This window comes from Rhopalosiphum maidis, chromosome 2 (genome assembly GCF_003676215.2).
Source record: "Rhopalosiphum maidis isolate BTI-1 chromosome 2, ASM367621v3, whole genome shotgun sequence".
In the NCBI taxonomy this organism is placed as follows: domain Eukaryota; kingdom Metazoa; phylum Arthropoda; class Insecta; order Hemiptera; family Aphididae; genus Rhopalosiphum; species Rhopalosiphum maidis.
In genome coordinates, this window is record NC_040878.1 from 39,253,203 (window position 1) to 39,323,651 (window position 70,449).

General features: G+C 28.0%; 7 protein-coding genes and 1 non-coding gene across 10 annotated transcripts; 5 read left to right on the forward strand and 3 right to left on the reverse strand.

Moving 5' to 3' along the window:
* Positions 1-496: 496 nt before the first annotated feature.
* On the forward strand, positions 497-5,745 carry LOC113552466. Its single transcript, XM_026955344.1, has 7 exons — positions 497-632; positions 716-888; positions 957-1,237; positions 1,307-1,339; positions 1,416-1,547; positions 2,608-2,888; positions 4,544-5,745. The coding sequence occupies exons 1-7, from the start codon at positions 497-499 to the stop codon at positions 5,743-5,745; spliced, it is 2,238 nt and encodes a 745-aa protein (XP_026811145.1).
* Positions 5,746-8,959: 3,214 nt separating this feature from the next.
* LOC113554308 lies at positions 8,960-11,450 on the forward strand. Its single transcript, XM_026958091.1, has 7 exons — positions 8,960-9,233; positions 9,295-9,405; positions 9,488-9,587; positions 10,577-10,720; positions 10,837-10,950; positions 11,055-11,237; positions 11,299-11,450. Exons 1-7 carry the CDS (start codon positions 9,184-9,186, stop codon positions 11,434-11,436), a joined length of 840 nt encoding a protein of 279 aa, XP_026813892.1. The 5' UTR covers positions 8,960-9,183; the 3' UTR covers positions 11,437-11,450.
* Positions 11,451-15,187: 3,737 nt separating this feature from the next.
* On the forward strand, positions 15,188-16,778 carry LOC113553240 (solute carrier family 35 member G1). 2 transcript variants are annotated; one of them, XM_026956462.1, is made up of 2 exons: positions 15,188-16,397; positions 16,718-16,778. In XM_026956462.1, exons 1-2 carry the CDS (start codon positions 15,513-15,515, stop codon positions 16,721-16,723), a joined length of 891 nt encoding a protein of 296 aa, XP_026812263.1. In that variant the 5' UTR covers positions 15,188-15,512; the 3' UTR covers positions 16,724-16,778. The 2 variants fall into 2 exon arrangements, with proteins under 2 accessions (XP_026812263.1, XP_026812262.1); XM_026956461.1 differs by lacking the exon at positions 16,718-16,778 and having other exon boundaries at positions 15,188-16,695.
* A 592-nt stretch (positions 16,779-17,370) lies between these two features.
* On the forward strand, positions 17,371-23,801 carry LOC113552467. The gene is made up of 11 exons (XM_026955345.1): positions 17,371-18,437; positions 18,507-18,594; positions 18,877-19,027; positions 19,081-19,261; positions 19,321-19,484; positions 19,908-20,045; positions 21,886-22,006; positions 22,080-22,167; positions 23,016-23,166; positions 23,241-23,421; positions 23,485-23,801. The coding sequence occupies exons 1-11, from the start codon at positions 18,323-18,325 to the stop codon at positions 23,646-23,648; spliced, it is 1,542 nt and encodes a 513-aa protein (XP_026811146.1). The 5' UTR covers positions 17,371-18,322; the 3' UTR covers positions 23,649-23,801.
* On the reverse strand, positions 19,787-21,642 carry LOC113552009 (cytochrome c oxidase subunit 6A2, mitochondrial-like). The gene is made up of 3 exons (XM_026954650.1): positions 21,407-21,642; positions 21,155-21,318; positions 19,787-20,027 (listed from the first exon to the last, which is right to left on the reverse strand). Exons 1-3 carry the CDS (start codon positions 21,510-21,512, stop codon positions 19,941-19,943), a joined length of 357 nt encoding a protein of 118 aa, XP_026810451.1. The 5' UTR covers positions 21,513-21,642; the 3' UTR covers positions 19,787-19,940.
* Positions 23,802-25,525: 1,724 nt separating the features above from the next.
* On the reverse strand, positions 25,526-26,266 carry LOC113553282 (nuclear protein 1). The gene is made up of 2 exons (XM_026956536.1): positions 26,079-26,266; positions 25,526-25,988 (listed from the first exon to the last, which is right to left on the reverse strand). Exons 1-2 carry the CDS (start codon positions 26,158-26,160, stop codon positions 25,840-25,842), a joined length of 231 nt encoding a protein of 76 aa, XP_026812337.1. The 5' UTR covers positions 26,161-26,266; the 3' UTR covers positions 25,526-25,839.
* A 1,488-nt stretch (positions 26,267-27,754) lies between these two features.
* On the reverse strand, positions 27,755-57,710 carry LOC113552393. Of its 2 annotated transcripts, XM_026955274.1 has the most exons (9): positions 57,559-57,710; positions 39,911-39,988; positions 35,888-36,002; positions 31,147-31,221; positions 30,303-30,478; positions 30,028-30,225; positions 29,747-29,905; positions 29,533-29,691; positions 27,830-29,033 (listed from the first exon to the last, which is right to left on the reverse strand). In XM_026955274.1, the coding sequence occupies exons 2-9, from the start codon at positions 39,967-39,969 to the stop codon at positions 27,830-27,832; spliced, it is 2,145 nt and encodes a 714-aa protein (XP_026811075.1). In that variant the 5' UTR covers positions 39,970-39,988; positions 57,559-57,710. The 2 variants fall into 2 exon arrangements, with proteins under 2 accessions (XP_026811077.1, XP_026811075.1); XM_026955276.2 differs by lacking the exon at positions 57,559-57,710 and having other exon boundaries at positions 27,755-29,033; positions 39,911-39,969.
* Positions 31,927-31,999, forward strand: Trnav-uac. The gene has a single exon. It is a non-coding gene; the product is annotated as a tRNA-Val (tRNA).
* Positions 57,711-70,449: the final 12,739 nt, after the last annotated feature.

Below are 70,449 nucleotides of genomic sequence, written 5' to 3' on the forward strand. Positions count from 1 at the left end.
ATAAATTATAAATAATATAAAAATTATTCCAATTTTCTAAATACAATTGCCCTCCGAAGGTTAACCTAACCTTCGGATCCTCCGAAACCATTATTATTATTCTTAGTAGGTAGATAAGTTAAATTCAAAAACTACTGGTTCGAATTTTGATTTTTTTTCTATCTATTAAAATTTCCAGAAAAGCATATACCATTAATAATTTATTGTATACAAGTATATGATTAGTAAATCGTCCCGCATGAAAACAAAAAATAATGTTTTTAATTTTACATAATATTATTTTATTTGTATACATCAATACATGTTAAATAATGAATTATAAAGCCGTAATACTAATTATATACACTATAATAGTATCTTTTATATAACGTGTTTTTTAAATAACTCATGGCTACTAATAATGAAAACAACAAATAGCTTATTAACATAAATATAACAAATTTGCTCTATCCATTTTATTTAATAAATTATCAATTATAAAAATTTTGATTTTAAAATGAAAAGTCGTACTGAATGTTCACCGAGAATTATTAAAAGAACCAACATAAAAGCACAGACAGACGATGCAATTAAGTATGGATTTTACCGACAAATTAATCATTTATCTATTGTGAGGCTAGATAATGAAACAGGTATTATTAAGATAAATAATATTAATAAACGGAGTATCTATGTTGAAAATATAGTAAATATATAATATGATGATTTATTTTAGATAAACTTAATTATTCGTCGTGGTTAACTCGATTAGATAATGAAAATTCAGCTTTAAAGATGCATCTTATCAAAATCTTATTTATATCATTAAGAAGTGATAGATCATTTCAAATGTTTTTAAAACCTCCACCCGATGATCTTAACGATTTAGAATTAAATTCTGATAATACAGTAAAATATTCACATTTTTTCATTTATGTAATCAACTAATTTACAGTGTATTATACATATATGTATAGATGGATATGATTAAATACTTACAAGATAATAATATAGCTGATGAACCGTTAATTAACGAGGATAACCCAGAAGAAATTAAACACAAACGTTCTGCAGCTGTAGCTACAGATATGCGTTCTTATACAACAATTAAAACTTCACCTTACTTCGTACAATCGTTTTATGTAAGGTCAGACTTCCCAATTTATACATGGTATAATCCAACGTCTATTAAATTGCCAAGTAGTTTTGATCATAACCAATGGGAGCTATATCTAAATCGTTTTCAAATTTTAACCGAGTATGTCTTTTAAAGAAATATTTTATATTATGTAAAATCGTTACTAAATTAAAAATTTTAATTTTTCAGAAGTAAACAATTCAATAGTAAACACAGAAATGAGTAATTATTAAAATTAAACTAAAATAATGTATTAAGTATTTAAATTATATTTTAAGTGATGTTTTTTTCTTTTTAGATGTGATGATATCATTCCAATTGACCAGATATCAAAAGAAGTTGCAACCGCTTTTAGTTGGCATCCTTATAGTATTCTGAGTAATGAAGTTAATAGACCTAAACGAACACCAGGCTATATTGAAATTGATGTGTAAGTAATCCAAATAACTATTAGGTTCCAAACTAGGCGGTTGATTTTACAATTCCAGCTTCTTTTTTTATGTATGTACCATGTATACACGATAAATAATTGAAAATCCCAACTTTTATAGTGGTTTAAATTTTTAAAATTACTATTATTATTTCAATTATAATGACATTTCGTCTGGAAAAACAAATAACAACTTACTAAAGAAAATCGGAAGTTTTTTACTTATGTAACTGGAAAACGAATAACCATAAATACTTAAAATTTTCATTGAATGGCCATTTTCTATACATAATATATATTTTTTAAATATTTGAAAATCTCCATTTTTAGTTTTTCTTATAAATATCAATAAAAATTATTTAAAAATTTAATACAAGGTTTGTCACAAGTTATTTATTTACCAATTAAAAAATACCGAAAATTTAACACAATACATTTTTATAAACGTTTAAATTTAGAATTTGTACAACAGTTTTAAATTGTTTTGCAGTTGAAAATATATTAAATATTTAGTTATCATGGTTAAGATTTAAGAATTTAATACAATATTTCTTATAAGAAGTTACTGAGATCAAAAACTCTAAAAAATATTATAATATAATTATTTTTTATAAATATATTAAATTAAAATTTGGAGAAAATTACATGTTTAAACTATGAAAAACGATAATCATCATTACTTTGATATAATTCTCAAACATAATTCGTTGGAACATAGACTTTTAACGTTTATATAATTATATTTTAAACACATAATAAGAATAATAATATTTTAAAATACAATTATGTTTTCAATAAAATTAATTCTTTCTACTGCATTATTGCAAATAGTACAAAAAATTACTTCTATAGCAAAATCAAAAAAATATATAATAAATTATATCTAATGATATTATAGGCTGATAGACAATCTCTGCTTATAATCGTTTTTTGTATAGGATGATATTATTGTTGAATTCAAATTTAGATCATCATTCACAGTAACTCACTTGACATCTACTGTACAGCAAAGCAATACCCGCTTACCTTTTTAAATTTACATTAATTTTTTATTTTTCAGAAATATAGCAAACCAACAGTGCAACCAACAGCAAATAGATGATGCTGCGTTTGCAGTAGTGTATTGTAAAGTATTCCCTGGTAACAAGATTTTAGACCCAAAACTGTATTCTATTACTTTAATTCCGGATGCAAAATTTATTTATAAAATGACTGGTGTAACATTAGTTGATTATTCCAATCTTAAGTCAAAAAAAGAAGATCCACAACCAAATGCTTGTAAATTAAAACAAAGAAAACGGATTCCAAAAAATAGCTGTGAAGTTAATGACGGTACACTATGTCAAGGGCCAAAAAATTAAAATAAATTTTTTTATGCAGGGCCATAATTTGAATACACCTTATTTTATTAAAAAAAAAGATTAGTCATATCAAATTTAGTATGTTTAAGTTCATCACCGTATAGTATATTAATTATTGAGACATCTACAAACAAAGTTAGAATAATAGTTACACGTCATAATAGTAATAAAAAATGCATAGTGAAATATAACATATTAGAACCGTTGAAATAAATAAACAAAAGGTTATATGATTTTCGAGTTTGAATAACATCAACAAGTTGATTGATAGAAGATTTGATTTTCGTTAGAGAAATTCTGAATACCCCCTTTAAGTGTCCGTTGGTTAACTGTCTGCATATTTGCTTTTTTCAATACTTCGTTAGTGAAAAAGTTTGCTCACAAATAAACGTGCTTCCAAATACTTTATTTTGCTAAATTTTATTTCACAGAGACTCAAATAAAACAGAACTAAATTATGGTCATCACGAAAAGCGGTTTTAAGATAATCGTCACTTTGCAACTCAATAATTTACATTTGTAAACAACTTTCAACGTCATCAATATTAACTACAAATGGGTTTTGAAAAAATTTTATTTTGAAGTCAATATGTAGAACAATTTTAATTTCACTGAAAATGATTTAATATCAGAATACATATCTATAGTAGTAGTTTTTCTTTTCTTTATAATTTTACGTTTAATTAATTTAAAAATATGGTTATGTCAGTTAAAAAAGCAAGGTTGAGTAACCATTTGTTATCAGATAATTGGGGAATATTTTTTTTTTCATTCATAAATACATTTATTTCCACCCAAAGAGCAAAAAAACTTTTTAAAGCTAAGTCCCTTTTTATCTAACTAACTTCAGTAAAATAATTAATAAATAACATCATTAAATTAAACTTCAATTTCTTCCAAAAATTCTAGGAATATCGACGAACCAACCCATTTTTTCGTGTTCAATTTATGGTTGATACAACTGTATCTATTTATAACATTTTTCCAAATTCCAAGCCAAAACTTTGCAACATAGGTATTGCCTCTTGATATAAGATAGAATAAAAACCCATGGCATATCAATTATTTTAGTCTTGATTCTCCTAACAAAACCTTTATTTATACCGCTCATATTTTTTTCAGGTCAATAGTAATGTTTATTACATTTTTCTATTGTATTGCATTTACATGTACCTACACATATCTACTAACTCAGTATACATATATAACTCCTTGTCTTATACCACCACGTATAAATATTAAAAGTTTAGCTGTATCAAAATTATCTGTAGTCTCGTCAATAGCTAATAATAAGCAGTCTATAATGACGGTATAATAAATATTATCTTTTAATTGTGAAAATAAATTATTTCCCAATTCTTCAGTTTTTCTCACAAACGTTCGGAGTCGAAAGCTGATTTATTCGAATAGTTTTATTTTTTCTGGACATACTATAACATGTTATAGTGCACTACAACTAATATGCGTTTTATAAAATAAAAATCAGTGTCAGTAAAAAGGCAATTGCTTTTAGCCAACATTTCAGCAACTAACTAAACTTGCTCATACAGACGACTCGTTACGTATATTTTGAGATTTGTAAATATTTTGCTGGCTGCTTAGTGATGTTCAAGAATTTTTAATTTTATTTTCCAGCATTACCGGAACAACGGTCATCACCAACGCGAACCGTCACTTCGGGGTTAACGTGTTCAGACATGAGTGCCACTCAACACCATCAATCTGCTGGGTGCAACGATAATAGATTCAACGCATCCGCCGCCAACTGTAATCCAGTCGTCATTACAGAAGACCGGCCCAGGACCCTGACGTCGGAGAGGGCGATCAACAACTGTCCAGCAGTAATGCGCGCACGGTCACCGCCATCAACACCGTTACCGCCGCTATCAATACCGTCACCACCATCACCACCATCGCTGCCGTCGCCGCCATCACCGCCATCGCCTTCACACTCGTTACTGCCGTCACCGCCACCATCAACGCCCTCACACTCGTCACTGCCGTCACCGCCGTCACCGTCGCAGTCAACGCCATCACCGCCGTCACCGCCATCGCCAATCAACGAGTATCGCGCATCTGCCGCCGACTGGAATCCAGACGTCCCTACCTATTCCGCGTTTTCAGACAGGCGTATTACAGAAGACCAATCGCGATTTATGACGTCCGAGAGGATAGTCAACGACCGTCCGGCTGTAATGTGTGCGCCCCCGTCGCCGCCATCTGCGCCGTCACCACCACCGCCGGCCAACGATTTTCGCGCAGACAACGCTGACCTATCGGACAGCAGCTCAGGCACGCCAAGCTATTACTCCGGACAATCGGGCCAGTTCCGTCGATGTGGCCGGAGTATTATGCAGACCGGTGACCACAATAGGTCGGAGTCTCTGTCCACGTTGACATCGGACGACAGTTCGGTTAATCACAATACGGTGGGACTCGTAGGGAGTCGCTCTCCCCACCGACATGTGAATTACGATCGCCGGATTAACAATATGATGAGGGAAATGATGAATGACAGCGATTATCAGTTCGAGCCCGAAAATACGAACAATAGCCACGACTACAGCTTCCAGGACGACTTCTACCGTAGCCCCAACACGGACGCTGTCGTCTGGCCGCCCCCTTACGATAGCGTCAGTGACGTGAGTATGCCAGGCCCGGCGATTATCGGTCCCTGGTCGTTGTCGAATCACACGTCGAGAAGTGACCGAGTTATGGAAAATGACGTCTCGAGAATTTCGGATCGGTACGATACGTCCTGTTCGGAGGATGATGTTGCGTCGGGGCAGGACGACTACGACGATCGCCCGGACGTGCCGCACAACAGCTTCGAATGATTCAAAACTATAATTACGACCACAACGGCACTCGTTCAAAAAAAGGGATTCAACACAAAATATATTCGAAAAATATAAACAAAATTTAAAAACTTTAAAATTTTATTGATCTCATTTACTAACGTTATGGCATATTTTATAGCATTATATCGGTACGTCATGCGCATAGGCGTATTTAGGGGGAGCTCGGGGAGGGCCTAGCACTCTAGTTCGAAAAATAGCCCCCTCAAAAATGTTGGGCCATCTAAATTTTAAAAATATTCATATCAATAATTTTTACGATATTTTTAAAATTAACAGTTATTGTCGTTGTTTAAAAAAATTATATCGATAAAAATAATTGTTTATGTTTTATGCTACTTTTTCCATCATTACATTTCTTATAATATTATACAATAGTGGGTTATTTTCGTCTATCAATATTATGTCGTTAAGGTTAAATTGTGCTTATTTTAAATATTTATTTAAATTTAAGAGGATGTCACACCCGCTTGTGTTATTTACGACATAGACAAAAACAAAACGTTCTAAAGTAAATATAATACCTATTATAAAATTACAATATTGAAAAGTTTAAGGTTATTAAAAAATTTTGAAATTTTTGCTATTCCTAAACGATATAATAAACATATTAGGAATAATAGAAAAAACTTATTGTCTTGCTTTCCAAAATATTGTTATCCAACTTACTAGCACTTTAGAGTTTAGGGGATATTGTAAGAACGACCCTTTAATGTAACATAGAGATCCCAATGAGTCATGAGAGGTTGTGTTTTTATGCTCAAGACCACCCAGAGATGTCACTGGCACGCTTAATGCCCAGTTTTGCGAAGTTACTGCATGCGATGTTGCATGCCAATGTTCTATGTTACGTCACATTGTAACTTCCATATGCAGTCAGGTTGGAACTACCCATTTTCATCGCACTGACTTCGCATAGAGTGAACATACAAAATAAATATCCAGAAAAAAATGAAAAAAAGTTCTTTCAGGGGGGATAGGGGGATACTGGCTACGCTGGGCAGATTCAACCCTAGTACCCCTAACTTAATGATCCTACGCCTAACCTACTGGGACATGCTACTGATATACATTCATGATGGTATTGTAGAGTATTTAGAGTAATCAGTATCGGACTACCTCAAAAAGATCTACCGTGCATTTTAGTTTGAAGAACCCTCATTTTAAACACTTAAAGTCATATTACATTTTGTAAAATGGTTGAAAGGTAACTTTTTAAATTGACCTTTATTGACAGCTATAGCTTTATTCTCAATCAATCTGTGAACTTTGTTGTTCTCTGCAGTCTAGTAAAGTATTTTCAAATACTTTTTAAGTACCTAGGTACTGTAATACGCATTCTAAATACATTTGAAAAAAGTATTTAGACACAGTAGGTATATAGGTAGGTTCTAAATATATTCTGTTTTCAAATACTTTTTTCTAATGTATTTTTTATATTTGTATATTTTTAAAGTTAGACAGACTATCTGTAAAGTTTTTGAAACCATACATTTTATAATAATAATAAATAGAAGAAATAGGTAGGTAGATAGGTAAATATATAATTAAATTTTGTTCGAAAACATTGATTACAACCTGATTTACTTTAATTACCTACTTATATACTTATAATTAATTTTTCCTTTCGGTTGTGATGTGATGTTTATGCGACATCTCTGAGAGATATAATCATTAATATTAAACTATGTAACTTCTATATAAAGTCACACAAATATTATCTCAGAGATTTTTTATCGCGAGTTCTTTGGGACTTCAAAAATTATTTATAATCATCTGTAATCTATTTAACGGTATATAGAAGTTCAATGTGCACTGACATTTTATATCACTTGGTGACTTTGCATGGATGTGAACCTCGCAAATACCTATTTATAATTACCTAAGAATCTAGATACACTATATTACTATAATATTGCTATTATTTAAAGTATGAGTATAAGCGTATCCATATGTCCATAACTGAGGAGGCAAATTGTAAAATTTTAGTTTTTACATACGACATAAGTTAGGTACTGATTAGGTACTTTGTACTGGTAAAACCCTCCACTAAGTCGCAAAGGAGGCAGCTGTCCACTCTTCCTTCACCGTATAGACACGCCTATGAGTATGAGTACTATTTAGTTTGGAGAATTAAAAATAAAATATAATACAATATTCACGAGTTATTTGTATTTTATAATGTATATTTGCAGATGTACATCTGTTAAGGAGTGCGGGGGGCAAAGCCCCCCACAAGTCGGTATATTTCTACCCCTAGAAGTGCTACAGCCCCCCCTCCCCTAAAAAAAAATTGACCACCCTACGGTCGTACGTAAATGACATTTGATATTTAAATAATGTAAACATTTTTAATTATTGTCAACATTTGTAAATGTTCCAGCAGAATTAACACAATTATATAACAGTAATAAGTAATGACGTATAAATCTAATACGAAAAATATATATATCATGATTCATGATCATAAAATAAAAACCATCAGATTTTATCAAAATGTCTTATGATGACACATATGATGCTTAATTAATAAATCACAAATATTTATTAAGATTTTTTTAATAACAATTCTATACATCATATGAGAATAGCTCCAGAGACTTGGTTAGGGGACTATTGGGGAGAGGATGATAAGTTATAAATCATAATATTCATAATAATAATATCATACCATGGTATATTTTATATTATTATAGACTATAGTTTATTTATACTTCATAACATAGATAATATTAATCCTTAACCACACTATACGTGTCTATAACACAGAATAGATGAAATCAGAATAGTCATTAGTGATGATGATCAAAAATTGGTCTTGGTCTTGCGATTTCGACCAAGATCAAAACAAGACAAACAGTGAAAGAATTTTTTTTGTTAATATTGTTTTACATATTTAGGTATACAATATATATCGGCATTTTATTTTAAATATATTATTTGTTGACATATTATTTAAATAAGCTGTTAAGTCATAATATCAGTAACATTATTATGAATATTATTAACATTATAGGTAGTTATTGGAATTCAGTTCCGTTAAATATTTTCGAGTTTCGCTGGTTTATTCATAATTCAAATAACTTTTGAACAAAAATGTTTGCTCTTTTATAAATGAAACACTGTAAATATTATTATCACAACTATATTTTTATCTTCTTTTCATTTTGATAATAATACAACAATGGGTTTTAGTATCGGAATTCTATATTAAGTTGTTTACAATTTTCCGTTGATTTGTACTTGATTTGCATGATCTTATACCTTGAGAAAATTCTATTTCAATCCCATTTAGTCGAATAAATACAAGATTATACAAATTCGATTGTTGTAGCAATGCGCAGAGTACAAACAAACACCATAAAACATCGTGCTATTTGTTGTTTAAACTATTGAAGTAATCGTTTTGATTAAAACATGGGTCGCAGAAGTGGAAAAGCATCAAAATTGAAACGCCATTTGTCTCTGTAATATACCATACAATACTTTAACAAAACATTAGTCTTATGAATAATTTTTAAATTTCAGTGATGATTTAACTGGTAGACCATATAGGTTACCCATTGACCGGAATCAAATTCGTCAAGTTGACCAAATTGATAATCCTCAAAATGGACATGAATATCTCTACATGGCTAGGTATATTATGTTACCTATTTGATTATTTTATAATTATTATTTTTCCTAGACATTTTTGCCATGTATATTCATTGTTTTATAGAAAAATGGAAGATAAATTGCCTCCAGTTATGACTGCTACTAATGTTGAACTTCAGCAATTCATAAACAAATTTGAAAGCAACGCTCCTACATATATAATAGTTAGTATTGAAATATATTTTGTTCATTAACTACTTTGGTAAAATTAAATTATTTGAACAAATAAGTTAACATTTTTTAAATATATACATTATTTAAATCAATGACATACGTGTATTGATTTAATAAATTACAAAGTATTATTCATTACAACATTCCTATAATATTTTTATATTTAATCATTTATATCACTATATCAATGAGTAATATATACAATTATATTTATTAATCATGCTGAAAAAAAACGACCACCTAGTTTTATGTAAATTATTACAGCAATTAATACCTTCCATTTAAACTACTGATTCAATAAAATATATGAGATTTACTATTGATGCAGAAGAATCTTGGACCATAGTTCTCAAAAAATTATATTCTCTTACCAGGCGCCAATGTAGTAAAAAATTCAGTGGTTGGGGGGGGGGGGGGTTGAAAAAAGGTACATAAATATCATATTATTCATTTATAGGTCAGGTCATTTATTTTTTGTTCCTAATATTTCGGAGGCTGTTTAAACACCCAAAACCCTACCTGCGTTCGCACCTGTCCCTTGACATTGTGTACAATAATATGATTATTTAAATAATTTTATTGGATTTGACTTAATTATCTAAACATTAACTATACACATTGATGGCCCAGATAAAGTTGACACTGTTTTTTTGTTCAACGATCAAAATATTTTATTACAATGAATTTAAAAAAAAATGCCTGGAAGCTTAACTGTATTTTTAAAATATTTTTTTTTTATTTAATCATTTTTTTAAATAGTAGCAATTGATTTATGTATAGAAAAAATACATTCTATACAAAAGACTTATTTTTTTACTAAATTTTAATAGTTTTGATGTGTCGTAATCATAAACTATAAACATCAAACTGATAATTTAATCATAATTATTATAAGAATTAAATTTGTTATTGACTAATAATTTATTATTTTAAAAAATCATTATTGATATAAAAATAAGTATGATAATATGTTTTTTAGCCTCAACTTGAATTGCCTTGTATAAAAAATAAGAAATTACTGCCAACTAAAGCCGAAATAATGTCATACATTGAACAGTATGATGATGCCAGAACTAAAATTCACCATGCCAGAAAATGTATTACTCATCCTGAAAATATATTAGTATGTTATGCATCTATATTTATTGTATTTAGTATTTATTAAAATACAAATTCATAATTATACTTTCTAATTATATATTATTAATAAATACTAATTTTAAATTTAATCATTTTCAGCCAGTGTCTAATTCACCAACTGCTTGGTTTACATTTTTATTTGGAAGACAAATTAATGCTTCTACTCCGTTGAACCCTGTCCATAATATTGACAAAACTATTTATTTTTTTCAAGTAATTCAAAAAAAAATTATAATCCATGACAATTAAAATAATATAAACACTTGTTATAAACATCATTTGTTTAATGAATGATGTATACATTTTAATATTTTTAGAGCCATTGTGCCGCTGTTGTTTCTAACTTTGTTCAATGGATCACGAAAAAAATAATAAACACCAGTGATGTAACTTCTTGGACATTTTCAGTGTATGCTAGTATGGATAGTGATCCCTGTGAAACTCTGTTATCAGACATGCGTATACTTACACAGTTGTTTATTAATGCGCGGGCAGAAATTGTAAGTAGAATTTTATCTATACTACATTCATATTTAATAATTTAATTTTTATATTTTAAAGGAAGATCATTTGGATGTTTCTGCTTTACGTTACAGCTGTTTAATTAATTTGGTTTCGGAAAAATTTAAACAATACGATCTCGGTGATATTGTTAACTATAAAGATCATTATTCTGGTAGTAGCAAGGTAAAAAAATAAATATAAATATTAAATATTGTTCATTGTTTGTTTCTTTGCATTATATACTTTTCAGTATTAGTTCTAATATCATGGGACTTTTACTTTAATTTTGAATGCATGTTTATTTATAATAATGTTTATTACTTAAACTTATCATGATACATACATTTTTATTTATGTAATTTAGTTAAATAATATTTAAATATAATAAAAAAAAATTAAATTTTAAATATTTTCAATAACAAGATAAACTTATGAGCCATAAAAAATTGTTATTTTTGTTATGTAATAAAATAAAATATAAAGCTGTATAATAAATACTATAGTATACTATTTTATACAATAATGTTTATTGTAACTGTCCAGGAATGTACTACAAATAGTTAATTTTTGATATAATTAATAATTTATATTCCTCTACATACTGTGTACTATTCTTACATGTCTCCATAAATAATTTTTTTTTTTTTAATCAATATTATAGTAATATAATTTTGAAACAATATTACTATATTAGAGTAACACAAATATTATAGTTTATAATCATTTTTTTTTTTATAATATTATAAATACATATGACAACAAATAAGATCAATTGTAAAGTTAAACACTTAATCAACATATTGCTTACTTACTTGGCTGAATAGAAAAGTAAAGTTTAGTTAAGTTGTAATGTACCATAGTACATTTTGTAATTAAATTAAAAATTTAAAAACAATATGTTGACTAAGTGTTTAACTTTACAATTGATCTTATTTGTCATCATAGGCATTTGTAATATTACAAGATTGTATTTTATTTAATTTCCATATTATTTCACATTTTTAAAGGTTAAGTCATTACCTACTAACTAATGTAATTATGTTACTACAGAAATTTTTTAACTTAGCTTCTTTTACTCAGAGTTATAATTAAATTTTTTTAATGTGATTATACTTAACTGAAAGAAAAAAAATCGAGATAATAATACAGGTAATGTTACCTTAATTATAACAAGTTACATAGTAGATAAATATGTAATCTACTAATACTATTTTTATCTAATAAATATTATGCGGGCATAGAGCTGCGAACAGTGGCATTGCGGTGGTCAACGTTCCAATATTTTAGTTATATTTTAGTGATTAAAAATAGAAAAAGAACTTATTTAGTATTTTTAGTATACCAAAAAAATTATCCATACTCGTACAGTTGTAACTATTGAAATGAAAATAATCCAAACAGTCCTAGTTTCTTTGAAAGCATGAAAGTAACTAGTAAGTATATACAATTAAATATTTATTTGTGGAATTACAGCCTCCATAATATTTTATACTAGTCAATGATTTGTATTAAGTATTATCATTTATTTTAGTTAATTTAATAAATACATTTTAACATCTGATATAATATAATATTTTATGTAGGTTTAATTATGTGTAAAAATATAGTTATATAAATAAGAATTACCATATTGTTGAATTGCCAAGGAATAGGGACAACAAGATTATGTGCAAATTAAAAAAAAAATCCAAATAAGTTATAGAATTATTAGGCATCTCCATTCTATATGTTTTCCTTTTAATTATTTAGTCAAATCATAGAATTACAGTGACAGTGTCGTAACTACCGCAGCTGCAATAGTATTGACAAAATGTATAATATCTATTATTTTAATGAAAATTTAAATTGAAGAACAGAATAAATTTAATCTATTCTGTGGCTATAGTATAGTGTTTTCAATAGTTTAAATATTAGTCATGATTTTTTCAATATTTCGACAATCGACCTAAATTGCCTTCTAATAATCGCACGAGGATATTATATTAAGAAGATAGGATGTCAGCGTAGTATTTATCTCTCTCTAACCAACACACAACATGGGAAATCGTACGGTCACAATAATGACTAACCACGTTAATTTCTCAAACTAAAGTGAAATAACCTCTTTTACAATTTGAAGTCGAGAACATTATCCAGGGCATCTATTAAGCGTTTTATTATATTTTAATTTTAAAGCGAGTTATAAGTATTTTAAGATTGAAAATTATTTATAAATCTTAAAAAACTCATAACTTGCTTTAAAATTAAAATATAATAAAACGGTTATGAGGTACTCAAGATAATGTTCTTAACTTTAAATTTTGTAAGAGGTATCGTACAGCAACCTTTTGAAAAAATTGGAAATTGCATCGAAATCCCAACCTTAGTTATACTCATTATTGTTAACGTAAAATTTCCTGATGCGCGTGGGTCAGAGAGAAAATACAAATAGTGCGCTGGCCGCTGGGTTCCATGTCTTTACGCCGACGGCATCTACGTCGACTAGTATCTACTCCGACGGAAAAAATGCCGACGAGTATCTACGCCGATAGTAAATACGCAGATGGTATATTTTTTTATAAAATGAATATATTTCTATGGGACTAATATAAGAATAAAAATGAATTAATATGAAACTGAAAATTATGGAAAAATAATTATGTTATTAAATAATTAAAAATAAAATACTTAACTCGTCGTTGCCTAGTTTTTTTTAATAATAAATATTTTTTGGCTCTGAAAAGAACCTTTTTATGCCCTAAAAAGGGCATATTTTTAAAACGACGAGTGCCCCCTAAACTTGGCTATTTAGCAAGATTGGAATTGAAAATTATGAGCAATTCCCTGCAAATAATCGGAGGTGTTGCGATTCCCATAGTCTTCAACGATTTCTTTAATCCGCAATGCTGTATCTCGATAACACCGTCGTCCCTGTGCTGCTGGTAATCCAGACAATTTAGACAATCGCTGACATTCGATCCAAATACGAGGATAAGGATGATCCGGATTTTGCATTGAACGTGCGAAAGTTGGCCGCTCTTGCATTTGTTCCGGAGCCCGAAGTAGTTGATTTTTTTGAAAGGCTCCTCCGGACAAAATTTTATACGGATAACGAAGACCTGATTTCAGATTTAGTAGATTATTTTGAGTCCACGTGAATTGGAAAGCCCCGACGAACCGGCCTTGGAAGAATACTTCCTAAATTTAAGCTGAGCCTCTGGAATTGTTACGAGGCATTGTTGAATGACCTGCCCAAAACTAACAACGCTGTTGAGGCTGGCATCGAGGATTCACCTCTCTTTTAGGAGCAAATCATCCATCCATTTGGAAATTCATTGAGGGTCTGCAAAATCAGCAAAGCCTAAATGAATTCCAAATCAATCAATACATTACTGGATTACCACCAGCACAGGGACGACGGTGTTATCGAGACACAGCATTGCGGATTAAAGAAATCGTTGAAGTCTATGGGAATCGCGACACGTCCGATTATTTGCAGGGAGTTGCTCATAATTTCCAATTCCAATCTTGCTAAATAGCCAAGTTTAGGGGCACTCGTCGTTTTAAAAAAAGGGCATAAAAAGGCTCTTTTTAGAGCCAAAAAAATATTTATTGTTGAAAAAAGCTAGTTAGGTATTTAACTAGCTAGCTAGTTATTACAACGAGTTAGGTATTCTATGTTTAATTATTTAAGAACAAAATTATTTTTCCATAATTTTCAGTTTCAATTTTTATTCTTATATTAGTCCTATAGAAATATATTCGTTTTATAAAAAAAACATACCATTGGCATAGATAATCGTCGGCGTAGATACTAGTCGGCGTAGATGCCGTCGGTGTAAAGACATGATACCGGCGCTGATATCCTCTTAAGCGACTTTAGCGGGCTTGTGGATTCATTAATTGGCATTGCATTATCAGACCATGATAATCAATATACCATTTTTATCATGAAATAATATTTATCTGTGGTGCTATTGCTATTTTAAATTTTCATAGAATGAATAAAAATGTATTCTGTCATTCTGTGCTATTTTACTAATTCTACTATTCTAGATTTAAGATCTTTCGATTAACATTTCGGACTTCTGGCACTGCGGCATATTTTAAATTTTTATAGGATATTAGTATACTACCTAGTACCAACTCTAAATTAATAACTCGAATTTTAGTTCTTCTTGTTCATGCTTTCAGAATTTAACGAATTGGGTCAAGAGTAAAGTATTATTCTAGCACACTGATTTTGAACGTGTGAATAGTTCCATAAAGTAAGTAATACTTAAACCATGTAAATGGCTGAACGACTAGAACTTCAAAATCTAGTAATCGAGACGGATACACCATCGACAAGTTCGCCAGTAACGCCAAATGTCACGACGTCTCCGAAAAATCAAATAAAAATTCTCGGATTATTGTTGGCTGCCATATCATCCTTATTTTTCTCTCTGTCTTCATTAATAGTCAAATGGCTCAAAGACATGGATCCATTAGAATTAGCCGCCATTCGTTTTGTTGGAATACTACTTCCCTCACTACCCATACTAATCTACAGTAAACAGAATCCATTTCCCAAAGGCCAACGACTCATGTTACTACTTCGTGCATTTTCTGGGGCCACTGCTTTGTCTCTCACTTTCTACGCCATCAGACACATGCCCTTAGCTGATGCTTCAGTAATTGTATTCAGCGTGCCTGTTATAGTCGCAATATTTGCTAGAATATTTCTCAAGGAACCATGTGGACTATTTCACTACTTAACATTATTCTTAACAATGATTGGAGTCTTGTTGATCACAAGACCTCCTTTCTTATTTGGGCATTCAACCAAACAATACAATTTTTTAGGTCCATTAGCTGCTTTGCTTTCGACATTTTTTGCAGCTATTGTTTATATACTACTAAGAGCTTTGAAGAACTTACATTTCAGTGTTATCATGGTAACGTTTGCTGCTTATTCTATCATTCAAACATCTACCATGGCTTGGGCTACAGGAAACATGTGTTGGCCAAAATGCGGTACTGAGAAAATTTTAGTAATCGCTTTGGGTGTATTCAGTTTCTCTGGACAAATATTATTAACCATTGCAGTCCAACTCGAGGAAGCAGGATTGGTGGCTATTGCGAGGACTGTTGATGTGGTGTTTGCTTTTGTGTGGCAGATAATATTTTTCAACGAGGTACCTAATATTTTCAGTATTATAGGTGCTGTGTTGGTGACTTCATCAGTTATACTAATTGGCCTTAGAAAGTGGATGATGTCCATGCCATCTACATCTAGCATCAGAAAAAAATTTGGATTTCTATTTTTATGACAGCCACATTTCTTTTATTAATTATTAAACTATTGATCAGCCTAGCATCAGTTATACGATAAATTAAAATAATTGAATCACTTAATGTTTATTAAATATATATTATAAAGTATTAAAATTTGATGAAAATCAAATGAACATAATTTAATCAGCTCAATCTTAGTATACACTTATTACTTTTTTAGTTGTGAATTTCAACATATACCATTTCAAGACTTGTATTTTAGAAACAACAGTTTGTGATCGTTAATTATTTTATAAGATTTCATATTAATGTTAGATTAAAATTGAACAAATTAAAAATTGTATTTTTTTGCAATTAATTAAAATTACATTTTTTATACTGTTTCATTAATAATATAAGAACATTTTTATAAAAATATGTCAAATTAATTCTTTTTATAATTGAACTATATTTCTAGAAATAGAAAACTTTAAAATGTCTAGTCAACATGTAATCAAAATGTAAGTTATTTTTATATATTAGATACTTGTAAACCATAAGTTAAAGGTTAGGTTAAACAATTTTTTTTATTGTCATTATAATTCTACAGTTCAAATACTTACTTAATTATAAATTAAATTTGATAGTTGTTTACAATATTATTGAAACTATTTGTACTTACACTTCTCGGTAATTTATATAAATTAAAAACTAGTCATTAACACAAAACACTTACGAATTAATATAAATTGAAACAAAAATAATAAATAATACAAGTTATTTAGTATGATTCCAATGGTAATAGTTTAAGTGAAATTTCATGATTATATAAAAATAATGTTAATTTTAGCTAGAATTATTTATTTAGGTTGTTAGTTATTTGTTGTACAAAAAGTTTGTATTAACACTATTAATTATTACCTGTGAGAAAATACAAGAATATATTAGATTCTGAGCGGAGTCATGAATTTACCTATATTGATTTTATAATGATATGTATTTATTTTGTGTGTGTATACTTACACGATAAGTATTTGAAAAAATTGTTTGATTTTAACTTTTAGAACAGTTTCTGGTAGAGAATTGATTCTATATAGTTTGTACTTCCGAGAGATCCAAATTAAAAACGTTCAGTATTTTCCAAATTAACCGGGTAAAACAAACGAAATTCTATTTTATTTATTAGGTGTAACTCAAAAACAAATAACCATATATTACTATGTGCAAGTACTTTAAATTTACACAAAAGTATATATATAAATCTTGTGATTGAATTATAATAATTATATTCCTAAAAAGATATATAGTTTAGACAGTATAGTACAGTACATACAGTTTGAGTAAAATTAAATAAAATGGAGGGAAAATATTACAAAATACTTCTATGTAAAAATTGCAATAGTAAAAAATAGGTACCTACTACAAATTTTTTTGTATTGACAAAAAAAAGAGTTTAGTTTCATATTTGTAATTCACATGTATATGAACAAACTTGTAAAAATGTTTTTAATGGTAAACATTTCAAGAAAAAAATACGAACACAAAAAAAATAAAAAATAAACTTTTTTAAACATTTGTTTTCTACTCGTGTATTTCTTTTGGAATGAGTGATGACTGATACACGTTTGTTTTGAACCGTTAGTCTTATCAATAGACAATGTGACGTCAATACTATTTGTGCCTATTATGATTTAAATGTATTATACTAGGTTTATCATTATTATCGTGCCATTATTTATTACATTTGATGGTAAAATATTAATTAATAACTACATAATATTATAATTGGGTTTTGTGAAACGTAGGTTTTTAACTTGAGTTCATTAGGTAGTTTTCATTTTGTAACATGGTTAAATTAAAGTTTTATTACGACTTCTTGTCTCAACCAAGCAGAACTTTGTACATATTTATGAAGAAAACCGAAATTCCGTTTGAACCAAAACCATTAAGTTTAAGACAAGGTACATAAAAGAATAATAATATTTTGATCTAACATGATAGTAGAATTTACTTTCCTTTTTTTTTTATAGGAGAGCATCTCACTAAAGAAATTGAAAGCTTAAATCCGTTTAAGAAAGTACCTTTTATTGACGATAAGGGTACAGTTTTAATAGAAAGGTTATTATTTTTAAAAAAATACTTCAAATATGGTTTTAATTAAGTTAACTTAAACATATTTTGTCTATTCAATTGTTATTAATTGGTTAATTTACAATTAATAGTTGAATGATATCTATGGTTTATAACTTATCATATATATAGATATTATAGACTATGGAGTATTAAGTATTACTATACATAAAAACATACAAGTAGTACAAAAATTACTACTTCGCCATTATCAATTATTCGGTTTTTTAATAAATATAAATTAATTATACATTTTTATGCTTTCTCTAGTGTAGCAATACTTCGTTATTTATGTCGAACATATAATGTAGCTGACCATTGGTATCCTAAAGACATAAAAAAGCAGGCTCTTGTTGATGAATATTTGGAGTGGCAACATAATAATATTAGAGCTCATTGTACAGAGTATTTTCGGTACAAGGTAATAATTGTGATTGTTGATTTTTTTTATGTTATCATTGTTTCCTTTTAAAGGCGTTATGGCCATTAAAAACTGGCCAGGCAGCCAATATTGAAAAAGTTACAATATTAGAAAAAAGACTGACCGAAAATCTAAATTTATTAGAAAATATTTGGTTGAAAGATAAACCATTTTTGTGTGGAGACGAAATTTCAGTTTCTGATCTTGTTGCTGCTTGTGAAGTTGAACAACCAAGTAAAATAATTAATTTATATTATAATAGTGAGATATTCATGTTTTAAATTTTCTCCTAGGAATTGCTGGTTTTGATCCATTGGTAGATCATCCAAATTTAACTAAATGGATAACTAGAGTCCAATCAAAGTTTTCACCTTTTTATAAGGAAGCACATGAAATTGTCGAACAAACTGCTGATGAATACAAGTCTTATGTTTGTGAATTAAATAAAAAGAATAGTTAATATTTCTGATAAAAAATTTATATTTTATTATAAAATAATTTAGTTGTACGTATTTAACTTTAACGCAGGAGCCAAGCATTTATAGATATCAAATAATTAATTATGTATAGTCTGTCTCAGTTTCAAGCTATAGCTCTTTACTTTGAAAATAAAAATATCTACAGCATTTTGAAAAATAAAGATCTTAATTCATTGCCTAAAAAAATAAAATTTCACTGTAAATAACAATTGATAAATTATTTCTGTCAGATGATATTTAAAAAAAATGTTTGAATTCCTAAAATTAAAAAATATCAAACTTTTAAGTCTACAAAAAGGTCTCATTTATTCATTAAATATACATAATTGGTTTATAGACTGACTTATTTTTTACAGAACCGGTATAATATACTTTATTAAATTGGTATTATGTAACTACAGATAAATAAAACAAATATAGAAAACATTCCATGTTTATTCATCTACTTCATAACCATGAGTGGTAGCATTCAATTTTGGGTTGTGGAACAAAGTCTGATCTCCATTTCCCCATGGGAATCGCTGAAAAAAATTATAATGGTAAAATTAATATTTAGGTGAAAAACATGGAACAAATAAAAAAAATGAAATAATATTGTCCAATTATCTACTGATCAAAAACAATATTAACTGGAAATAACTAATAAATTCTGAAAAACGGCTAAGAATTAAAAAGAATATATAATTATCATTGTTTGTACAATAGAAATATTTACATTAAAATTAAAATATTTTGTTCATAATAATTTAATATAAATTAGTTAAATTAAAAATAATATTTATCAATAAAAATAAAAATTAACCCATAGCTTATGGTGGTCAAGTAGTAGAAACTGTTTTATAAATATATCCTGAGCAAAAAGTCCAAATCATTCATTTTTTCAATTTAAAATTAAAATGACTAACATACATCATATTTAATTTCTTTTATATTCTATTTGATTATTATTTCTTTTTCTCATAGAATTAAAATTGTAGAGTACAAATAAATCAAAATACAATTTTTGAGCTATACTTTTACGCCTTGACTTATACTTTTGTTAATTGAATAATTTGTATTTCGTTCGATTCGAAAAATATGCAAAGAAATTTTGTGCGTCAGTATAACAACTATAACATTAATTTATAGATTTTTTCAAAATCAAACTATATTTGTTTTTTTAACTTATTAAAAGATTAGCAATAAAAACATAAAAGTTAATAAACTTTAGACTTAACTTTGGTATTTTAATTGTAGTATATAGGATACTAAGTACATACGCTATATAAATATAATATATACAAATTAGTAATTATTATTTATTTATTTATAATTTATTCAACTTAATTTCATCCTTTTGGTATAATTTTTGTTTTTAATAATGAAGGTGAAATTAAAAATGTCTAGAAATTTTTAAATGTCCTTCATTGAAATAAGCATTAACCAATAATTGTAGTCTAGTTTAACTGTGACATTGCCACAAAAAATTAAGAAACAATTTTATAAGTCTTGTCGAAAGTCGATCAGTATGGATAATTGCAATCAATGCTTAACAGGGTAAGATAGTCACCATAATTCATACTCAATAATAGGTTCACTAAAATTGAATCATTTACTAAATAATTTGTGTATTCCAATAAATATAATAGTCAAAGGCAGATATATATACCCGAGTTCTGATACGCAAATGTTCATATGGAACAAACTCTGGTCGCGATGAGTGTTTTTCGTGTTCCAAATGTCCATTGATGCAGTAAATACTTGCCAACAAGCATCCTGGTAAACCAATAAAATAGGTCACTTTCTTCCATAATTCCAAACCTTGGAGGACTTCTGTAATTCAATTAAAACACAATAAGTAAATATATACAAGAGTAAGCATTTATTACAACAGTATAAAACGTTAAGAAAATCCACATGCCGGGTTTTTCGTAGGCCTTGAGCTTGTCGGGAGTGAACTGCTCGTCCATGATGGCGCGTAATTGCTTGCCAGCAGAAAACTTCCGGGAAAACACCCTAAACGACATTTTATCGTTCTTATTTAAAAACGAACAATGGAATAAACGTTCAGCGCAGTCACGATCGTGCTCGTAAAAATTTTTCGAATGATTTAGTTTAAAAACACCTATATGCAAGCAGAAGCAGCTAGCAAGAATGAAAATTGTAATCATATGGAATTTTTTATCTTTTTGAAGGTTATGATAAGAATTAAACCATCGATGAACATGAATATTTCACCGATGTTCTATACTGTTATCATTAAAAATTTCCCACCACATTTCATAATTTTAATAATTATAATTTCATTTTAATAAAAGTTGATCGTTGATCTAATTTTTATATTTTCTAGTGACTGGTTTATACTCAGTTTTCAAAAGGGGGTAGTCTAGGATTTAACTTAATAACATGGCTAAGTTAATATGTTATTACAATTTATTGTCACAACCATCCAGAGCATTGTATATATTTTTTAAAAAAGCTGGAATTCCGTTCGAAGAAAAAATTGTAGACTTATTGAAAGGTGAGTGAATGTCATATTTTACAATTGTTAATTATTTATTTATTTTAACATATCTGATAAATCCTTGTTGTAGGAGAACAGTTTACACCCGAATTTGAGGCCATAAATCCGTTCAAAAAAATACCAGTCATCAACGATAAGGGATTTGTTCTTACTGAAAGGTAATAAATACATTAATGTAGACACAACCGATGTAATATATTACATAGTATTATACTATGTAGTATTTGCTCTATGTGTTGTCACTTCAGCAAAAGTGAAGCATGCATATAGCGACTATGCATGAATGCATGATTGTAGCACAGTCGTTCAACCATGAATATGATTTTTTCATTCGTGAGTACCTAACCTTTTGTTCATAATATGATTAATAGAAAATACTTTGTTATTTAGCATAGTTATAGACTTAGGCGTAACTGGGGGGCTTGGGTGGACTTCAGCCCCGCTAGAAATTTTGGTGAACGTATTTGCTTATATACATATTAGTTTTAACTTTATCTTTGCCTACAATATAAAAAATATAATGTTTTATATAAACGAATAATCAAATTAAAAAAAATTTGCTATAAAACATTTTTAGGAATCTAGCCCCCCCCCCTAACTTAAAGGACTAGTTACGCGTATGGTCATGGGTATTTAAGACATTAAAATTACTAACTATCATTAGCTTATTTTGTGACTTACGTATTTATAAAAATAAAAAAATATATATGATTGTATAAATTGCAGCATAACGCTGCAGTTGATTCAATATCAATCATTATAATTAATTTTTCATTCATCTTTTATCCTACCTAGTTATACAATATACTTACAACTATATTATTATCTACTTTTTTTAAAAATATTTTGAAAATTTAGTCAATATCATGATAGTTTGATCACAGTTTTAAATTAAATAACAGATTATTAACTGCATGCTGTATTAATTTAGTATTAAAATGTTGTGTTCAGGGTTTAATTTAACTGAGAATATGGTAATTATTTTAAATGTAATTTTATTTTATAGCATTGCAATTCTACGTTACATTTGTCGTACTTATAACGTAGCTGATCACTGGTACTCTAAAGACTCTGTGAAACAAGCACGTGTAGATGAATATCTGGAGTGGCAACACACAAATACTAGAGGTGATTGTGGTCTCTATTGTTTACATAAAGTAAGGTTCTACATCATGTTATTCATTTAGAATAAATATATTCAATTATTATATTAAACTAATATATATTTTAGGTATTTTGGCCTCTAATTGCTGGAAAACCAGTAAATGAACAGAGAGTGGCACAGCTAGAAAAAAGAATGATAATTACTTTAGACTTAATAGATAATGTTTGGCTAAAAAATAAAACTTTTTTGAGTGGAAACGAAATTTCCATTTCTGATATTGTTGGTATTTGTGAAATTGAACAAACAAGTAAATACATTTGTCCATAGAAAAAATTTGATTGAATACTTTTTTAAAACATTTTTTGTTTAGGAATGGCTGGCTTTGATCCATATGCTAATCGTCCAAACTTATTTAAATGGAAAATGAGAACGGCATCATATTTAAGCCCGTATTATGAAGAGGCCAATGAAATAGTTGAAATATATGTAGATAAATATAATAAAAAATATGGTAAACCGAATTCTAAAATTTAATTTTACTCATTCTATTAATAACTTTGATCGTGTCATAAAAAATGTATAAATTTTTTATATAGTATAATTATTAATTTGCCAAAGTTATTGTATATTTTTTCAATATTGTTCAAATTAATGACTTAAGTTAGGTTACATTAAAAATGTTTGTTTATTGTTATAGTTTTGATAAGTTGTTTTATATATTTTTTAAATTTAATTTGATCACAACATTGTTTAACTATAACTACAACAACACTTTGTTTTGTCTTATTTATGTTAAGAGTATTCACCTTATTATTTTAGTAATTAATTGTAATCTCCATTATACTACAGGAAATGTTTTTATACCAATTATTTTATTTTATTTTTTATTTGATGTGATTGATTTAATATGATTATTTAAGTTTCTTATGGTATTATAAATGCATATAACTAAATGCAATTTTATATCTCCCTAAATTAAAATTTTACATATTAGTTTAACCACATTTATGGACTGATTTTATTCACGATTATGGTGTTACATCAATGAAGCTAATCTATATTTATTTTATTTTTTTATGATGATTGCCATATAAAGGGGTGGAACTAAATTTGCATTAATTCATACAATTGGATTACCTTTAAACATACATTGTATTTGTTAATTATACTTAAAGCAATCTTGAAACATTTATATATCCGACAAGACAAAATCATGTAATATAATGCCTTTCAATCTCATAGCTTATTTATTGCTAGAATATGATAATATGATTTATAATTTAATAATAACATAGTATGGTCTTTCTTTCCACATACATATGTAATGGACAAACTGGTTTATTATATGTTGTAGAGTTAAATTATTTGCTTTAGTCAGTTTAAATTGAATTGGTTTTTTATAAAATATAACATGAGCATAAAAAGTACAATGATATAAAGCATGAAAGCGTTATGGACTCAATAGCTAGGCATATCTGAAAATGCTGTACTATAGGCTCCTTTATACATGGCATCTCTATCTCTTCTCTTATAACAAAAGTTCTGTAACTTATCCAATACCCTTATGGTTGTTATTCATATGTGAATATATTTTATTATAAGTTTTCTTAGCAACTAATATAATTATTGTGATCGTTACAATAAAATTTTTTTTTTAATGAATTTTACAGCTAATAGTACTAATGTGGTGGATATCCTACTCAGATCATGTTTCTTTGGACATTTTTTCATATTAATACGTCATGCTATGGCTGACATTCTAATAGTAATTTGTACAGTGATACAAAATAACATAATACCATTAACACCAATAAGTTCTGAGAACCCAGTCCATAATAATTCCCTACATGAAAATTGTATTACTTAAATATGACGTACAATGATATACTTATGACATAATTTTTAAGATTTATACCATTTACAATTTCTATTATGTTGATAACGTTACATTTACTAATATTCACCATCTAAGTTTCTTGGAAAGCGATATTACAACATTTGTTTCAGTCACACTTACATATTTCTTTTCATAAACACTGCATATATTTTCATTCCTAATACCTTAATTTCTTAGCTTCATATGAAGGTAATATATTTATAATGTAAAAGAATGATATGTATCATAATCATTATTCAAAATTTTAAGTGTCATTCAATGCAAGGTTATTATATGTATACCATTGAGTTAACAAAGTAGTGAGTACCAGCTGTGTTTAACAATATTGTCAGTTAAAAAATGAAAGTTGTTATTCCTAGCAATAAATTTGACCTTGAGGTTTATTGATTTGTTTACAGTAAAATTTGATTGTAATAGTATTTATATTTTATGATGATAACTTCAAATTATAAGCTTGACACATCACAAGTGAGGTAATAGCACGCGGTTAGGTAAATAATAATAAAACTAAAAATTTCAATCAACTTATATGTATTGAAATGCATTGATGTCATATACAATTACTTATACACCTTTCAAAAATATAACATCTATAGATAATATTATCTTAAAAAAAAAAAAATAATAATATATATATTATATTAAGAAAGAAAAGATAATCTACGGTTAAAGAACGTAGATTAAACGTTTCTGAACATTAGTTTTTAAAATTAATATCAATTATTAACGATGGCTTTTAATGAGCAATCAATTAGTTATTTTGGAAAATAAAGAAAAAAATTATAAGTAAAACCGTTGCAAGACATTGGAAGAAGCGCTTGGATCCCATCACTTTCTGGTTGATGGATGGGGCTTCAAATTCTCTTCCTTCCTGTTGGTTTCAGTGTTTTGCAATTTAGTTGACAGTTTTCTCGAGTGACCGCTTGGGTCGAAATGATTGGTGTGTTCACTAGCCTCTTTCTTGCTTCTATTCTTACCTGTAAGTGCGTAAAAAAACACGTTAACAATGTATAAATTAAAACGTGTAAAGATTCACGATGGTGATATTATTTTGTTCATAATATTACCGCTGTGTCCGCTGTTGACCAATTTGTCTTGGTCGTAGTTGTACTCATCGTATTCATCTTCCATATTCGTGACGGCAGACATGTTTAGTTCGTGTTAAAAATGGATTTTCGTATTAACTTTAAGACGTGCACGCTGACAGTTATATGCGACGATTTCCGCGTCTGGTTTTTTTTTGTATTATGTTTTCTATCCCCACTTGAATTCGACGTACCGAGTTACAGACAGACCTATTCTGCGAACGGTTGCCACAGCCGGACAGTCAGCTGTGCCGCAGTAGATAACTCATAGCAGTGCTGCCAATGCTGGTCTTTTTTTATACGCGCGATATTTGATAATTCGAAAAGTTTATTAAGACAATATATATTTAAAATAAAAAAACTCGAAACTATTAATATTTTATGTATTTATAATTATGTGGTCCCATGTCCACATTATTAATTTTAGTATTTTACACCAGAGGAATTTCTTATTTTATTTCATATATTTAATTGAGTGCGTATATATTAATTGTTAATTACACGTGTCTGTGTTAACACATTTATAGTCGGTACTGCGGTAATTTAAATATTATTAAACTGAATTAATTTTTTTTATAATTCCTTTTATACAATATTATTATATTAATATATCATATTTATAGTATGCTTGTTTAATCGTGTAGATACTGAAACCGAATAGTTCCTCGGACTACTCAGAGATATTTGGTGATTTAAATATTATTGATAATATAAATAAAATGGTACTACCGTTGGAAAATATGGGATTGATTCAAATTTGATTGTTTATCGTGTCAACAATGTTAGTGAAAGTTCATTGTATAACATCATTAACATCTTTTAACTACGCGAAAAATACGATAAAAATTTGGATTTTAATAATAAGTAATATCTCAGGTAAGCTAATAAAGTAATAAAGTAACTTTAAAAAAACCTAACAATTAAAATATTAAATGATTTAAATTTAAAGAAATATAAGTATTGACACAAAAAAATAATGCTACAGACTTGTGTAACTTATATTGAGTACCTACCTACTCATATTACCATTGAGTATATATTTTAATATTTTGCAATATACTATACTAATATACTACCTATATGCTGTTAACCCTACTTCCGGCTGTGAGTGTATTACTGTATTAGCTTACTTGTAATAATAAATAATATCGAGTGTTGTGTACTGCAGTAAACACTTTTGACTTGTATAATACGTTACACTTTATGGCCATACCGACTACAATTACTATCTTGCAAAGTCTAAAATTAAAAATAAACCATTAAAAGCTTATACTTAACGATATAATAGGTACCTGCAGCACTGCACACGCAAATGATGCGTGTTAAGGCCTCTATATTTCGATTAAATAGTAAATACATACAGGGTTCGGCGTCGCCGATATGGACATCGGTATACATTGTTGTAGTGTAATAACTAATAAGTGCCGACCCGGTTCAAGAGGTAGGCGACACAAGCCCACACCTAGGGCGGCATTTAACGTTTTTATAAACAATATTTTATGTAGTATTTACATGTAAGGGGCGGCAAGACTCAAGTTTGCCTAAGTGTGTTTAAACACTCGAGCCGGGCCTTATAGGTGTAATCCAAACAACAAAAATATAAATCACACACGCTTAAACGACATTTGTATTATACTAGGAAAATAAATTAACTCGAATATTAAAGAAAAAAAGACTTTATATACACAAAATGATTTATAGATAAAAGTAAGTATATTATATAGGTGAAGCGTTCACGACATGGTGTTGTTTATGGCCGATAGATCGACGTCGTCTACGTCGTCGTTGTGTCGTCGGCGGTTGTGATTGTGATGGTTGTGCCCGTGACGTAGTCTGACGATGACTTCGTCGTTGTTGCCGCCGCCGCCGTCGTTGTCGTTGACCGTCGCGGAATCGTCGTCGACGTCGTTTTTGCTGGCCGCGACACTGTTGCTGTGTCGTTGTTGCAGAGACAGACGCAATGGTTTTTTGGGCGGCATCGGGGCCCGCCGGCCTGACTGTTCCGAATCGTAATTGAGCGACCGGCTGGGACGCGGCGACCCTGCACCGCCCGACAAGGAGGCCGAACCGGTCGCGGTCAAGTGCGAGTAATATTCGGTGCTCTTCAACCGGTGCGAGTCGGCGGCCGTGGCGTCCTGTTGCAAGTCGAGCGATCTCACGCTGCCGCCGCCGCACTGCTGAAGCAAATACGGCGCAGCACCACCTCCACCGGAAGACTCGGAGTCGAGGAACCGGAACAACGTCTGCTGGGCCTCACGTATGTGTCGGGTTCTGCTGCTGTTTCGGCCACCAGCCGTCGGGTACTTGCTTCGCTTGCTGTGCGCCGCGGCCACGCCGTGCAGGTCGTCGAACGACTTGTAGGCGGCCACGACGGCATCGGCCGACGAGACCAGTGACTCGACCGACGCCGAACTGCCGTATAGCCGGGGCACGGTCCGGATGCGCGTCTTGACCACCGGGCCGCCTTCGGGAGGCCGCATCGCCGTGGGCCGATCGTCGTACACCACCTGTTTGCGCTTGTACTGTTGAATGGCCGACACGCCGTGCTTGGGGCTCTTGCTCCGGACCATCACTGCCGAGTTGGCACCCCTCTGGAACATCACGCCGCTGCCACTTCCGCCTCCGTTTGAGGTTGTTCCAGACGACGATGACCTGCTCTTGATCAGCTCCGATACCTGGTCCTCTAGGTACGACACCCTGTGTGACAGCCTCACGTTTTCCGTCTTGTACGCGTGCTTGGACCGGTCTGTTTCCTCGGCCCGCGTCCGGCAAACGTCCAGCTCCCGCCTGAGTGCCGCCAACTCTAGTTGGTGGTCGGCCGACGGCCCGTCGTGCATCACCACTACGCGCACGGACGACGGCGACACCTCCAGCAGCCGATTCAGGTCGTGGTTGTTCTTCATCGACAACACTACCTTACCATTCACTTCCAGTAACCTGTGGTAACAAAAATAAAACCTTAAAAAATTTAATTATCATCCTAAATGTTATATATTTAATATTCGTATATCAATGTATCATTATACAATGGAAAATCGCCTAAAGTTGGAACTCAGAAGATTAAAAATAGCTCGGATCATAATTCATAATACGTAAGAGCCAAACTATTATTATACTAAATGTATATAGTATAAGTATCTGTATTAATACTAATAAATAATAATACTATGTAGGTACCTATTTTATAAAAATTATATTATGTTTCCTATTCATAATGGGTTGCATAAGAAAATGATTAAATTAATGGATCAGCCGTGGATTGTTTGGTCATGTTTAACTGTTTAAGGGACCATATTTGCTCGATATTAATTCATAATTGTTTACGTAATCCGGTATTAAAGTTAAAAAAATTAATTCCTTTAATAACTATGTCTGTTCTTACAATAAAACACCAATTCATTTTTAATATATATTTTTCAATAACTTGAAAACTTACCTATCTCCTTTAGAAAATCCCAAATCGTCAACTGTCCAGTCAATAAACAAGCCTGGCTTATCTTTTCTCGAGCCTACACCAAACTTAGGACTTTTCGGATCGTATGCCAGCTCTACAGCATGTAAGCTAATCACGGCTCCGGGATTAGAAACTAAATAACTACAAAAAAATCCAGTTAGGTAATGCTATTGGGTTGATTTTTATTGAAACTTACTTGTACAGAGTGTTATTTTCATTTTGTTCATTATGTTGTTCAATCTCTTCAAGACGACACTTGTGTTTGTTGGATTCCTCCATTAGACTAAGAAGATTAAGTTCCTCTCTGCCCAATTGATATTCTAACTCTGCCTGTTGTATCCTTGTGTCAATGTTACTGGAACGATTAAAACAAATATAAACAACAATTAAACACGATGATTGTGTAAAAATAATTGACTATCTACATTTTTCCTTCTACTTTTTATTTATTCTTATTAAGCAGCGGATCTTGCTTACTCAGTAACATCTAATTGTTCTAGTGACATTTTTATGTTTTTAATAGTCAATCGTTTTTGGTCCATATCATTTTTTAGGCTTTCTATTTTTTGGGTCAGTGAATGTTTTTCACTTTCGTTGACCGTATCGCTTTGTACTTTTTGATTATGTTTGTTCTGTTCATTGGTTTCATTGACTAGATGAGTTTGAAGTTTTATACTGCAAAATATTATTTTTTAAATAGACAAAAAGTTACGATCAATATTAAATGATAAACCTATCAAAGAAAAACTTACTTGTTTCGTGCAATATTTTCTTTGTCGTGGTTGTCCGTCATGTATCCATTGCTTTTGACAGGTGTTATAGTCTTTTGAGTAATCATCGCTGGTTGGGGGCTACTTGGTATCACAGGAGTTGAACTCTTTTTTGTTTTTTTTAACGTTGTAGATAGTGAGACTTCAATGCTAGCCATCTGGAAATTTATTTTTAAAACTGTTAATCGCATTTTAGTTGATCTTAAAATTATTAGGCCATACACGTCATTCTAGTATGATCGGTATAAAATGTGACGTGTTATTATCTATTAGACATACAGCCATACAGGGATAACAATTACTAATTAGTAATTAGGTAGAAATTTAGTTTATAACATGATTTTCTACTCAATGGATAGGTACTGCAACATTTATACAATTATACGCAATTATGGTAAACAATAACCAATAACGTTCCTGCTTACATTTCTATAGAACTGCGAAATTTCTACAATTGTCTATCTATTGTGTCCGAGATTTGAATATAATTTTTTTTTGTTATCCTATATGGCTGTATCTTAGTCTTTAAATTAGTACCGTAAAACCGGATGAATAAAAATAGTGTGGGGTAAATAGAAACAAAATCAGGAAAATTATTATTTTTACGTCCTCATAATCAAGTATTTGTGTTATCAATATGAAATCTTCACTAAATCGAAAACACATTAGCTATTAATAATATAGGTACGAATATATATAATTTTTCGAACAAGACAAGTAATTAGTATTATATCTAATTATAATAAGTATATGACTAATTACAATTTATATAATTTATTGTTATATGTTTTAATGTTTATGTTATTATAATTCTTAAGTTACCTACCTTAGCTTCTAATGTCTCCAGTTGTGAGAGTCTGGGTTCCATAAATTGAGTTTGTGGAGGATGATGTAACGAACCCTGGAAAATAAATTATTATCTAAATTTAAAAAATTATATATTACGAAGAAAATAGTGAGTAATCAATAACAAAATATAATTTGTTAATTATTAAATATTTTACATTAAGAGTAAAATTAATATTTTGATGCAATAAAAAAGAAACCGGTTGGATTTATATTTTATACTGTCCAAAAATGTAATAAATAATAAACTACCAAAGCAACACAGAAAATGTAGGAATTTAAAATAGAGTTCTATTGTTTTTTTTTTAAATTAACTTTTAGTAAAAAAATCCATAATATCTCGACAATTACAATAATGTTGTCAAAATATATAATATTGGACTATTACATATTATAATGTAGTTTGGTAATAGGTATTCAAATGCATGCATAAGCGCAATTTGAGGGGGGCTTGAGGTCTAAGCCCCCAAAATGGTTTGTATATATCCCCTTCTACTTTTATGTATATCTGGGAGCATATACACAATAAATACAGACAATAAAGTTTATTATTACTTTTATCTACTATAGGTAAATTTGTATATTTAAACATCTTTTACTAGATTTTAAACAAAAAATATTTTTAAATTTATACTTTATTAAAATTGTCATGTAATACCTAATCAACAATATTATACTTAAAATATGTAATACAAATATCTACAAATAACATTATTTTTTATATTTGCTAATAGACCTCAATTTGTCATTATTAGCATGTGGTTCCGTAGTGTAGTGGTTATCACGTCTGCTTTACACGCAGAAGGTCGCCAGTTCGATCCTGGCCGGAATCAATCAATTTTTTTTTTAAACTTGACTACTATACATAATAATCAACTGATTATTTATTCAAAAATTACCTTAGAATTTATTTATATTTATTAATTATCAATTAAAGGCAACAAATGCAATTTTACTTTTAGGTTGTAAAACGATGCTCATGAAAAATATATAATACTAGGTATATAATGACTATTTTCGTTGATTATAAATACTAGTAAATACATTTTTCGAAACATATTTTTTATGACAACTTTACTATATAGCTATTAATATAATTTTTGTGAAATTATAGAATTAGTTAATAGTTTATAACACAAATCTGAAATCATGATATCATAGCTAGAGGTCATTGACTAACACGAATAATGATATCGACAGTTAGGTAATACATAACTAGGTTTAAAAATGCACACCTATGCCTTTATCGAACCTTTTTTTCGAAAGCAACTTATCTAACTGATTATAATTTTGGAAGCAAGTATAGTATGCATCGATTGTCTTAATTTTCCCATCCTTAAAATGAACTAATGATATTACACGTAATATACATCTATTACTTGCTTCCGAAATTATAATCAGTTAGATTGTATATTATTACAGATCCACGATTATTAAAAATTGAATGAAGACTGAAGAGTGAGAACACAAATTAAGAACAACATTCATGTATAATATTAGTCTAAAAATAAAAACAGTGGGTATAAACTACAGAGGGTAGTAAATGTAAGCGTTTTGTCAGTTTGCACATCTCGACATCTGTTACGTCCCAAGAATAGGATGTAGTAATTTATAAAAATGATATTAAGTGGTTCATTAGCATTTAAAATAAATTAGGATTACAAAAATTACTTCTATTGTAGGTTTTTTGGTCTACGTTTTACTTATACTTTCGATGTAGGTATTTATTATAATATCATACACTCATTCGGTTTTGAAAATTTAATTAAATAAAATTACATAATTATGTATTAATCGTATTGAAATCTTCTTCACCAAAGCCCAAAGGTATTAATACATATGAAAATTAATTTTTATTTATTATATTCCTACAAGTTATAAAAAAAACATATTTTCTTTAAAGTTATTACAGTGCTATTTTTTTACTATCTTAACATCATGTAAATTGTATTCGTATAATTGTTTAGTTTTATAGGCATATAGTCGTGTATAGCTAATAGAAGTCGCAATCAATATTTAATTATCTTTAAACCATAAATACGTATTATTTTTCTGTAATACTGTATTGTATACACTACACTATATACTACACTGATATTGATGACTGCAGCAGCTGAAAAACAGAAAAATGCGCATGTCCGACATGTACCCACACCAATAACGTGTTATCGTATACTACAACTATATTTATATACAAAATAAATAATTTCCCGACGACTTGCCCAGACGATAATATAATATTACGATCAATTTACAATCGAGGCGGTTATCGGAATCTACAGCATCTACGAGATTTTTAATGATTCCAAATAACAGGTTGCGAGTGGCTGTGCACAGTGTCTGTGTGTATAATAATAATATAATATCGTATAACATTCAAAATATAGAATACACCATGTTCTCGATTATTTCTCGCATACATACATTATGGCCATTATGCGGTATTCGTATCTATCAACAGTAATTATTATACGCTGATCCGTTATGAAATACACGACCGCCGAAATATCGCGGTTTCCTTGGCCTCTGACCGCTTACCTGCACTGTACGCACACACGAATATTATGTTGTCTCTAGAGGGGCTTTACTAGTAATTTGTTTTTGGGGATTATTCTCATGTAACGATTTCTGTATTTATATATATCGTGTATGTTTAGGTAGACGGTATATTATACATATTGTAGCATTTGTAGCACACTAGCTCGGATGGTGTTCGATCATTGATCGTGATATTCAAGATACGTTTGTTACTGCAATATGCTGTATAATAGCATAGCTAGGTGTAGTTGTGTTAATAAAATAATACACACAGCCACCATTTATATGGGAGGATCATTAAATCATGCTCGTCCCCATTTTCCATTTTATAATGAATTTATTCAAATTTTGATTTTTAGAATGTTTAAAAATACTTAAAGACCATATTTTAAAAATGTTGTGACTTTTTGTGCTACTCAAGGAGGTCATCTTATGGAGGCAGAAACTTATGTTATTCAAATGAGGACCCCCTTTTTCTTTTTTCTATCAAAGAAATACATTTTTTTTAATGTTGATGTGCCTAATTAAAATTTCAAATGAATAGTTTTTCATTTGTTAATATGTTTCATATTATTGTTTATATTAAGGATATAAAAGTCCTTAAAAGTGGTTTAAAAAAAAAAAATGATGTGGTATTAATCTAGTGTTTATTATACTTAGATTAATGCTAATTACTAAAATTTTCAAGTTACTGTATAGCATTTATATCTCCTAAATGCATTATCCTATTATTCTTTTAGTACACAAAGTTAAATAACTCTAAAATACTCTCGATCTAATTTTGATTTTGATACGTCAACATTTTAAGAAAAGTTATAATATGCTAAATAATTTACAGTATAAAAGGAGGGTTCTCATTTGAAAAACAAAAGTTTGTATCTCCACTGGATTGTTCTTAAGTAGTACAAAACAATTCAAGAATTCAAAATATGGTATATATGAAAATTCCAAAATTCAGTTTTTGAACTATTACGTTATTGAAAAAGAAAAAAAAGGGCATGAGCATGTTTTGTGAATCACCCTGTTTATTTTAGTATTTACGAACTGAACAAATTAACATTGTTTGTTTGGCTATACTAATATACCATAATATAATTATTATTTATTTTCTTCTGAAATTTCCCAATTATAATTTTCAAGCTCCATTTGTTTCATCAAACAATAAACATTATTACTTTATGTGTATAATATTTCATAATGAAATATTTTCGTATTCATAACTATATATATATATATATATATATATATATATATATATTATTATTGAATAATAACATAGTTTTCTTTGGATATATATGTAACAATAATTTTTGTCTATAGAAATGTAAAACAAATAAAAGGTTCGATAACAATTATTTCATATTTATCGTCTGCAAAGAATATCTACCAGTGTTGCATGACGAATTGCCCAAATATCTTTTTGTTTATATATTTTATTTTTGTGTATAACTTTTAAGTTAGAGTCAGATAAAGTAAAATATAACCGTAATATTATAAAGTACAGATTTAGCACTTAAAGTGTATCTAACTTTCAAATATATAAATAGTTTGTATTTTTATTTGCATATAGCTTGATAAACTTTCTGCCAACTTATGTGACTAAATAATGCACAAAAACCACTATGCATGTACCTATATCCCCAAAGGACAAAGTTGTTCTTTTATGTCTTACACCATATAAAGAGAAATATACGCGTACCTATATATACACAGATAGTCTTAATATACATTTGAGAATGAAATTTCAGTGTTCCGAAAGCCATACTCACTGGTTAGGTTACTAGGTTAGATTGTTGTCAAAACTTGTAAACATAATTAATACTTAACGAAGTGCATTAATACCCAACAGTTCCTATTATCGAGAACTTCCTACTATTATATGATTTATTTATTCGTAGTTTTTTTTTATGATATGAATTGGAAAAAAAAATTAAAAATGTGAATCAATGAGAAATGTTTAGAAATAATTTATTTCGAACACAGAACTTATTTATTATACCCATATTCTATAGCCTTATATTATATTTCATTGTATACAATTTTTACGTATTAATATAATTGATTAATATAGAAATAATAAATTCAAGCGTTTCAAATGTGAGGGAAATAATTTACTTATTTTAACGTGTTTTATGTTTCACTATTCATTTTGACAGTATAACACCAAGATCTGTTGTACTTACCAGCGAAATGGTTCTTTGAGGCGACATTTTGGCCCTTTGGTCGGCTGTCACCATTTGACTGGCGTATAAATTGTTATACAATTCCGCGATAGTCGAGTTGTTCTTCTTTGACGACCTGCAACGACAGCAAAGTGAGTATGAATGAACAGGTTTTTCGACATTTTCGCGTTCACGTACATCGTACATGTGAACTCTGCATATAAATTATAATATATATCAAGTCACTACGTAATTATAGTTTAATTTTGCGTGTGTGTAGTTCATCGTAATTATAATAAGATTTCAAGGCAAAAAGTGTACAAAAAAATTGTGTTTAAAAATCAATATAAGTAGGTTAGGCAAAATATTAACATTTTATTAAAAGAAAACACTTATATAGGTGTATTTTTTGCATGTATAAAAATAACGGATTATAATAAATTGCAAATAAATGTATTTGATTTGTAAATTGTATTACATTTTGTCGTTTGTCTTTATATACGTTATAAATTACTAAATGTATTATTATATCTTATAAAAAGTTTTATAATAGTTAAAAATAACCTAAATTTTAGTGTTGAAAAACTGTACTTATATATAATAAGTACCTATATTATTAAAAAAATTAATAGATGAGATGTTTAATATACTATATGGATTTGACATATGAAACATTACATGTATATTATAAATATTAATCATACATATATTTTATAAAAATTTATATTATACAGTACGCATAAATATTTAGTTCCTATGTTATAAAAAATTAATTAGATAAAAAAACAATTTATTATAGTTTTTCAAATAGCCTTAATCATTAAATAACGTCTATATTTTCTGAGTAAAGGCATAACAGTATGAACATGTTCGTGTGAATTTCACATGAGTTTATATTGTATAAGACGTGCTAACTAGGAATTTCAAAGGTGGTAGGCCGGGGGGGGGGAATGAGATGTTATTATGAAAAAAACAACTTTGATGGATTGAATAAAATATTTATTTATTTATTAAGATTTAATGCGCAGAGTCATAACAGTCATAACACAATAATATAATACAATAATAAGAATAATATACCTACTACTTGTATAATAATATTAATAAATAATAAGTATATAATAATATACTATAGATATTAGATATGGTATGTATTTGTCAATATTCATAAGTACTCGTATTTATAATATGAAAATTAGTTTGTACTAAATAATGTCCATATACTTATTATATGATATATTTAATCGTAAGCAGGTATTTATTTAATACATATTAAAAATAAACATAGTCAGATTGAAAATATAAAAGTTTTTTTTATACATGTGTAATAATAATAAATAATAAGTATATAATTACCATTTTATAATAATGCTTTTTTTGAGTCTAAAGACGCTTTTTACTATAGAAAAAAATACATTAATCACCAACTTTTAGAGTGAAATCTGGTAGAAAATAAGATCTAATAATCTACTTATCTGGTAATTTTAAAAATAATTTTACTTATCAAAAGTAAAAATTCCCAGTATACTATTCAAAATATTTTAAAAATGAACGCATAAAAAAAAAGGTAGGCAAGTGGATATCGCTCTACTGTATAGTAGAGATGGAGAAGGTCACTAAAATGGATGTGTTAAATTTTAATATAGATATCATTGTATACGGAAAACGATTCTGAACGGAGATGATTTGTCAGTCTAGGATAATTAGTAGGATATATTATGTTATTACCTATATTTAAATGACTGTAATATATCGTTATTTTACGCAATTTCGTAAAAAATTAAATTTCATACGCTTATACAATTTTTTTTATATTGATGTTAGAAATTTTTTTTTACAGTTATTTGAAGAAAAAGTTATAGAGAACCTTACGTGTGATGATGACCCCCAAGTACTAACTAGATTAATTTTCCTTTTCAAAGAGGGGCTGAAATAAAAAAATCAAAGCACTATTATTACTACTCCAAAACGAACGTGATGACAGACACAAAAATAAAAATAACGCACATCATTGTAAAATCAATACATTAATCACTCCGTTCAGGATCTAAAACAACTGGAATGTTTATGCAAAATTAGTCTTTAACAACATTGATTTTATTTTATAATAAAATAAAAATTTTATTTTTGTTATACTTAATTTAATAATGATAAACTGTGTAGAGACTTGAAGAGAATCGAATAAGGAATTATATTAGGGTTTTCAATAATACAAGATATAAATTTAAGAATATTTTGGATGTTCTATTTACAGAAGATGCTAAAATTATTTACAGATATTTGAAATTTAATTTTTTTTAAAGTATTGATAAAAAATTGTAGGCTTGGTCAAAAAGTTTGAAGACTTAATACGAAACTCCAAAAAACTTATTCTTATATAGTGTATTTATAAACATTGATAATTTGATAATACATGGTTCCATTTTTTTTTAATAATCTTTTGAATTTCAAATTTTAATAAAATTCATTAAATTTTAAAATTGCAAATTAATTTGTAATTAAAAATATATAAAGTTTTTAATTTTGATAGCTATATATGTTAAGCATTAAGTACAAGGTTTCTCATAGTTTTTATTTTTATAAAAAACTAAAAATCTCAAAAATAGTATTCATGATTTTTTTTAAAAAATATTTTAAGTTAAAATATCAATGAAATTGGATAAATGAAAAATAACGATTTTAGTTATTTTGTTTTAAAATTATCTGTAGGGATTTAAAACTTTTCTCCATTTCGTTTACTATTATTTACTATATACTCAACGAAAATTTCATAACATTTTGATTCATTTAAGCTATTTATATGATGAACCTATTTATCCATTCTACATTTTCACAGTACGCCTATATTGAATTATTGCATCATTAATAATATCATCGAATATTGTAATATAGTATTAAATAGTATAATGAGTGCGATTTGTATATATAAAAAAATAAGTTCCACCTACTGTACTAATTGAAAAATAAATTGGTATAGCAATAAAAATACATGATAAAATATCCATACAAATGTATGCTGATAGATCGTTTCTGATCGAAATCATTTTTCGTTTGTAATGATTGATCATTGGGCTCAAATCACACACCCATTAAAATAAATTACTCAATTATGAGGTATACTATAGACTATAGAGTATAAAGTATATAGATATCTAAAATATAGAAAAGCGACATCTATAGTTTTTTTGCTGATTATTTATATGAATTACATTTAAGATAGTAAGTGTTATAAAAGATTCATGTATATATATTTAGCGGAAAATGTGAATTAATGTATTTAGGCAGTTAGTACTTTATTAGAAAGGTAATCTTCATTTTTATATTACAATACACATTGTACACCATAATTGTTAATACTAACAGTTATATATCTATAAATGGATCTATGTCTATTGTATTTTCAAATTCTAAAGCAATAAGGCAAAAATATTTGTTTTTCAACCCCAACTCCTAAGATAATAAAGTCTGATGTATTTTTTAAACAAAATTAGTAGTATTTAGACCAAAAAATATATAGTCAAATTGCACAAATGTCATTACACAAATTTAGGTTATAACAATACTTATTTCTATATAGCTAAACATAATGCAGTTTATAGTTTAGGTTACAGATTAAAGCACAATATACGTCATATTTGTTTACAAAATTAATTATTATAATAATATGTACCATAATATATTAATATTTTAACATTTGGTAGATATTTATTCTTAAGTAATTACTGATAACCTCATATTTATGAACATTTGATGTAGCAAAAAATTGAAAAAGTTTAGAGAGTTTGGTAAATAACTGAGATAGGAATCATAGATTGCACTCATACATTATTTCTTTTAATTCAAAATTTCTTAATGCCATTACAATTACCTACAAGAAACATAAAAATGTGCAATAGATCAGTATATGTATACAATACAAATTACTTGAAAAAAAAAATTTTTTTTAAACTAATCAATTAGTTTATTTCAATACTTTTGATGAAAACTAAATTACAATATTCGTGGCTATAGTGTTGAAATTTTAAAAGTTATTTTAGTATTCACCTTTTGCCACATCGTCTTAGTAAATTGAAGTCACTAATTTGAGAAGCCGTAGAACTCATGATATCACACCATATGGCCCTAAAAACACATATAAAGAAATGTTAGATATTGGAATTTATTAGTATGATTAGGTAGGTAAAGTATTGGGTTAAAAATGATTATTATTTAATATAATATTAATATGTATTAATTGCATAATTTTACCTCTAAAATAAGCAAAAGGCTCTTAAAATAGCTTATTTATTTTAATAAAATATTGATGATTAAATAAATTAAATAATTCAGAATCTAATCTAATACAATATAATATAATATGGTAATTAATAATTGTATAGTTTAATATGTATTATTATTGATTAATGTTATGTTAATAATATACCTTGCTTGTTAACAATTACAGTGTCAATTATAATATACAAAAGTTATGTTAATTTCTTTCGTAGTTATTTTTTCAAACATGTTACGATAAAGGTGGCTTATTAAAAAAAAAAAAGAAGTAGAATCTATTATCTGTTAATGTTAAATATTCATATATATAGGTACAATTTACAAGCATTGCAGTACTTTATTGGTACATATTATTAATATGAAATAACGTTTCCTAATTCAAAATGTTTTGTTTTCTTTAAAATGTTGTCGCCCAAAGGAATGTTTTTCTTCTTACTATAGGCGTTTCAGATTTTTCATAAACAACTTTGATATTGTTGCCTGCATTGACGACTAAACAAACTTTACGGTATTTTTTTTTTCTCATAATTTCAGTTATCTCAAACGTGGTCGCCGACACGATTTTTAAATAATGGTCCTAAATACCGTCAGCTGTATAATATTATGTTTATATTTTATTAGCGACGGCTACATGCGTGACTGTACTATTTTAACAGGTCGTATATTACCTACATAGATATACAGGATGATTCTATTAACGCGAATCATGATGTATAATGTATATAATAGATAATCTATAAATAATCAAGTAGTCTATAAATTGATTTATAAATGGAATAATATTTATAAATATATATGTGTTTCTCACGGAAACGTCTCACACTCATGCTATACATATTTATTCATACTTGTTTGCCAATATAACTATAATAACATATAGATAGATTTAACAATAGTGAAAATTTAAAAATTATTTTTTTTTTTAGAATCATTTGCACGTTCCGAATTGTCGAACGGTGTGCATATAGTGAGAACCGCCCTGTACGCGAATATATGTTTATAAACGATTTATCCAGCTGCACACACATCGCATACCGCTGTATACACGTTGATGGACCACAAAATCACGCGCACCAGAGCACACTATATAGTTGCTGTCACACTAGCACACAATGTACACACACGTTCTCCTATTGTGCGACGGCTTCAGCGTAGGCACAACGGATTGCGTCGTCGGCATGTGTGTATATTATAATTTGTGTGTGTGTGTGTGTGTAGTTATATATAAAATCGTATATTATTATAACGTGTACCTATTATCGTATTAACGAAACTGTTGCGCAATTCGCTCATCGAATTTCGCATTCGTTTGGACAAATTTACGCTCTAAGCCCATCAGGTACATCGTATTCACTACATTTGACGTCTCTCGCCGGAGGATTTAAGTACCTATACTTAGACGCTATTACAAGTCGAACCACTAATAGACGGTGCAGCAGTGTTTGAACGGACGGACGGACGGACGCACGCACACGTACACGCAATCACTGTAATATTATGTATCTATTATTCTATTATTACACACATACCTGCTGCACGGCTGCTGCGCTATTCCTGTGCGAAGATTATGCGATTATAAGATAGGTATGTGTACGAGTATATACGAGTAGAAAATCTTAACTGTTGTAGTCCTAGTCCGCGGTATTTGCGTTGGTTTACGAAACGTAATCGAATTATAGTTTGTACGCACTTTGAGTTGTAGTAGGTACCCATTATATTATACTAATAGTAGTAGTGGTAGTAGTAGTAGCTGTAGACAGTAGTCGTCGTCGTCGTTGTGGACGTCGTGGTAGTGCGAAAACTTAAGACAACGCTCGGGGGATTTTGGGGTTAGAAAAGTTTTTAGGCAAACATTACACGACCGCGCCCCGTGCGTGTAAGTTTGCCGCACGTGCAGTGTGCGTTAGCGTGCGAATGTGTGGATGTGCATACGAGTTTCCCATCCCTTTATGCCACCCCAAGTTCACTGTTGACGGTGACAACAAGTCTTAACATTTTGACCGTCTTAAACTAATATTACATAACCAGATCTGAAATAACTTGCGCGTACGTGCGGAGGAAATATTTTACAAAAACCTGTTAAATGTATGGTCCTCAAATATTTCGTTCGCTATTTTGTACAAATATTTTAGAAACCAACACCGTCCAGAATAAAACACAATGATATTAATTAATTCTAATAAGTAATAATAATTTATTCATCACAATAAAAACGTATAGTATCTTATAGTCTTTCTACGATAATATTTACGTTTAGACCGTTTGGTGTTCTATACTCTTGTAATAATTATTTGTATATTAATAATTTGCATTTATTTATTGATGGCTTATAACAAACTAAATATAATATATTTTTAAGTAGGTACCTAAATCATAATTTATTATACAAAAAACATATCTCTTTAAATAATTGTTGTTTTTTGATTTTATTTAAAATTATTTCCAAGTTAATTAATTTTAATTATACCTATAGATTATTAGATTAGAACATATTATTAAATAGAATTTTTCGACATTCGTTTTTGTTTTATGATATTTTATTATAATACAATAATTTCTATATTGTTCTATAATTTTAAAAGTACAATAAATAATAATTAATGATTACATTTATTTATTTATTTGATATCTATTATTTAAGAAACTGTATGATTTATAATATTAAAATAGTATATAAGGCATTTAAACACAAATTATTTTGAGCAGTTTAAACGCTGTACAAAATGTAAAATCATAAGTAGATATATAATGTTAAATATTAATAATAAGTTTTTATTAACGTTCATTTGAATATTTGCAGATGAATACCTATACCTAGTGAATTATTATCAGGTCGTTAAAAACGTCCCATCATAGATATAGCTTCCTCACCTTTTAAAATTTATAATGTAATTATGTACCATTCATATTTCGTACATTTTAACATTTATTGCATAAAGATTGTGAATTCTTTAAAAAAAATAATAAAAAAAAAGTCTAAGCAAAAAACAGTATGTACTAACTGCACGGTGAAAAATATTTCGACTAGTATTTTAATATTTTATTTAGTTTAAGTATATACCTATATAGTCTATGTAATAATAAACGACCTTGTGAATTATTATCGGAAGAGAATCCGAAGTGGGATGAAATGAAATTTTTTCATTCATATAACTTTCGATTTAATGGATTTACGAAATTATGTAAATGACATAGGATATTTCATCAATAACAATATTAATGGATTTTTTTTCTCTGATTAGATTTAATTTAATTTCTAAACAAATTATAATTTTACGTAGCATATGTATTCGTTAACTAATTGAAATATTAATGGTTGCAATCATATTCAAACATAAGGTACATGGATTAAAAAACCAATTGAAATTTTACGAACTCTGACAGTGTGATTACGTATCTTAACAACTTCACTATACAGAAAAAATACCGGAAACTTGAACCGTTCTGAACCGGTTTTACTAGGTTTGAAAATTGTTTAGATTATTTCTGCTCGTTCCCGTTGCTTGTGGTCACCAAAAATATCATTAATAATGTTATTCCGTATTTTTGATTATTGGCACGATAGAATTGACGTGTAACTTCTATATTCAATCAAAATATACGCGAAAGCAAATATTTGTCCATCGTTTTCATTATAGATTTAATATTATGTAAAAAAAAAAATAATAAATAAAAATACCGTATAGTGCCTTTATAGGAGTTAATTCTGTTAAACGCATTTCAACTGTTTTATTATTAAGAGAAAAATGCCCGCTATAATTTTTGAAACAAACAACATAAAAAAAGATATATTCCTGAGCATGAGTATAAAAGGGGGAAATTGTTTACAACACCAAGTGGTAATAATAACTTATAATGGACTTGAATTAAAAAAATATATATATTATTTATGGTTTTTATTTTGTAGGCAGGTACATGAATTATTGCGAAACACACTACAGAATTAAAACTGGCATTGTTTTTTTGCGTTAGTTGTTATTATTTATAGGTATTTAAAATGTTTCTGTCTGCCAATAAAAATAGCTTGGCATATCTAAATAGTATAAATAGATATATCGTTAGAACGTTTCGTTCGTATAATTTGAAAAAATTTAAACTTTCGACGTTTTAATATTTTATAAGTAACTGCATTAAAATGTCAATAAACAGTTAATTAGTTATAAGTTTTTGTGTTATAAAAAAGTTCAACGATACTCTGGTTTTGATAAATATTTTTTTTTGATATATGAAGTATATATTACTATAATCTATTAGTAACCGTTGTTAATTTTAATTGTGTAATTAATATGTACGTGTTTGCATATATAGCACCTACTTATACTTCATATTTACTGATTTTATAACTTGTGACTTAAGTTAATATTAAAAAGCAGAGTTTATCAAATTGTATTTAAACAGGTATATTATCTCCAAATAATGTAATAAATAAATAGATAATAAAAGCACGATAGTTTCGGTATAGTATAAATTACACATTATTGTGTACCTTATGCCTGGCATTATTTAGTACAGACGTAAACTACAGTAATATTTAGTAATATATTATACTTGCAGTCACATATGTACCTACCACTATAGCTGTTACATCGACAGAAAAAATATTTACGAGGCTTAACCAACTTCGATAACAACAACGATAACAAGTTGCATTATTTTGTTTGTAACTATATAACACAATACTTTCGAAACATTTTATAGGTATCGATATTGTATAAGTGCGGTATATATTGTAACGTCACAATGGTCAATTCGATCACGATCGTGTCCAATACTCTCAAATAAGGATTTACCGGTCATACTATTATACTTATCCGAAGCTTTGAGAGAATATATTTTTTCACGGAGGTTATTAACTGGTTTTCCACAGGCGTTTGCTAATTCACACAAACATTAATATTACAACGATTATAGTTTATTGTTTATTGACACGTATTATATTAGTTACATACCTAACTATGGCGTGGGACTAGATTTTTTTGTTATCAAATGCATAAACGGAAATTTTATGACCAGGCAAGATTTATTTAAGGAAATCGGTGCTTTTTATTATTCCATCTTACAAAACTGATAATCAAGGTTCAAAACCATTCCCACGAGACGAAACAATGACCATGCATGGTATATACGCGGTTTATCGGTTACAGGCTACAGCCGTTTGAATTCGGACCGCAATGTAGTGTAAACTGTTTTATATCTTTTCAATATCTTACGATAAATAAAATAGATTGGTTGAGAAAGGAGGAATATCATTACTTCAAAAATATTAACGCATAAATCGAATTCAAATAATTCAATTACATTTATTGTAAAATAAATTACTTTTTTAAATTATATCATTATTAGTATAAGAGTTAAACCAAAATGAATGAATATTCATACAGGTATGCACATAAATTCGAGTTTTTTAAAATTAATACCATTTCTTCTTTTAATATTGAGTTATATGGTATTAGACGTTGGTAATTACTAAAGGAAATTGATGTCATTATGTATGGGTAATATGTTTTTAAGTTATTTGTTACCAGTAAACAGACATCAATCACGAACAACTAAACACTAATGAAAGGATATTTTCGTCACACAATAATTCATCAATAAACTTGTTTTTTGGATAGGTGCTGCGTTTATGTTATGAAAATGAAATGGCTGGACCGATCTTTCGAATGAAACACGGAGAGGTCGGAATCGTTAAAAATTGATAAAAGAGCAACAGGATCCTATAAAAAAATTGAATCCGGTCAAGCTTAAGTAATATATATATATAATATATATATTTTATTAATGTTATTTCCTTGTATTACCATTGCAACCTACATACAAACATGTTTTCTCTTTAAACACTTGTATACGCTACACAAAAATGTCTACACATACAGATAAACTTACAACATATAAACTACCAAGTAAAAACAAATGTTACGGTCAATTACTTAAAAAAATTTAAAAATTTAAGCGCGATTTTTTTACGTGTATAGTTATACAATAATTTATTAATTTATGTATAAACTATAAGTACAATATACATTGTGTATATTTTATATATACTTATTAGTATATTACCTATATAGCAACATTATTTCTAGTTTCTACTCAAAACTGAATTTTAAAATTATTTTTTTTCAATTAATAACGACGTATTTTTGAACAAGGCCACATATTATAATACATGCATTTCCGGTATAAATGATTTCAAATATTTTTCTTGCAATGTTATATGTACACTTTATAATATAGTACAATTGTAAAGAAAAATAAGTTGAATGTGTCGCGTGTTGAATGGTTCAAGCGTAGCGATTATGGATATATTTTATACATATGGTTATTATGATTATAAAACATAATATACACTCGGTCAGCATACTTCTAAACCATGTTTAATGTTTTTGATGAAAATACATAATAGCTTATTGTTCGAGGACCCTAATTAACGGAAGTGGAGTTATTGCTCTATTCAATATTGACGACGGAAAGGTGCGCGCATGTTATTAGATCCGGTCGGTTAAGACGTTCATTTATGGTGCAGAACAAAATTGGATTAACTGTATTAGCTGTAAACACCAATGTTTAACCGTAATTTTTTCACTGTAAATTTATTGTTTGAATACAAATATTGGTATAGAAACATATGTATAGTATTAATTTACTGGAGCCATTCTCAATAGTCAATACGGTATATAAATGCATTACTTATAGCGAATTATTTTATTTAATATATATACTGTAGGATATACTAAATACTAATGCATATTATATTATTATTATTAAAAATGAATTATTACGATTATTTTTAGCTTGTAGTAGAACAATAAACAAATAGGCATAGTTGTATAATACAAACAATGTTTCACTATCATGTTTGTTTTGTACGGATTTTCCGGTACAATTACAACGTAGTTTTTAACAAAATATTTGAATTGCCGGAAATCAGACGAAAAAATGTCACGGCACCGTCACGAAATCCAATTGCTGATTAAATAACTTTTTTCGTTATTATTTTGATTCAAACGTAATTTCTCCGGAAAAAACATAATATATACAACACATTTACCCTACCACTACCTGAATCTACCGTCACGGTGCCATGACCACAGTTACTTATAGCTTTATAGGCGCATAACCTTAACCTCTACTGTTGGCTTTATGTAAATGATCGCAAATATCAAATGTATATTCTCACTTATGATATCGTGGTGAGCTCACTCCCACCCTCGTGACTTGTGCAACGACCTAACGGAAAAACAATAAATATATGCGGACAATGGATGTTTCTAATTTAGGTCTATTAAGTATTAAATACGATAGGGGAATAGGATTAAATAAGTAATTTTAACTCGTATTATATACCTACGTGTGGTGTCTACGCAGTATACAGATATATAGTTAATTTACGAATCCGGTGTCTGATATCCTGCATTTGTCATGTGTTATTACATCGATTACATCATTACGATGAAAAGGGTTCTGATATATAATATAAAGTCGTTAGGAAAATCAAAAGTGTACATATTATTCTGTCTGCAGTTCAAATAAATTTAAAAGGGAATTGTGAATATATTAGATACTTAAGTGAGAGTATTTATTGACTGAAATATCTAGTGTAATTTAAATAACAATAATATTAAAAGTCACGATGTTGTGCAAAAATAATGACTTTATATATTTTCTTGACTTTCAAACTTTTAACAATCTTTCGATAGTAAAGATCAATTTACATTCGTCTACTAAATTATTAATATCTAATTGATCTGCATGAGCAGGTATAATAACATTATCTTACGTAAGATCGATTTATGTACGATAGATCATTTGTATTAAAACAGACACTGTTCGACTGTTCATACTCATTAATGATAAACTAATCACGATATCGACGACACTGAAGTTAATTAAACTAATGTTGTTATTTTTTTTAATAAAACTAATTTTCTAACAATATGTATTTCGTTTTTAAACATTTCAATGTTTAGGTCTGCTGACATTTTTGGATTTTAGATATTTAAAGGATCATTTATTGCTATCGTGAAGCTCTATCATTGGATTGATTATTTCTAAAGGTCTACTATCATTATTAACCCCTCATTCATCAATTATGCTTATTATAAATAATATGTATGTTTACAGATTGTATAAACTATTAATAATAATAAAAAAAAGGTATTTATTTCATATTTCTGGAATATGATAAAATTGTACATTTTACGTAAGCCCAAATTTTAAATACCCACAAATTTTGCGTTTAACTCTCATCTAATGGCATCAAACTATTATAGAATATGAAATCAAATAAAATTACGACGATCACTACGCATGCCATATTATATAAGGTTCGATATTCAAATAGAATACGAGTATAATACGACTATATTATAAGTTTTTTTTTTATTCAGCCAGTTGCTCAGTATATTGTTCTACCATTTACAGTTTACAGTTACCTATTAATATAATGTGGTCTATACTCTATAGAGAGACTATGCGCTATAGTAAGTTGTCGCAGACGTTTTAACCTTCAGCTGTTTGGGCTTTGACATAATATTATTCTCGCACATAAAACATGCGTTGACGACGAATATCTCGGCGCGTTCAACACTATTATGCTATTTGAGGTACACTGATTTATGTTGTGCGTGGTCCCATATCAAAGCCGTGCGCCGGAATTACGGCGGGCAAGAATGAATGATGAGATGTTATTGAGATAGGGAAGAAGACCTGTTATTTTTATTTTTTTCCATACGTGTAATTGCATCCGGTACACTTTGGTGCACCAACACAAATGGCAACAACAGATACATTTAAAATGCAGGAATGCGCGTTTTCTTTGTGCGGGCTAAAAGGTAAATCGTTTGAAAACAAACGAAGGAATAAAAGTTGTCTAATGCAACATATTAATGTATAATATTATATTACTATATTATTATTGTGTATCAGACGCATACCTACACATTACAATACATTTTTATTCTATAATATTATTTATATCACACGACGTACACACATACACACGCGCACACACTCGGAAAATATAAATTTAAGTACTAGGTATGTGTTAGGATAATATATGTAATAATTCGCGGACCGACACATTTTCACGTCGAATCATAACATGTAAATTGTAGGTACGCGGGTACAATTATGTTATTTTGCGTTTGACATAGTTCGTGTAAATTACTATTCATTTATTATATTCGTATAGGTATAATATAATATATAGGATCATTTTATAATGTTTTAAATTTATGATTTTTGTATTGCGCTGTCTAATAGTGATTGAGAAAAATTTCAAATTAAGTTAACTTGGAACATTTCATCTACTATTATTACATTTAAGACGATTGTATATAATAATAGAATATATCTATATATTTCATATAATATCGTTACCTTTATTATATTGTAACAGTGCGCGTTTCTAAGAAATCTTTACTAGAACTAAACTGCAATGTGATGAAGTTACGAATTTCAAGAAATAATACTGAGTAAAAATCGATGTAGGTACATTTTAAAATGTTGGTATGCTCATAATTTATTGTAACATTGTCATTTGAATTATGATCAACAATTTTGTTTAGTCATTTGGATACATTAGCAACACATACATGATTGATGCTTGCAATTATGAATGCACCTACACATATTTCAGCAAATATAGCGTATCTGTTATTTATGTGTGTATAATTGAATTTGATACACATAATTCTTTCCTTCGTAGTTACATATTATGGCGTGCATATAAAATTATCTTTTATAGTTACTGAACATAGAACAGATCATTGTTCGTTTGAATTAGTGATGCCAGGATTTGATTTTTTTAAATAATTTTAGTTTATTCGTTGTTAATTCTATGATAATGGTCAAAGTACTGAGAACCACTGTACACGATAGATACTGTCATGCAAGGACGGAAACATAATATGATATATCAAACGATAAAAATATGCAAAATAAGTTTCAAATGTTAACGGTACGTTGAATGAAATTTTTTAATAAAAAAGCTATGGCGCACGACAAGTAAAAACAAAATCTGTTTTCCATAAACCCACAGCCCTACTAACAAATTCTGTTAAGTAACTATATATAGTAACGAAACTAATAACGATAAAGTTTACTTCAATTACATTAATAATGGTTTATTACTCCAAACCATTATTATTTTACACTATGCGATTAATAATTTATATTTACCATAATAATGTATACACTTAACTAACATAAATTATAAATCTCTACAATTTAAAAAAAATATATTGCTGTTTAATGTCTTTTATTATTATATACTATCAATAAATATTATTTTCTGATTATTATTATATTATTTAGTGTATGAAGATTTGAAATGAACTGGGCAAAGCCTCCCACGACTTAGAATGACGTTGAAAGTATTTTCCACTTACTGAGCTAATAATCTTCTGTGGGCATCTCTGATTTGGAAATATAAATTTAAATTCTAATTAACTCGAAACGATAAAAATAGGTGTGTGATAAGTGTTTATACATCTGAGATCAGGGTGAATTTTTAGTATTTTGGGTATGATGGCATTTTTTAATTTTTAACAAAACATCATAACTTCTGGTTTAGTTACAAAATATTATCATATAGATTATAGGTATATAATATATATACCATAATACTATTATATATATTTATTTTATTGATTGTACTATTAATTTTTAATATAGTATCATAATATTATGTACCTACAACTCTGCAGTTGTAGATTTCACAAAACAAATGAACAAAATAATATATTATATAATATTATTACCGCTAGACAACACCATCGTCACAGGTGTAACAAACGTTACGTTTAAGTGTATATTATTTAGCGCATTACAGTAATGTCCAAACTCAAAAAAAGTAGCACAGTATATATAAAGAGTATGTTTTTCATAATATTTTCTTGGCGAGCAAACGTCTAGAAAACGTCATTTGACGTTATAATATATATTGCTACATATAATATTATTTGTACATTTTTTCTCAATTAAATTAGGTTTAGTGACAATATAACTCTATTATTAGCTCATTATTAATGCTTAACATACATTTTATTTCTTTACCATCAAAATATGTTGACGCCTTGTTCAATTTTGTACTCTTGAATTATCATGTAAATAATAATATGTTTATTGTATTTCATTCTCTCTAGGATATCATGTAACAGTCATGTAACTGGTGATCGTTAAATTTTAGACGAAAAATCTGCGGCAAATAACGGGCAATAATTTATACATATACCCTTATATATATATAATATAATATGTGCGTGAGTGTTTAAGCGTGTTGTTTATCTATTCTGCACAGTTTTCACAAAGGATTCGTCTATTTAAGCATTTAAATTATTATATATGTAGATAAGATAGTCGGTGTGTTTTTTTTATATACATATTTTATTCTTGATTTGGTAAAGCAACAGCAGTGTTTCCACGTCATGAATTCTCCGGAGGGTACATACTAATCGTCGATGATATTACTCTTATATATTAAAACGTTTTTAATTACAACAAAAGATGCGAAATTACAGTTTTTCTACGATCATAATATCATTTAATTGTTTTTCATTTATCAGGCAGTGACCTTACTACAACGAAGTGTTTTCCTCCGCCTGCAGTATCGTGCAGTTATTATTTTTTTACATGTGAAACTATATAGCAACGTACAATAGTAAAATATTGGAAGGAATCGACGATGACGGGAAGAAGAGAAGAAGACTGCACTAGTAAATTACGGTGTGCGTCGTTCTGCGCAATACATTAAGCATGATAATATATTATATACCGTCTATATTATTTGTGGTGTATACCCGGCATTAAGCCCAGAGTCATTGGTGCAGTATACTGCCGCAAGGACATTCGCTGTTTGAAATCACGACGACAACAACCAAGCCATGGAGTGTTATTACTCTGTGGATCCAGGCACGCATAATGATAATGATCATAATAACATAACGTCGATTGTTGTTGTGCATTTTCGAAGGAGCGCGTTCCGGGACGGGTTGGGTATATTCCCTCGCTCAAATTGTGCCGGCGCGAAAAACTCATGTCGACGTTTCGTCCTATTAATCATATCGAGCAGCGGGCGATCGGATAACGAACGGCGGTGGCGGTAATTATACGAAGGTACATATTGCTGAAAACTAATTAACCGGTAGGTATTCGTATCCGAATCGAACGTGACGATTGCAGTGCGCCGACAACAGCGCAGATCGGTCGGTAATATAAAATAATGTTCAATTTTGTTTTCGAAATACGATTAGATATCGTCATGTAAAATAGTTATGGATAAGATGTATGAAAAATACAAATTTCAATCATATACATGATATTATTTTATCGTTTATCTATACTTCTTAACATAGTAAGTTATGGATCAACTTAACGTTAAGATGTTTTAGCGTTTAAATATATTATACGATTGTGAACATAAGTGATAATTATTAAAAAACAAAATTTGAATGTAAAAAGTGTACGAATAAAAATAGAAACCGACGCAACGTATAATGAATAAAAAATGTTACTGCTATATAATATCTTATTTTCAATTTTAGTATAGTTTTAAAATGCTTTTTTTGTTTAAGCGTTAAAGTCTCTACGGTGCCTCCTGTGACAATTTATGTCCGTTATAGTTTTACAAGCGTGGATGAGTAATGTTATATTTGATTAATTTAAAGTTTACTAAAATACTAAACGAATTCCTTCAATTATTGGCATATAACAATATCATCTTATAATATATGATATAGTTATACTGCAGTGGCGTTAGGGCAAGCTAGGTAAGTGGCGCATGCCTGGCCAAAAAGGAAGAAATAAAAAATTTAACATTTATTATGCTAAATTATAACACGACTTATGCATTAAAATTACTACTATTTATTAATTCAATTTAGTATTCAATTTAAAATAATTTAACAGGTTTTTTCGAAAGAAATTATATCAATGTTTTTACAAAAATGCTCGTATTTTAGATTGTTTGGTCCGTGTCCTTATTATAGGAATGACTAGTTGTGATACTAAAAGTTTTATTTTAGCGCTTACCTAATATAAAATATCATTGCATGCCTCTGAGTTACATTATAAACTTGGTTTATATAAAATGATTCTGTGTATAGTAATTTTTATAGTATTTATATATTTACAATACGGTAAATGTATGAGAAAAATGTATTGACATTATTTAAAAAAATGACAGCTAATTAGCAATTTTTCATCCATCTATTAGATTATGTATCTTAATTTTACTACACATTTTTATTTTTATTTATACTACAGTGCGCTTACGATGTAGGTAACGCGGAGTATTATCTAGTTTTATTGGTAATTAAACAAGTTTACTATATTCTCATTTATAATAGCGTCTTTATAGTATGCCCATAACGGGAAATGTATGTATTAGGTATCAGAAATTAATTAAAATTTGTATTAATAGATAGGCGTCGATATAATAGGCAGCATCCATAACAGTGTGATTTGATTAACTTTAATTTTATCATAAAAAAATTATTAAATTTGAAACGTATCTGAAAATAAATTATAATGAAAATATAAAATTGTATTGGTATAGTAACATAATTTTATTGTTTTAAATAATAATATAATATTTTGTGATAATTGTAATTTTTTATTTGCATTGCTACTAAATTAATTATATTTCATCCTTGACGTATAATGTAGTACTTAGTTTTGCTTTACTCCGATCATGTTTTAAATTTACTGCAAAAATAGATCCTATATGTACAAATTAAATACAATGTACAGGAGTTTCAATAATAGGTACCTATATAGAGTGAGTGTGAGATATGATTTATTCAATGTGGACATTTGTATGATCACGATGATTTCACAATAGCATCACGGCAGTCAAATTATTCGATTTCCTTCAACGTCGCCCACCCATGTATCTATTTATGCTTATTTTTTTTTTATTCAATTTTTTCCTTCATAAATGTATTTTTTTATGTTTATAATACAAGCGAAACGAATCTAACATGATTCGTCGAGACACGATAAGCTCACATACGTGTACCGAACAATATAATAATCCGTTTAGCATTCTACGAGGTAAACGACATAAAGTCACAACTCGCACACGTAAAAATCGGCTAAAATTGATGAAATAATTTATAAATGGTGTTTTCATAGTGGATCGTCGATTCTACAAAATGGGCACTACTTTAAAGTTTTGAATGGAATTTTCCGTTGACCCAGATATACATTATATTATTGTCTATTGAAAAACGGAAATGTTATATCTCGCGTCCTTGTTGAATACATATCGTCAACAAGTATACTATTACACTATCAGCTACATATAGTAAAACGAACGTGTATACTGTTAACTTACACAATAGAATCTTAACCTTCCCCTTATTTTAAAAGGTTTTCGAGAGTGAAATTGTTTGCTATAAAAAAAAAAATTTCATTTTGATAGAAATTCACATTGTTTAGTAGTAAGGACATTTTTTGTTTTATTAAAGTCCATTTATAGTTTTCATATTTATATTTATATGTTTATTGTTTCATATAATTTAATATTGTAAAACTACCATAAAATATGATCAAGAGTGCTTGACGCTTGTGATCGTATTGAATATTTAACTTCAATAATAGGTGTGTATTATTTAAAACACTTTTTTTACATTTCTAACAATTTTGTAATAAAGTACAAATTCATAATAAATTTGTTCTAAAATGTAATTTTTTTAACTGCTTTGACATATTTAGAGACATTTTAAGTATTATCCATAATATTATCAATAGATAATATTTTAGAAGTAAATATTTTAGTAGACTATATTATGATCATTATTATATTATACAATATTTTATTTCCATTTTTATTTTTAGTTTATAAGTATACTTATTATTTTCTAATATTTTAAATTATTTGTATAATAAATAATTCACATAATTCTACATATAAATTATAATTTACAACTCTACACGTTCTAGTAGATAATGCTTTATAGTTTATGTGAATGTATAAATTACTGAATTAAAAATTATGATTTGATTTAAAAATATTTTGACTTTGTGATACACTCTGTGCATATTATAATGAAATCAATTGAAAAATCACAGATGACCTGAAAGTTTATTTGAATGTTTTATAGTATCTAAGCAGTTATAACTTGCCGGATTTTTAATGAATTACATTTTCAATAGACTTGAATAACTTTAATGCGAGCACGATAACCATAGCATTGTTGAAGTATTGATAAATCAACACTAGTCTTATAATATAAGCGTATATATATACGTATAGGAGATAAAGACGTTGTGTGTGTATCGTTACAATGTTACATCTATTATTAAAGATCATAATATAATAACCCGCCCGAGTGACCCAACCGAAACGAATTTTAAATTATCGATGTGATTTCCACGGGACATTCATTTACGTGATGGAACGGAAAATTACACGGTGGAATTAGGTTATATATATATATATATATATATATATATATATGGTTTCACTAGAGGTGAAAATTTAAATATTATTCTTTTATAATAGACTATATAATATGTTATTGCTATAATATACGGACGGCTATAGTAAACGTTTGTTCTTGGTACACATTTTCTTTTTTTTTTTTACTTCATTCTCAGCTGATTATAGTATTAGAGTTTTTAATCCCATGCGCTATACAGTGTATCTATATACAGTAGGTATAGTTAAAATGAATAGGCAAAAGACAGTTTCAAACTAATTAACACGCGTCGAAAGCGCATTGAATTACTGTTGGGTGTATATATAATGTTTTAAGTTTAAATTCCTTTTGCCCGGGTTGCAAATTGTTGATTACGGTTTTAGCATTTAGGGAATATTTCGTAATCCTATATATAGCGAATACGTTTTATGTAATGTATGTGTTGAATACTAAACACTGTTTAAACATAGCGAAATAAACGTAAAGTAAACAAATAATGGCATTAACATTTTAAATAATATATTCACAATGAAATATATATATATATATATATGCATATTATATTGTAAATAATTTGCACCGAATAATAATAAAAAACAATTAACCTTGATAACACATTTAAGTTCATTTCTCATTACTGTATAGCACTACTGTAGTATTGTACTGTAATTACGATATGTATTATACCTTCGTAGGATATTATTGCATATTAATTAAAATTAATTTATCATACTGTGTACAATGTACAATATACATAATATCCAATTAATGTAATTTTCATTGAAATTGGTATACATTATACATATAGGTAGTAATTTTTGTCGTATGTACAGACTTTGAACCAATTATCAAATGTAAGTTCATATAAGTGTTAACATTTCAGAAAAGTCTCAAATATATACTTCCGGATCGGAAATTAGTGTATAGTTACTTGCTTTCGAAGCTACCGTTATATTTAACTTAACTATTAAGTAAGTAGGTAGGTAGGTAGCCAGTGTGTGGACATATCTTATTACCAATTTCCGAGTCGTTATGTTGTTATAATATAGATTATAATTGGTTATTTATATAGAAGACAATTCCTACAAGAGTCAGCAGTACAAAAACCGATTTTTTAAAACGGCGTGCCAATGTTTCAAAAAAAATATTTTTTTTACTTATTTAACATAGATACAAACTATTTTATTTTAAGAAAACATTATAATAAATGGTTTAAAAGGGGACCATAACCGTAATGCATGGTATAGTTTTTCAATAAATTACAATTTTAATGCAATTCTGTACTTTCAAGATTTCAAGTACAGTCGTATAGTTGGACACCATAATTAGATATTATACGTAATTTTTGAATAACACGAAATCATTTTAATTTTGAGCGTAAGCACATATCTTATAAATTTTTTATATTGTAATTTTAAATTAAAATAAAAATCCCATTAGTTACAAATAAGTTATAGAATACGGTATAGTGATCTTCATCAATATATATGCGCTCTGCACGTGATGGATCTAAATCTCTAAATAAACATAACGATTTTTAAATATAGAGTGTGTTTTTCGTATCCAAGTAAAGTTTGGAAAACTTTTTTCGATTTTGGTTGTCCATAATATACCAATTCGGAGATGAGATATATGTAATATTATGATTAGATCACTCGAGATAAATACATGCGAATAATGTGCCAACTATAGCCCGTAATAATTAGGTATAAGTGAAATTATAATAATTACTTATAAACTATTATTATATTCTTAATAGCAATAACTATCAATATTATAGGTACAATTCGAATCGTTAAAATATTTAAACGAGTAGATACCTGGTAATATAATATCTAATAATTTAACTATTCGACGTATAATTACAAATTTCTGTTTTCCCGCGATTATTACGCGTTTTACCTCACCATCTCGTACAGATATATACGACTATCGAACTATACATCAAAAGTACACTAACAATAATTATGATATTGTAAAACGATGTTAACGATTTACCTGTAGTAATATTGTAGCGTGAGTGCCGTCCGCCAAAAACTTGCTGATTCCGTTGGCAGTAGTAGGTAAGTTATATTATCTGTGCTATCATTCGTTTTCACGTCGTCGTCGTTATAACCGAAACGCACGTTACGCGCCGGACCCGTGAGTGCAGCGAGTGCGTCGGTAAAAAAACACGACACATAATAATGTAATATTATAAAAGAGCGGCGGTGGCGGCGGCGGCAGCTGTTCGTCAACGGTCTTTCTCGTACACACGTTTTGCCGCGTTCCGGCTCGATGGGTAGGCGGACGGCGACGGCCGATGGGTGTCCGTTGAAAGGGGCGACGACGAGTGGGGAGATATTTTATACGTACACATCGCGTGGCCTATAACGTCTGCCTAGGTCTCTTCGTTTCCTGATCCTTTCCCTGTGCAGATATATTATTTTATTATTATTATTATTATTACACGCCGTTGCTGCTGCGGCTCATGACGACTATATAATATGCGCGATGATCATCCACCCCGCGGAAGTTATTTACTATATCATGTATTGATATAGCGATATAAATAACAGATATGTATTAGCGCAAGTGAGGTATAATAATATAATATGATATAGTCCTAATAGTATAAACATGTTATGGTACTGTATAATTTACAGTAAAATATTATTATATTGTCTGTACCGATTTTTTTTATGTACGTTGTATAAGTACAATTATATATTTTTAGTAGCTATTTATATATTATAACTTGCCGCAAGGTTAAAATGAGTACAACAAAATGTTGCGTGCAAGTAAATAATAAATAAAGGTACCTACGGTGACATTTAGATCGTTAGGTCTAATCTCATAATACCGTATTATCTATTTAACTTAATGTTTGAAATTTTGAAACACACTGTATAAATTTGTCATTTATTATAAAATTAGTTATATACACAATACGATTATGAATGTTTTACACAATAAAAAATTAATAGGTATACCTACTTCATAACATATTATTAGTATACAAAAAAAGAATAACGTTTATTTAGAAGCATCTGCTAGCATTGACTTCGTTTGTTAATTAATATACGTACGACCGTATGTAGTATGCACCTCTATGTGATATAGTTTTATGAATATGAATATGATATTGGTAATTTTTGCATTCTCGCGCAAAACATATGCATATAGGTTATGTAGATTATTAACGTTTATTTTAATTTCATCTGTTCGAAAACAAATATTTATCTATGTAGGACGTCGGTATGTATAATATTATACGAACACCGCGAAACAAAAATCTGCGGTATAAACATTTACGGTATTCATGGATCAGTAATGATTAATAACTAATTATTAAATATTATCGTTTTTATGGAAACATTTTGTGCCGCAGAAGTTTTAAATTTTTAATCGAAACCTTTTCCATTTTCTAAAGCAAAGTTAAAACTAGAGTTTCGATTATAATGCACCATATTATGTATTATTGCGGTATACCTTTGTATAAAACACAATAACGAAAATATATTCAACCTGAGAGTTAATTTATTTTTATTAATATATATATATAACATTAAAATCGTTTTATTGAGGTTTAAAAGCCGAACACGATTATACGCAGCTTAAAATCTAATACCAGGCTAGACTAGAAAATGTTTTCTCCTCCAATGATTTGTTTGAAAGCATTAAAAATTTAAAAACAGGTATTTATCATATTCAGCATTTACTATTATTAGTATTATAATTTATATACATAAATTTGTTTTGGATTTGGTTCTAAATAAAATAGCTTGCTTTAATTTTAAATTAAGTAATTTGGTTCAAAGATCAAGTATGTTGAGTTTGGCCCACTATAAAAATACTTATTCATAATTGAACCGATTTTTTTTTTATACAAATACCTACCTAAGCAATGACAAATAATTTTATCATTTTCATTTTATTTTATTTTAGTAATTATTATATAAATTTATTTAACAGTGAATGAATTTTATAGTACATGCATGAGTAATGTATTCATGTTTCAGCGATAGTTGTTGGGAAAAAGGGATGAATGAACAAAAAATAGAATATTATTGTATAATAAATTTGGAATCTTTATTAACACGTTTACATTTTATATGCCAATTAGGACAATTCGATGAGTTAAAGTGTATATAAAAGCATTCATTTGAAATTTAAAAATTAGAGTATTTTTTTTCATGCTACTTTTGAATGTAAATCATATTCCTTTTGATTAGGCAACAAAATATACACAAATGATATTTAAATTATAAACATTTTAATATTTGAATTTATACTTATATTATTTATTTCAAATTTATGATTTTGTTATTTTGTTATCTTAAAATAAAATCATAAATTAATTTTTAATTTCAATAAGCTACATTTGCACAATTATTATTATAATTTATATTAAAAATACTGTAAAATATTTATTTAATTAATTAATTTATATGAATAATAAAAGTCATTTTTTCATAACATGTGAAAATATAAAAAAAAATACAATAACTCGTTGAATATCTAATATATCTAGTTGTTATAATAATAACATAGTACAAACGATAATTGTCATTACATAAATGGAGTACCTCATGCAAAAACCCAAGACGGAATAGATCGTTGATTATATTATATTACTGGTTATAACAAAAAAAAAAAAAAAAAACCATCCCGAAAATTAAGAATGAAATTATTTTATTTAATATATCCGTATTAAATATTAAATGTATTATTTATTCGTAGTTCATAATGGCACCAAAGTGTATTTAACAAAATTGTTTAATTTTTAAAAATTATATATAACACCCTGAGCCTTTACCATCATAACACCTGCAACCAAAACTATTTGAAAGTGTAAATAAAATGGACTTTTCAAGGGTAATTAAAAAAAAAGGCATAAGTCCCCGAGTACTCGCAAATAAAAGTATTACAATGAGTAAAAATAGATAATAAGTTTTAAAACTATGGAGGTATCTATGTTTTTTAGATATCCGATTGTTAATTGTTGTAGGATACTTGGTTTAAAATCCAAAAAAAAAAAAAGTTAAATAAAAAAGTTATAAAAATGGCTGAATGTTTCCGTGCACTTACAATTATAATTTTAATAATTAAAAAAAAATAAAATGAGCTATAAAACTATGTAGGCATAATGTATCCCGAGATCTCCAGTTCTCCAGTTATCTACCACGGGTTACTTTATTTTATAATTCAAAAAAACGTTATAAAAAAATAAACTCAGAAATCGAAAGAAGTTCTCTTGTGACCTGCTTTATTGTTATAAAATGCGAAAAATATAATGAAATTTAGTATAATAATAAAAACAAATATGCAGAGAACCTGTGGCACCGGCAGAAAAAATCTATTTTAAAAATGCAAAAAAGATTTAATGAAATTTCGGACAAAAAAAATGTGCATAAGTACTAAAAGTAGCAGTACCAATATAAAGTATAAAATGAAAAAAAAATAAATACATTTAATTACGAAAATTTAAAAAATGTGAATTTTATTTAGTGCTTTACAAATACATTTTTTATTATACAAAAAATTAAAGTTATATACACACTATAGACAAAAAATAATATTCCGTTCTTTAAGGTGAATGAAATCAGAGCATTTAGTGAATGCATTTATACACATGAAAGTAATTTCCATAGGCTGTAGCCTGTAAGTAATAATTTTTTTAGCAGTCGTTATAAACTTACATTTTAGTATTGAAATCTTTTTATTATATTATATAATATATATGTAATATGCATAAATATATTTTCAGTGGGTTAAAGAAAATAAATCGTTTTAATTGTGCGGTTGAGGCCGTTAGGGGCGGTGTTTAGACAACTTTGTGAATTACGATAGACACAAAGAATTAAAGGTTTTAATAACATATATTAATAGAAAATGCACTTGTTTTAATTTGCTTGAAGGGATTGCAAACGGTCCATTTTTTAAGGAATTCGGTATAGGCAATAAAAAGAAAGATATGCGTACGGATTCATAACCACATGGGTTGTGTCTTTGGTGAATGTTCATTAGTGTGCGTGTACACCTATCATACTACGCAACTTCTAGACGCATATGTACATAATCTATTAACACAGTCCTTATTGTGTGGGATAACGTTTTTTTCGTTTTTTCCGCTAAAAGTATGTAGATACTTACTTTTTTACAATCATACCGATTGATCTATTTATCAGATAAGACTTCAGAAAACAGGTTTGAAGTCATCATTAATTGTACTTTAGAACCGGTTCTTAATTTTTTTCATTTATTTATTAAAATTTTATAAAATAAATGTTTTAAATGTCTGAAATTCTAAGATCAAAAAATCAGGTGGTTAAAAGCTGAAATTCAAAGTATGTTAGGTTAAGTTTTAAGTAGGGAAGTCGATCTCGATTTAACTTCATGAGAAATTCAGATCTATTTTCAGAAATGATATTTTTTTATTATGTTGATCGGTGCGATTGACAATCATTAATATGAATGTTATGATACAAAATAATAACCGTTTATCCTCTAATGTAAAATTGTATCTCTATAGAACTAATAATTAGTTTTTTAATTTTAATTTGTTTATGTATTGCTGTCATTGCTTAGTTATAACTTATAACATATAATAATATTTTATAGATGTACATCAAAATTATTAGTAATCAGTAGAAAAATTTAATTCTCAACTATTTTATTTTACTGAATGTAATTGATGACAATTAAATACATATACCTTTATAATATAATAAGTAATAATAATACTATAGATAATGAATAACGTAATTTTGTACTTTTGCTTCTTGGATCACGTAATAAAGATAAGCTGTGGTTAAACTTAACCACTGTCAAGCTTTATCATAGTAAATAATAATAATGATACCTAGATAATCAATGTCATTTTGTACTTTTCGGTCTTATAAAGTTATAACCTATAACCATTACCAAGTCGTCTGTTGCCATATTCATACGTAATAATTCATTCGTAATGGAGTTTATTCAAAGTCAAAAAAACAAAAATTTATTAAAATATAATGGTTATTTGTGTAGGTTTGACAAAAAATATAAATCTACCATAAGAGGTAATGCCTATAATTTGTCATATCAAATTTAAATTTAATTGTATATAGTATTTTTCAATTTTTTTTTTTCATATTGTGATCATAGCATATAGTGTGATGATGTATTTTATGTACTTACACATTGTAAGTTTCGGAAAAATATCAAATTTTAATTTTTAGTATTACATCTTATTATATTATAAAGGTATACCCATTACCCACTAACGAAAATAATTTCTTACTTTTCGCTATTACCTAATGTTTTCGCTGTTAAAACATTTCGTGATTTTTATTTTTGCGATTATTACTTTCGCCATATTTTTTCGCGATTTTAACTGGCACCCAGTAGATTTTAGTATGATTTATTTATTTAGAAAATAGTTGTCTATAATTCTATATAATACAATATAATTTTTACTTTGGATAATAAATGTATAGAAATATTCAATTATTAATGAATTATTAATATTTGTTTAAGCTGTGAAAGTTCTTTTCGTTACAAATAAACTACGTTTTAACATTATCGTTCATGCATACACGCATACTTTTTGTCATCCTTTCTTGGATATACAGGAGTATAATATAATAATAATATAATATAATGAATAATGATATTAGATTTTTAAAAATTGATAAAAAAATTATAGTTTAATATTTGCACGGAAACTAATACCAAACTAATACAAAAATAATAATATTAATAAATTAATAATATGTACCAGAAAGAAATTCTGGAGATTATTAGGTTATGCGGTGACACACGATATTTCAAAAAATAAAAAGTATAATTTTAAGAATTCATTTTTTTTACGAAGTGGTTTTTAGCTTAATTTTTAAATTTTAAAATAAATGGATAAATTATAAAAAAATTATCATTTATATAAAATATTTTATAAATATTATTTATTGGGAGATAAACTTGTAGCATCTCAAGTATAAAAGGTTTTAGGTTTTTAGCCTCTTTTACATGTAGGAATAACTAGCAATATTTTGGTATTCTGAAATTTTGGATGAAATCATAATCAACATATAATAACAACAATGTAAATAATAAATATATAAAATTATTTTTAATTAAATTAATATTACATTGATGCATTACCTAATATTGTTAAAAACAAAAAGATTTGTTAATTAACGCGTTAAGTTTTAATAACGTTATTAATAATTTTGAGTTGTTATACAACAAATTTAACTTAACATTTATTTATAGTTATTTTTTTATGTTTTAATCATATTTTTATTTTTATTAATTTTTACCTATCGGATTGTTATTTATGTATTATGTGTGACGACGTAAGTGTATATTAAAAAGATCACTATTAATTTTTTCGGGCGCAACCGTGCAACTATAGTTTACTTCTTTTCCGGATACTCAACTTATAAAATAAACAGTATTTTTTAGAACCTAGAACTTTGGTACCAACTTATGGCGCATTTTATGTTTAAGAATATAAAAGTATTAGGAACTCGTTAGAAGTGTGAGTAGTAAGCAAATCTTAGTCACGAGTACGTCATCGTCAATTTAGTATCCACGACGATCACCTTGACTCTGACGGGTGTAAGTCGTAAGGACAATAGTATAATATAATGATTTACTATAACGTAGTTATTGAATAGATTAAAGTCAACAATATTCAATTGATATTATTTATTTATACTTGCCTTACAACGTATGTTGTGTTAAAACCAGTTAATTCAATTATTTTCTCGATAATAAATAATAATACGAAATATATAAAATATATAAAATGACCTCAATGACAATAACAATATGAACTATATTTTTAATATGTGTATCGATATTGTATTAAACTAGTATTAAATCTATATGCACCTGGGTGTTAGGTACATCGTAATCAGCTGACAGCCGTGTATAAATATACTATTATAGGTATTATTTTATATTTTACAAGGTACATACGAATAATTAGAGTTTCTGGGCCTCGACACTAACGGGGGTACCTACATCCACAATGACTACGCATAAAAGTATAGTCGACAGTTCATTGCGATGAAATTCCAAAGAGAAAAAGTAAAAACCACGGCACACTATCTGACAGTGACTGTCATATTGATCATAAACAGCAATCGTGTATCTATCGGATGTCATACGCGCGGCCAATGCACCTCTTCAGATATTGTCGATTTGTTACACAATAACTTGTTCCAAGTCGTAGTTACTTAAATAACACTAACTGATAATTTGCTTATAATAAACGTATAAGCAATATTGTTATTTTTTATATTTTTACTGTACAATTTTGTACAACACATGTTTTATTTTTATATTATTATATTATAGATATTGATATTATCAATATAATGTCATTCGTATTCAAATGAAAAATAATTAAATTATGAACGTGCAGACAGTTGAAATATTGTAATAAATTTTAAATCGAATATTATATTATTAAATAAATAGGTAATAACTATACTCGATATAGATGTGTAGGTATTATGTTATTGTATATAAGTATAATTAATTTCTAAATAATTTGTTGTGTATACATTGTAAGCTTATGTATACGCTTAATATTTAAATAATAGACTTTACGTAACAAAACACGTAAATGTAGTCAGTTTATGTACAGTATCCAATTTCAAGCATAATGCACCTGTACAGCTTCCATATTATTGGATTTTGAACAATATAATATAATATGAGGAATCCAATGAATTCATAAATCCGTGTAATAACGATTAACGATTGAATTTAAATGCAAACAAATCGAATAGTTTGCTGAACATATATTATTATAATTTAAAACGAGTAATTTTCGGTTTTGGCTTAAGTGTTTACATATATTAACAACCTGACATGTAGATAGGTACGTACTATTATTATATAAACGTGATGAATAAACATTCGTATTGAACGTTGTACATATTTACAGATTTTACCTTGTGCAAAATGTGGGTGGTTATAATGATGATTAACATCTTAAATATTTATTTTCAAGGCTAAAAAATACGATTCAAAATGATCGGCATAATATGTATATATATATATATCTGTGAATTTCATGTAACCGTATCTGATTTAAATGTAATGAACATTGGACACTTAATATAATACTAAAATCGTTTTGCTGGTATATACACTACATGGGTAGATGCGTGTGCGTATATAATGAATACCAGAATACACATTGTATACTTGAAGTAAATTTGCACAATTTATAAATTTGACACTGACTTACAATGGACAATCTAATACATCATTATATGAAAAGTACACAATAATTTTTAACAAAAATACAGTGTTATCAGTTTTCTGTAAAAAATATAAAATAATAAAAATAAATGTTATGAAAATAGAACAAGTCATTATATTGTACTTGTACAGTATCATACATTGACAACAAGTATTACTATCAGAAAAATATAACTATAAAATTAAAAATATATTAAATTAAATTTATTTTGCGAGGCTTTTTGAACGTAAAATCAATCAATACATTTTTAAACTCATTTTATAGATTTTGCAATTATATCAAGATTATCTTTCTTGGTTCATAGAAGACCTTAAATAATACTAAGTGTTACAATATTACTTTTCGTAGAAAATCATCATTTTTTATAAATTTATAATAAACTGTAACATTTCTAATGGAGTATTATTGGGTTTTAATTATTCAGATATTGCTTTTAACTCTTACTAACTAAAATATTCAGAGTACTACGATTATGGTGCGTCATCGGAAAACGAGATATTATTATATATTTTTTTGTTTTTTGTGTTTCATGTTTTTCAATCGAAATTTTCCGCCCCTAAACTAGTGCCGCCTTAAGTGGCTGCCTATATTGCTACCAAATTAGACTGGTTCAGGTGAAATATGATTATTTTGAGCGTATGTTAGTTATTTTTTGGCTCAATGGCGTTTTTCTCGAATAAATAATTGAGTTATTACAATATAAATTATAAATGTTAAACAATTTTCAAAATCTCTATGTATATAAATATAGTCGCAATTAGTTTAATATAACATTTTGGTTAAATATGCGCGATGTCAAAAAACGTTTGAGGATAAGGATTTGACAACGCAATTTTTCAGGGATTGAAATTCTCAGGTCTGATATAGTTACGATTGATTATTATTTTTTTTTATTATGAGTATATTATATAATATTAAATGATCTACCAATTGTTAAGATCGTATTAATGGGTTAGTTAATAAATCATTACGTTTTTAAATTAAATATCTATAAAGATTGATAATATAATAAAAGGTCTCTCATAACTTATGACTTATGATTCATAAGTTGTTCTTAATATTGTATAAGAAAAAAAAAGTTTTGCATTGGTACTTGATATAAAATAATAATAGATACAGCACGAAGTGTTCAGTGCTCGGTAGTTGAGTACAACAATGGCTCATAAATTGTTGTACTAGTTAAATTTTCCAAATTAATAATTTAGATGAATTACGTAATCGACGAATAGAGCTATTATTAGTTAATACAAATGACCTACTCGATTATTCGTAATAAATCGGCGATGCTTATGTTTTCTTTTTTTACTTATTTGTGACATATTATAAAATATATCGATTACAGCCTGTGAAATGTTGTAGTTACTGTAAAACATCGTTGTATACACTGGTGGTTAGTGATTAACAAACAACATTATTGATTTTTGACGTTTGTGAATTAAGTGGATCGACGAGGAAACAGTTCGATAATAATTGATTACATATGTATCCATTTACTCATACACGTCAGATATTGTACAACATCGTGTTATATTTACATAATTTAGATATTTTAATGTGAGTATTTTTAGGATCAATTTAACAAACACGTACGTTTTTGGGTTTTGTTGAAGTACAACTGCAGTATAGTTTGAGTCATTGTACCTTTATCTTTATTTTTGTACATTCAACGTTAATGATCATTGGTCACAGTACATATAGATCTTAGCGTTCTAATCATCACATAAGAGTACATAATTTAAACATCCGTTTTGTAAGATATACAATTGTCTTCTATATATAATTCGTATTTTAATTGTGATATTGCAAAATTATGGTGATGAATTTGTAAATTAATATTTTTCTAGAGACGAAGTTCAATAAATAAATTATATATATAATTAATTAAATAAATATTTAAGTTTATACTTGATACTGAAGTAAATGTTGATAAGAAAATGCAGTGTTGATATCATATAATGTTATTTTTGTTATTTCCGTATACTCATTATTCATGTCCACGAATTTGTCCCTCCGTAATGGTTTTAGCTCATAATAGTCATAATATTTTAATGTTTTATTCACAAATTCTAAAAATCAATTAGCAATTATTTAAAATTTAATCGCAAAATACTGGCATATTCTTCGAATTGATCTGATATATTCGGGGGCTAACTTCACGGACATATTGTGTATATCACTATGTGAATAATTTTAATATTATGTTGGTTTGACGTTCTAAGGTCAATTTACTTTCCGAGTTACAGCAAGTCGTAATCTATAGCGATAGTTTAATAGATTCCTCGAGAGGCAGGTATGTCACTATGATGTGGTACTAAATAAATCACGATAAAATCGTAGTGTAATTGTGTACTGTGTTGCAGTTTCAGAAAATACGTGTGTTTCATTGTCAAACGAATAATATTAACTTGAAAACGTTTTATACTATTTATTTTTCATTAAACGAGTGTTATTCATGTGTATCTTTTTAATTAGAATTTTAATTAAATTTTGTGGTAACCAAATAATTGGCGACAAGATCGATATTTTTTTTTTTTTTTACAAAACCTTAACATTTTTACTACAAATTATCGATTTAGTATTGAAAATGTAAACGATTTATACTTTTATTCGTTTATAAAATACATTCGTTCTTACTTTCTTCATCATTGTACAAACATAATTGGGATATATATTATATTAAAAATGATAATTATTACATACAATTATACAACTACTTAAGGGTATTTCTACTCTCTTTTTTTACGTATGGGTCGACTTTTAAACAAACAATATTTACATATGATTTGAATTTACTTTCCATAATTATTATACCATAATTTAATTTATAAATAATAATAAATCGTAGTGTACAAAATATAACGATCATTTGAACTGCGTATGCACAAGCAACTACTAAATAATGCGTTTTATACAATATGATAATTTACTATAGTAATTTATAATAAGTTGTAGTATAGAAAAATTTTGGTAAATTTGTAGGCGAGTTGCATACGATTAATAAAAATAGTATTTACTGTAATCAAGGCGATCGAGTTGGTGTACAGACAGAGTGAAAGGTACGATATTATTATTATTAAAGCACACATATATAATAATATACAAATAATGTATAAGCGGATATATGCGACATGTGAAAATCATATATATATATATGTGTGTGTGTGTGTGTAACAAGTATGGTGGTGGAAGATATTGAGGTACAGTTGGCAGGGAGATGGCTCGACCTTGTCCAAAATTCGAGGTCGAACATGGTTGAAATTGTGGGTACATACTGATCATGTAGCTGCTATCGTAACGATATCTAATACATATAATACGAAGAGAAATAGATCGATTATTATTATTGCACCACTATACTGCAATGTATTTTATAATTTATAAAGTATAATATTATAAAAGTTTCTAAGAATTCAATTACTTTATCCCGAAGAGGAAATACTGAGTATTTTGATAATAACATGTTATTGGGACTATGAAATTTAATATTATATAGTGCAAGTGCTATTCAAAAAACAAAAGTTAATAGTGGTTTATTGGTTTCAAAAATGTATAAGGTAAATACTGCAGTATTAGTATAAAACTGTAAAAGCTGCATATTATCTATATACTATATAGTTACGGTTACATGTTATATTTTTTATTTTTTAGTCATGTTTAGTGCAAGTAGCAAATTATATTACTGTATCACCTACTGTATTCCATACATTGATTTTTTTTCAATTTTAATTGTATACGTATTATTATATTATAAATGTGAATAGGTATATCAATTATTAAATATCTATAAAATTTAAAATTAAAAGAAATAAATTAATTAAAAAAAAGTTTTTTATAATTATTTAAAGTTTAGATCTTTGGAGTAAATATTGTAAAATATAATATGTTCTAAACGGTTAACTATATCTTTTAAATTTGATCTTAACGTAAGTTGTTTATGTCATTATATTATTAAATTTATTATTAATATATTATTCATTGTAAATCAATTTAATGATCGTGTAATTTCAACATCACACCTCACCCATCAGTGTTTCGTCAGTTAAAATATATTCACTTAATTTTAATATCATGTTCATAGTAGCAATACAAATTTAACTAAAAATATAACATGACTCTTCGTGACAGATTATATATGCTTACTAATATTTTTTTTTATAAAAATATCAATTTGCATGAATTAAACCAGTTCCGGGGGGCCTGTACATTAAAAAAGTAACATTGGAAGTATTTCACTCAGCTCCTGCCAAACAAGTACGTTCACCTTATCTTGGTTGTTAATAAATACAATTTAAGTAATTTCGGGCACATGTTTTATTTTCAGTCTTTCAGATGAATCTATTCAATTAATTTTTTGAAAACAGCCATAAAAACTTCAGATTTTGAAGATTCGAAAAAATTTTGTTTTTGTTTGTATTACTTTGGACCTCCACTTATAGTTATAAATCGTAATATAAATTTTATATTAATGTATGGTTCTTAATAAATAATACATATAATGATATTTGTACAGAAAATAACTAAAACATAGAGAATGCTATACACGACATATTTTTTAACTTTAAATGGCTATGGCAGGACGATAGGTATTATGTTACTATTTACTACTATTTACTTATCTGTGATTAAGTCAAACTGATGTTTTAATT

Excerpts from the sequence above, each read along its gene's own strand:
- LOC113552467 (XM_026955345.1), top strand. The coding sequence starts at position 18,323 with ATGGTTAAATTAAAGTTTTATTACGACTTCTTGTCTCAACCAAGCAGA. Across the intron at positions 18,438-18,506 it reads ACCATTAAGTTTAAGACAAG|GAGAGCATCTCACTAAAGAA; the intron begins GTACATAAAAGA and ends TTTTTTTTATAG. Across the intron at positions 19,028-19,080 it reads CAGAGTATTTTCGGTACAAG|GCGTTATGGCCATTAAAAAC; the intron begins GTAATAATTGTG and ends TTCCTTTTAAAG.
- LOC113552009 (XM_026954650.1), bottom strand. The coding sequence starts at position 21,512 with ATGTCGTTTAGGGTGTTTTCCCGGAAGTTTTCTGCTGGCAAGCAATTA. Across the intron at positions 21,319-21,406 it reads CAAGGCCTACGAAAAACCCG|AAGTCCTCCAAGGTTTGGAA; the intron begins GCATGTGGATTT and ends ATTGAATTACAG. Across the intron at positions 20,028-21,154 it reads ATTTGCGTATCAGAACTCGG|CGATTCCCATGGGGAAATGG; the intron begins GTATATATATCT and ends AATTTTTTTCAG.
- LOC113553282 (XM_026956536.1), bottom strand. The coding sequence starts at position 26,160 with ATGTCTGCCGTCACGAATATGGAAGATGAATACGATGAGTACAACTAC. Across the intron at positions 25,989-26,078 it reads GGTCAACAGCGGACACAGCG|GTAAGAATAGAAGCAAGAAA; the intron begins GTAATATTATGA and ends ACGCACTTACAG.
- LOC113554308 (XM_026958091.1), top strand. The coding sequence starts at position 9,184 with ATGGGTCGCAGAAGTGGAAAAGCATCAAAATTGAAACGCCATTTGTCT. Across the intron at positions 9,406-9,487 it reads GAATATCTCTACATGGCTAG|AAAAATGGAAGATAAATTGC; the intron begins GTATATTATGTT and ends ATTGTTTTATAG. Across the intron at positions 9,588-10,576 it reads ACGCTCCTACATATATAATA|CCTCAACTTGAATTGCCTTG; the intron begins GTTAGTATTGAA and ends TATGTTTTTTAG.
- LOC113553240 (XM_026956461.1), top strand. The coding sequence starts at position 15,513 with ATGGCTGAACGACTAGAACTTCAAAATCTAGTAATCGAGACGGATACA.
- LOC113552466 (XM_026955344.1), top strand. The coding sequence starts at position 497 with ATGAAAAGTCGTACTGAATGTTCACCGAGAATTATTAAAAGAACCAAC. Across the intron at positions 1,238-1,306 it reads CGTTTTCAAATTTTAACCGA|AAGTAAACAATTCAATAGTA; the intron begins GTATGTCTTTTA and ends TTAATTTTTCAG. Across the intron at positions 2,889-4,543 it reads AGTTAATGACGGTACACTAT|CATTACCGGAACAACGGTCA; the intron begins GTCAAGGGCCAA and ends TTTATTTTCCAG.
- LOC113552393 (XM_026955276.2), bottom strand. The coding sequence starts at position 39,969 with ATGAGTTCTACGGCTTCTCAAATTAGTGACTTCAATTTACTAAGACGA. Across the intron at positions 31,222-35,887 it reads CTCAAAGAACCATTTCGCTG|GGTTCGTTACATCATCCTCC; the intron begins GTAAGTACAACA and ends TTTATTTTCCAG. Across the intron at positions 30,226-30,302 it reads GAAAATATTGCACGAAACAA|TATAAAACTTCAAACTCATC; the intron begins GTAAGTTTTTCT and ends AATATTTTGCAG.